Raw genomic sequence first — 70,973 nt, 5'->3', positions numbered from 1 at the left:
TTCTATCATGAGACGTAGAAATTGTGATATTTTTGTAGAGATCAGTCCGCATACTGTTATTTATTTGTTTACTGTATAATTAAGTCTTGATTCTAACTAGTACCTGCCCTTATGAAAATCTACCATAGTTCTTGTAATTGTGTAACTGTATCATTTGGTACAACAAGGCTATAATTACAGGTGAGACCATTGATGGCTACTCATAAGGCCAGTGTTGACTTGTTTCTCTTTTTATTGATCGCATTTGTATAGCATTTGTTATGAAAAATAGCACCTACACATTTAGAAACTATAGCTACAACATGCCAGTTGGAATCTATTGTGAAATGTATAATTAAGTCACATCGAACTTAAAGTTCTACCTTGATATATATAACCTATTTTGCATTTGACATTACCGTGTTGTATATGGCTGTTGATAAATTGTGATAATTCTACAGTATTTGAATGGCTTTTAGCATAGTATGCCTACATTCTAACAGTCTATGTTTGGTGTTTACTTTTCAACTTCTCCAAGGTACTTTAAAGAATAACATAGTATAACTATCATGGTAGTGTCAAACAACATGGTGTTATCACGGTAGCATGTCCAAAATACCATGCTTCTTTGTTATATGTGGGTTTTTTCAATGTTCTGCTATGAATAATGATTAATTACCAGTGGGCGCCTGGAAAAAGCAAATGGTTTGAGTCAGAGAATTGCATGGAACCCTGAAGGTCCAATCAGAGATCTTTTTTTAATGAATCATTTTGTTTAACCTCACACAGTGTTCAGTGAAATGCATGCAAAAGAGTCTGATAAAATCCAACGCAGTAAAGTCACTCTGTTGTTCCAGTTTATTATAGGATTTAAAACTGTACAAATGTTATATGGAAACTGATTGCGTCTTAAAATTAAGTAATAAAATTATACTAATCCCTCTAAATGGCTGTTTTATGTATTTCACCATAATGAATGTTATCATTACCATTTCAGTTTGTTCCTGGAAAAACAATGAATCTGAAATTAGCAATCTTGGTAGAAATGACAAAAAGGAACATTCAAACAGAAACAATCCCATTTGGAGACTCAAAAGTGAATTATCGTATATTCTATCAGTGCTCCTCTTACGTTTCTTCTTTGTTTGCAGCGTCTTTTACAAAAGAGACAACATCCACATCTGAAGCTACTGTGTTTTCCCCATTAAGCCTTTTAATGAAGGGGTGTAAGGGAGCTATTAGGATCTTTTGGCCTGTCAGAGCCCTATCAGAGCCATGTGGTTAACATCTCTATATCTGCAGAGTATATCCAGCACTGCAGTGAAGCTAACTGCTTGCAGCTGCCTAGGATCCAAATTGCAGCTTTTAGGTGATCATGAGATTTTAGCCACTGGCATGTTGCTTGTGCCAAATTAAAGGTTACCACTGAGAAATTCTACAGCTGTTCAATTACAGGCCTTGGACTAAAAGAGTGCAGTGAGCGTGATTTAAAGAGCTTGATAGAAAACAGAGAGATATGATTATGCAAGGCAGTAATGCACATATAATTTTGATTAACAAAAGTCAAACAAGCTCTACATATATATTGCAGTATTTTTACAACATTTTAACAGTAAATACTGAAGGGATGGATTGTAATCCACTGCTGCTTCAGTGTATATGTAATAAGTGATTATAATAAAGATATTAATCAATATTTTTCCTTCTACATATCAAAGTTGAATGACTTCTCTGGAGATTTTACTTTGCTATAGAAGTTACCAGTGTGATTACTGAAATGTTCCTTTCATGTATTCTTTAATGTCTGTATTTGATATTTGAATGCAGTAACAGTGCTTGCTTATTTAGCCCGGCTTCCAGAAATGAAATAGGGACTTGTTTTGTGTTTGAGAAAGGTCTTCAACGTATTAAAACATATAGGGGTCATTGAAGCCTATAGTTTAAGGGACCATTTCTTCGTTAAAGCCTTACTTTCCATTTAGACTAAAATGTAGCTCTCCTTGAGAGAAAGAACGCATTATCTTGATGTTTTGAGAGGACTCTCCTGTTTATAGTTAGAGCCTGGCCAAATCCAACCTTGGAAAAGCTGTGTGTTGGTGTGTGTGTGTTAATCTTCTTGGTTACAGGTTAAGGAACCACTGGCATTATTGGAGATTGACTGTGTTGTTGTTCTGGACAGGCTGGCGCCCAGTAACCCAAATCTGCGACCTGGAAGATTTGACGTGCCTAACTTCAGGGTCCGAGTGTCAGCTGCCTAATTGATGGAGATATGTTTCCGTCTATCTGTATATGTGTGGAAAATTACTAGGTTTATCTATTTCTTAACCAATCAGAAACTGCAACCTGAAGCAAGGACGTAGCTTAGACCTTGGTGTAGGCATAGGCGGAAATCTTGTAGATTAGACAAGTGCGGGTGCGCATTTAGATTTTCACACTTGTGTGATTTAGTCAGTTTATATCATTTAATATAGTTAATCTAATATAATATCACACAAAGAGTGCAGTTTTTCTCCAGATATTAACATGATAATGTGATTTAATAAATTGATAATTGAAAAGTTTACTTTTAGTCACTATATTGCCTGTTTTAACTCTATTTCGCCAACGTAAATAGTTGAAAACTAAGCCAAAGCACTGTATTTGCGTCTCTGAGAAACACTGAGGTATTTCCTTACTGAATTATGAATCAGCTTTTTGAACGAATCAGTTGAATCGCAATGACTCACTCATTAACAATGAATTGCTGCCACCTACTGGCGGTTTTAATTTCACATTTAAAGTATCTTTTCGTGTTTTAAATCATTTTACATATCAATATTCAACATTTTATGTTTTAAACAAAACATTATTTATGTCTGTGTAGAATCTAAATGCCATTTCAAATGCAACTTTTGTGTTTCCTCTCCATTGCAAAGATTTTGTTGATATTATTTAATTTGATTGGTAACAGCCCTATTGTGTCTTATTATTATAATTTAATTTAATGTATGAAATTGACACAAAAGATGATGCATGCATATATTTAGGTTTAAAAATACATTTATACAGGTAAAAATGCCAATGAAGGTAAGAATCTATTGAAACTTATTGGGAAAATGATTTCTGTCACTGCTGTGAACTGAACCGCCACACAGAATATGAAGGCTATCAAAAACTTTAGGAGTCGGCTGTCCTCGGCAGTCCTAAACATGCCAAGTTACCAGCACAATAACACACTCAGCAAAATATTGTCTAATTATCGTTATCGATAAAATCCCTGAATCAATCATCAACCATCATTTTTTTGTCAATTTTGCACACCAATGAAGAATATTTTGGTCAATTTAGTCAGCTTTTTCAATGAACCAGAGAGAAACTTTGAGAAGAAGGATAATGGAACGGTCTAGCTACACTAATAATAGCAGTAAGGCTTTCCTCTGTGTACACACATATCCATAGAAAGTACAATTTTGCCTATATTATTGGTGTCCCCTTCAAAAAATTGCTCGTGAGGAATGTTATGTTTATTGTCCCCCCCAACATTTAGATGAAATTTACGCCCCTGGGTGTAGGGTTTAACTGCTGTGATCCTTGTAACTGTAAGCGGGGCGGCCTACGAACTCCTGTGTGAGTCTTGAAGCTGACTTCTGCTGATGAAACTGCAAACTATCTTCAGTAAAACTTTTCTTCAATTTATTATAATTCTGACTCTGGATCTTCTTTCAAACATCTGGTCCTTGGGTCCTTAACTGTTACCCCCTAACAATACTGTGCTAAATTATAGTGTAAATTTACACTAACATTACAGTGTAAGGCTATTAAGAAGTGTTAAAATGGCCCTAAGAGCGCTTACACAGTTAATTACATAATGGCAGAATAATCATCTTACATGGTGACACATGATGTCACAGTGGCACTTATGTTTTACTCTAGGGGACAGAGTCTCAGATAATCATAGACTCAGCTGAGCAAATGAAAAGACGTCATGGTGTTCGATATTAGGAGGTACAAGTGTATGTGAAGAGGAGGCTGGACTGACCCTCACTGTTCCTCTACTGCAGTCCAATCTTTGTCATTCTGTTCATCCATCTGTCACTTCTGGCTCTTAGACAGGGTCATGGTCATAGGCTTAATGATAAAGCATGAGGCTACAGCAACACACAATACATGCATTTGATTGCAGCCACCACAACCTACTAACTAAAGCCACAAATTAATGCTTGTCCTATTGGGGATTTATAGAGATAATTATTCCAGCAACTACCATTGTGTCATTATAGAATTCACAGACTAAAGAAATGTACACTGAACAAAATTATAAATGCAACACTTGTTTTTGCCCCTATTTTTCATGAGCTGAACATGAGCTTTCCATGTACACAAAAGGCCTTTTTCTCTCAAATATTGTTCACAAATCTGTCTAAATCTGTGTTAGTGAGCACTTCTCCTTTGCCAAGAAAATCCATCCACCTCACAGGTGTGGCATACCCACAACCGCAGACCACATGTAACCACACCAGCCCAGGACCTCCACATCCAGCATCTTCACCTCCAAGACCGTCTGAGACCAGCCACCCGGACAGCTGCTGCAATAATCTGCATAACCAAAGAATTTCTGAACAAACTGTCAGAAACCGTCTCAGGGAAGCTCATCTGCATGCTCGTCGTCCCCATCGGGGTCTCGACCTGACTGCAGTTCGTCGTCGTAACCGACTTGAGTGGGAAAATGCTCACATTCGATGGCGTTTGGCACTTTGGAGAGGTGTTCTCTCGTTATGGGCAGGCGTATGTTATGGACAACGAACACAGGTGCATTTTATTGATGAATGCACAGAGATACCGTGGTGAGATCCTGAGACCCATTGTTGTGCCATTCATCCACGACCATCACCTCATGTTGCAGCATGATAATGCACGGCCCCATGTTGCAAGGATCTCTACACAATTCCTGGAAGCTGAAAACATCCCAGTTCTTGCATGGCCAGCATACTCACTGGACATGTCACCCATTGAGCATGTTTGGGATGCTCTGGATCAGCGTGTTCCAGGTCCTGCTTATATCCAGCAACTTTGCACAGCCATTGAAGAGGAGTGGACCAACATTCCACAGGCCACAATCAACAACCTGATCAACTCTATGCAAAGGAGATGTGTTGCACTGCGTGATGCAAATGGTGGTCACACCAGATACTGACTGGTTTTTTGGACCCCCCAATACAATAAAACTGCACATTTTAGAGTGGCCTTTTATTGTCAGTGTACAGGCTCACCTGTGCAATAATCATGCTGTCTAATCAGCATCTTGATATGCCACACCTGTGAGGTGGATGGATTATCTCGGCAAAGGAGAAGTGCTCACTAACACAGATTTAGACAGATTTGTGAACAATATTTGAGAGAAATAGGCCTTTTGTGTACATAGAAAAAGTCTTAGATCTTTGAGTTCAGCTCATGAAAAATGGGGGCAAAAACCAAAAGTGTTGCGTTTATAATTTTGTTCAGTGTGTATATATATATATATATATATATATATATATATGTATGTGTGTGTGTATATATATATATCAATATTTACTCATCTATATTTGATTTTATATTCATAATTCATATTCAATTATTACATTTTCTCTTTGCAGCCAAATCAAATAGAAATACCCACTTTTTATGACCCATGTATAAAACAAGAAACTATCAAAAACATGCACACATAATCATCAAAACAATGGGGCAAATGCTGAGGGCCACAGTGCATAGCAGGATGCTGGCATAAATGGGCATCTTTCACAGAAGGGGATGAGAAATGACAAATGCTTTTTTCCCTTTCCAATTCCTGCTGCTCTGCTGTGACCATGTTTCTTGTCCTTCACCCAAATCCTCTTACATGCTTTTTGGTGCATTTTCATATGCATACCTTTTCCATCCTTGTATTTGACTGTGCTGTTAACTTAAAGCTTGCTGCTCAAATCTATGTCAAATAGATACATTTTTAATGTTGGCTTTAAAACTGTTTAAATATGAGAGAGACTCTTTATGTCTGAAAGTTATTATCTTAAAATGAAAATTCTGTCATTATATATAAAACTCACCTCCATGCCATTCCAAACATGTCTTTTTTTTCCTCTGTGGAAAACAAAAAGCCACTCTTCTTTAAGTCAATGTATGTGTCTATGAAACTGACATTCAGTTTAGATAGATCTAAATAGGCTTTAATGTTTACTGAAATTACACTGGGCAGCAGACAACAGGTTATCAAAGGTCACATTAAGTTCTAATTAACACGTCTAAAACCGTTCCCAATGGATTAGGCAAGCAGATTTTGAAAGGTTGACTGCATGTTTAGCCTTAATAAGATTAGTTCCTCCAAGGTCCAGGTTAGGGTGTACTTTTGGAATAACTTAATTTTTTTTCCAGCTGATGAAAGATAAAAACATTGAACAGCCAATCAGACTACAGCAACTCGAGCATTTAAAGCGGCAGGCAATAACTGAAGCTCATGCTTATATTAAACAGAACGTTATATTAATCATAACATTATCGTGCGTTGTTGTGGACGCTAATATAGTTCGTTATAGTTATTTTAAAGGGATCGTTATTGGTGTGAACGGGCCTTAAGCATCTGTCCCATTGTATGGTGATTTTCCCATTACCTGGGGCTAAATAGATATTATTATTATTATATTATTATTTTTATAATATTTTTATTATAAATGTATTCATTTTAGAAATTAAGAAATGCAAACATTCCGGTCAGAGTACTTAGTACTGCAAAATCTAAACATAACATATCCATTGCATGTCATTTCCACCTGCCACCCAGAGGTGTCGCCAAAGGAATGTTATATATGTTAGACACCGCTCTCTCCTATTAAAGAGTAGCCTAGCTAAAACAGGTTGTGTCCGAAACAGAGAAGCTGATTCAGTCAGTCAACAGGGTAAAAACAACAACTAAAATAAATAAATAATCTTACCTGTGTCCATGTGGGAAAACTCGTCCCACATGTAGCGTTAGACGGTAGTAAGTTTACTAATAACAATTAGTGGACTTATATTAAAGTGCCTGGTAGAAAACATCTAGATCATGTCTCAAGCATTTAACTTTAGTGTAGCTTTTCTGGAATCATTTTGGTCCTTCGTTGGAATCATATTACACCTTATATTACAGTTACAGGTAAGCTTTGAGTCCAAGTCAATTTTGTGAATGCCTTTCTGTTGCTTTTGTGTATGTATATAAGCCTACCTGTATAAAGGTACTGTTTTGGGTTTGGAATGTTGTTCCAGGATTAAAGATGTTGATGCAGGAACATATAACATTACTTGGTGAAATCATGTTATCCATTGTAGGCAGTGCATGAAGGATACATCTAAAACTGAAAGAAAAACATAATATTGAAGGCAGCTGAGTAGACAGGATATTAGGCTACATTAAAGGTGCTCGAAGTGATGTCACACGTTTTTAGGGCAAAACTTTATTGTCACATACAGCAAACATCTCCTCACTATCCGCTAGCTGCCTGTCCCCTGAACACACTGTGAAAAAAAGCGGTCTCTGTAGACAGACCAGGCTCCACAAACGGCAACAAAAACAAACTGGGCCAACCTGGACCACGAAACATAACAAACAGTGTTCCAGCCAATAACCGACAAGAATGATTTGGGAGTGGGGGTTGGGCGGTTAGTGCGTGTGCACATGAAGGGGGGTGTGGGGAGTGGAGGAGAGAGAAGCATGAAAAAAGTTAGCTATAGGAGAGATGTCCTAGACAACGACTAAGGTTAGAATTATATTCTCTTGAATTTTGATATGGCCGACACACGACCAAAGAGACGACGTTTCGATGAACAAATAGCAAAGAAGAGGGGAAAGGAGAAGGAACGCGCAAAGTCCCGAATTTACATAGGAAAAGCCTGTTTCAGGAAGCACGGAAGGGAGGGAGAGGGGACGGGATGAGGAGGTGGGAGGGTCGAGCTAGCCTCCGTTTTGTTTGACTATACTTCGAACGTCAACAAGAATTGACGTCACCCAACATCGCTTAGAGCACCTTTAAAGGGGTAATGACATTGATTTTGTATTATTTTAACGTTCCCTGAGGTTCACTTAAAGTGTATACGTTCTTTTCATGTAATTGTTTGTTTATCTAGCGTATTTTATTATTTACAAAATATATACAGAAAATAGCTTGAACAGGACTGCATGTAAATGGACTGCATGCTTCTCACCATGAGGGGGAAAACAATAAGTTTAAAACCATAATTCCTTTAGCCAGAGCTGGCAGGTTAGTGTCCAGGATCCAGTTAGGTGAGCACCTTGCAAATTGGCTTAAGCAGATCTTTGTCTTATCTTTATCTTGTTGAGTTGTGCCCACTGAGAAGTCAATGTCATTCTTAGTACCAGAGCCTGATCTCGTAATCCTGTTAGAGTTAGTTGTGTTAGGTCTAGGTGAGTGAACTGGCTGGACACTTAGCCTACACGACATGACTGCGGGGAGAAATGAGGACAAGTTCAGGAGAGACAGAAACAGTGAATAGAAAAAAAGTGCATAATCAACATTATCAAAAACTATAATACATATAAATAAACAAGTGAAAAATTCGGACAGTCCTGTTAAAGTGAGATGAGGTATGGGAGAGTAGGTGTGTTGACAAATTCTTGTTTTTTTTGCTTGTTGACAAAGTTAAGGATTTATTATCACCAAAAGGATTTTTGCTGTGGAAAAGATCAGCATTCAGTCTGATAAACTGGATTAGAATGCTACAATAAAGCAGAGAGTTTTAAGAAATAAAAGACTTACAAATACAAATTACACTTAATGATTTGAATGTTAGCAGTACATGATTTGGAAGCATTTGATCCAGTGTTTGTTGATTAGCACATAGAGTGTAATAGGTAGCAATGGCCATTAACTGCACTGAAATATGCTTGTAAATATGGCAACCTGACTAAACATGATGTACTGTGAAAGAGAATTGCTTTTTGAGACCAGTACTTGTCATTTAAAGAAGACAACAGATATTGGAATTATTTGTTCAGTGCTGAACAAAGAATGCTCCAACTGTAAATGTAAATGTAACCTGACTGGCATAATTGCCACCCCATTAAGCTATTTAAAACAACATGTGCTGTTATTCTCTACAGCCTTCCTTGCCTCAGATTCAGGATTAGTGACTTACTGTAGCGATTACTGATGTCATTTTTTGGTTAAGGATAGGAGAACAAACACCACTGAAAATAAATGAAGATTATTTAAAATTCCCTAAGAAGACTGAAAGAAAAATGAAATTGAAACCTACAGTATGCTCATTAAAGAAACTTTAGGCTTGTTTAATTAAATGTAGGGTAAGCAATTTTTTTATAAACACTTTTTGTTATACTGGTTGAAACTCTGTTCACATCAAAATGAATCAGTAAAATAATCAATAATAAAAGTAGTCTACATATTAAAACATGTATACACTATATTGCCAAAAGATTTGGCACGTCTGCCTTAACATGCACATTAACTTTAATGACATCCCATTCTTAATCAGTAGGGTTTAAAATGGAGTTGGCCCACCCTTTGCAGCTGTGGTAGATTTTTCCCTAAACCTAACTATCTGGGTCGTCTCCAATCGACGTTCCCTGGGTCATCTCCAAAAAAGTTACTCCAGTATTGACTTTGGTCTTGCTGATTTGCCTGTCGCGTTGACGTTTTAATTCTCTCTTTCGCTTCCTTGGCGACTCTGCTACATGTCCTCGAAAATAGGCGTGATCCTCCATCAGCAATCTTTCAAATCTGCTGGTAGTCGCGAGTAATCTCCCCCTCGCATTCGTCTCTGAGTCACTGAGTGTAAAGCGCGAAAGGCGAAGCTTGAATTTACAGGTATGTCCCTCTTTGGCTAATGTAGTTTCAAGATGGAGGGGCAACATGGCGACCGGCATTCGAACCCCTCACCCGTATGTACTTTCAATGGCAGATTATAAACTTACGTGAATACTTTATTACTTGAAAGAAGTAAATATACTTTAATGAGCACATATATTTTTGAAAGAACTAAGTGTTTTTTGCTAAGAATCAACTAAAAAAATTACACAGTGTAGCTTTAAATGCTTTAATCACGGCCAGAAGAGTTCCCGAGCAGTTCTCAGGGAATCTCTCTCCCAAGAAGAAGCAAGGCTGAAGGATCTCAGACAAATTCCATTGAGAATCCCACCAGCTAACACGAATACAACAGTTTTTATAGAATAGGGAGGTATGGCAAAATTATATGAATTTGATTGGTTCTTCATATGCAAACCCTTCTGTTACTAGGTAAAGCAAACTTTGTTTTAATGATTACTTCATTATTAATCACAAGGTTCAAACTTAGTCATCTGTCTAGTTTCATTTCCCATATTTGTTATTTTTACACTTACACAACCAAAGTAAAAGGGGTATGGCAACACAACATGTCATGTCATCATGTCATCTTCGTCCGCTTATCCGGGGCCGGGTCGCGGGGGCAGCAGTCTAAGCAGAGATGCCCAGACTCTTCCGGGGGAACACTGAGGCGTTCCCAGGCCAGCCGGGAGACATAGTCTCTCCAGCGTGTCCTAGGTCTTCCCCGGGGTCTCCTCCCAGTGGGACGCGCCCGGAACACCTTCCCGCGAAGGCGTCCAGGAGGCATCCGGAACAGATGCCCGAGCCACCTCAGCTGACCCCTCTCGATGTGGAGGAGCAGCGGCTCTACTCTGAGCTCCTCCCGAGTGACCGAGCTTCTCACCCTATCTCTAAGGGATCGCCCAGCCACCCTACGGAGAAAGCTCATTTCGGCCACCTGTATCCGGGATCTTGTCCTTTCGGTCATGACCCAAAGCTCATGACCATAGGTGAGAGTAGGAACGTAGATTGACCGGTAAATCGAGAGCTTTGCCTTGCGGCTCAGCTCTTTCTTCACCACGACAGACCGGTACATCGATCCGCATTACTGCAGAAGCTGCACCGATCCGTCTGTCAATCTCCCGTTCCATCCTTCCCTCACTCGTGAACAAAACCCCAAGATACTTAAACTCCTCCACTTGAGGCAGGAACTCTCCACCAACCTGATGTGGGCAAGCCACCCTTTTCCGACTGAGGACCATGGCTTCGGATTTGGAGGTGCTGATTCTCATCCCAGCCGCTTCACACTCGGCTGCAAACCGTCCCAGTGCATGCTGAAGGTCCTGGCTTGATGAAGCCAACACGACAACATCATCCGCAAAGAGCAGAGACGAAATCGTGTTGTTACCAAACCCGACACCCTCCGGCCCCTGGCTGCGCCTAGAAATTCTGTCCATAAAAATTATGAACAGAACCGGTGAAAAAGGGCAGCCCTGCCGGAGTCCACCGGGAACAAGTCTGACTTACTGCCGGCAATGCGAACCAAGCTCCTGCTTCGGTCGTACAGGGACCGGACAGCCCTTAGCAAAGGACCCCGGACCCCATACTCCCGGAGCACCCTCCACAGGCCGCCGCGAGGGACACAGTCGAATGCCTTCTCCAAATCCACAAAGCACATGTGGACTGGTTGGGCAAACTCCCATGAACCCTCCAGCACCCTGTAGAGAGTATAGAGCTGGTCCAGTGTTCCACGGCCTGGACGAAAACCACACTGTTCCTCCTGAATCCGAGGTTCTACTATCGGCCGTATTCTCCTCTCCAGTACCCTGGCATAGACTTTCCCAGGGAGGCTGAGAAGTGTGATCCCCCTGTAGTTGGAACACACCCTTCGGTCCCCCTTCTTAAAAAGAGGGACCACCACCCCGGTCTGCCATCCCAGAGGCACTGTCCCCGACCGCCACGCGATGCTGCAGAGGCGTGTCAGCCAAGACAGCCCCACAACATCCAAAAACTTGAGGTACTCAGGGCAGATCTCATCCACCCCCGGTGCCTTGCCACCGAGGAGTTTCTTGACTACCTCGGTGACTTCAGCTTGGGTGATGGATGAGTCCACCTCTGAGCCCTCAGCCTCTGCTTCCTCAATGGAAGACGTGACGCGGGATTGAGGAGATCCTCGAAGTATTCCTTCCACCGTCCGACGACATCCCCAGTTGAGGTCAACAGATCCCCACCTCTACTGTAGACAGCATTGGTAGGGCACTGCTTCCCCCTTCTGAGGCGCCGGACGATTTGCCAGAATCTCTTCGAGGCCAGCCGATAGTCCTTCTCCATGGCCTCACCGAACTCCTCCCAGGCCTGAGTTTTTGCCTCCACAACCACCCGGGCTGCAGTTCGCTTGGCCTGCCGGTACCTGTCAGCTGCCTTAGGAGTCCCACAAGCCAACCAGGCCCGATAGGACTCCTTCTTCAGCTTGACGGCATCCCTTACTTCCGGTGTCCACCACCGGGTTCGGGGATTGCCGCCTCGACAGGCACCGGAGACCTTACGGCCACAGCTCCGAGCGGCCGCTTCGACAATGGAGGTGGAGAACATGGTCCACTCGGACTCAATATCTCCAGCCTCCCTCGGGATCTGGACGAAGCTCCGCCGGAGGTGGGAGTTGAAGATCTCTCTGACCGGAGACTCGGCCAAACATTCCCAGCAGACCCTCACAGTACGCTTGGGTCTGCCGAGTCTGTCCAGCCTCCTCCCCCGCCATCGGATCCAGCTCACCACCAGGTGGTGATCAGTTGACAGCTCCGCCCCTCTCTTCACCCAAGTGTCCAAGACATACGGCTGCAGGTCAGATGAAACGACCACAAAGTCGATCATCGACCTACGGCCTAGGGTGTCCTGGTGTCCATGCAACACAACATACAACATTCAAAAACACAGGACAGAACATTTTAGTACATTATGTTTCAAAGTGTTATCATGTTAGGCCTAACAAGAGAAATAAGGTTAGATGTTAGAGTTAATATTAGTTTTATATAGAGTTTACTATTTTATTCAGTAAAAATCCACCACACAGCTATAACAGCTTCAACTCTTCTGGGAAGGCTTTCCACAAGGATTAGGAGTGTGTTTATGGGAATTTCTGACCATTCTTCTGGAAGTACATTTGTGAGGTCAGGCACTGATTTTGGACGAGAAGGCGTCTCTGCTCTAATTCATCCCAAAGGTGTTCTATCGGGTTGAGGTCAGGACTCTGTGCAGGCCAGTCAAGTTCCTCCACACCAAACTTGCTCATCCATGTCTTTATGGGTCTTGCTTAGTGCACTGGTGTGCAGTCATGTTGGAACAGGAAGAGGCCATCCCCAAACTGTTTCCACAAAGTTGGGAGCATGAAATTGTCCAAAATGTCCCAAAATTGGTATGCTGAAGCATTAAAGGTATAGTGGAGTATTTTCTTTTTCCGGGTGGATCATCAAGACTATTGGTCCTCCTAGTTGTCAATCATTCTGGTGATATGTTTACGTAAGGCCGTCGTATGTGCTCGTCCCTAGGTAGTTTTCGCTTTCTGCGCATGCGCACTTTCAGGTGTATGTGTGGTGAGCTACGGTTTCAGCCATTTATTGAAGGTCGCCGTTCTCACCGGGTTTTTTCAAAATGTCTGAGGGTCGCAAGAGAAAAAGGGTCTACGAATTGTATGACAAGAAGAGAAAGGCCTCTGAAGAAAGAAACAAGACCAGAGTGTTTTTGGGTGAATATTTCACACGCTGGCGTGCGATAAAAGCACAGGTTGGGCTTCCCACTGATGCCTCAGTCACGAAGTTTCTACTCGACAGGTAAAGTTTGGCATGCTATTTGGAGAAATCCATTTAAAATCACTGCTAGTAAAAGTTAATGTAAGCTATGATTAGCGATGCTAGCCCTGGCACAATTCACACACCGACAGCAACTTGTAAACAGAGCGTGCACGAGGAGAACTAGGCTTGTGCATGCTCTCTCGTGCACACGTTTAATAGGCGTTCCCTCTCAGGAGCAGGTAGAGTGTTGCGCATGTGCATTTTTTCAAAAAGAGGAGAGGGTGGTTCTTTTCTAAAATTCGGGAAAATCCTCCACTATCCCTTTAAGAGTTCATTTCACTGGAGCTAAGGGGCCCAAGAACCCCACACCATAATCCCCCCCTCCACAAAACATTACACTTGGCACAATACAGTCAGGCAAGTACCGTTCTCCTGGCAACCACCAAGCACAGACTCGTCCGTCGGATTGCCAGACAGAGAAGCCTGATTCTTCACTCCAGAGAACACATCTCCACTGCTCTAGAGTCCAGTGGCGGCATACTTTAAACCACTGCATCCGATGCTTTGCATTGCACTTGGTGATGTAAGGCTTGGATTCAGCTGTTCGGCCATGGAAACCCATTTCATTAAGCTCTCTACACACTGTTCTTGAGCTAATCTGAAGGCCACACAAAGTTTGGAGGTCTGTAGCTATTAACTCTGTAGAAAGTCAGCGACTTCTGTGCACTGTGCGCCTCAGCATGCGCTGACCCCACTCTGTGATTTTGCGTGGCCTACCACTTCGTGGCTGGGTTGCTGTTGTTTCCAATTGCTTCCACTTTGTTATAATACTACTAACAGTTGACTGTGGAATATTTAGTAGTGAGGAAATTTCATGAATGGACTTATTGCACAGATGGCAACCTATCATACTGAAAAATCTTGTGAGTATTCACTCTAATTGCTAGTTCAGGTTTGGCTGAAGGCTACAGGTTGTCCGGTCAGAACAATGTCTCACTCAGGTTATATTCCAAATCGTTGTTTTATTAAAGGTGCATAGATGTGTGATTAGTGTGATGCACGCACACGCACAATCTATAAAACTTCTCAGATTTGGGCTAATACACTATATTCCACTCTACAAACTATATACAATATTCAGCCGATCTCCTTTTCCCGTTATCATCCGTTAACTTTCTTCTCCGTCACTTCGCGAACTTGGTGGAAAGTTGGAATAGTCCATTTTTCACTGAATGACAGGGGTGACTGGGAGAGTCCATGTGTCAAAGGGGAACACTTTCTACAGCCGCCCCCAAATTCACAGTGTGAATTTGCCGACTTTAAGTGTCTTTGCTACATTAAATTTAAAGCTAGTCGGGAAGAGAGGGCAGACAAATAATCTTGGCTACAGGTCGGGTGTAGGTTTTGCCGTTAACTTGTATTTCCGCAGATCTGACTCTCTTGTCCAACCCAGGAAAAACCTGAACAATCATACCAACAGGCCAAAGAGCGCGGGGCAGTTGTTGGTCCACGATCATGACTGTGTCCCCGACCTGCAGGTCAGCTTCTTCGGTCTTCCATTTCTGTCTGATCTGGAGGTTGGGTAGGTAGTGCCGAATAAAGTGCTTCCAAAAGTGGTCAGCCAAGAGCTGGCTATGTCTCCATCTCTTTCGGCTCAGGATTTCAGAGTCTTGGTATACCACTTGCGGTAATGAGGCATCTCGCCGCCCCATCAACAAGATGTTAGGTGTTACTGGATCTGGATCCGCGATGTCCGAAGAGGTGTAGCCAATGGGTTTGGAGTTGAGAATTCCTTCTATTTCTATGAAGACAGTTCTCAGCACTTCTTCTGTAACTGTCTGGCTGCCAATGGTGACGTGAAGTGCTGCCTTTAAAGAACGGATTTCTCTCTCCCAACATCCACCGAAATGGGGTGAACTGGGTGGATTAAAGATGAATCTTATTTGTTGGCTGGCGAGTTGGGCTTGAAGCTCAGGATGAAGGGCGATGAATGACTCTTTCAGTTCCCTTTCTCCTCCTTTAAAGTTAGTGCCTTGGTCTGAAAGAAGCTCAAAGGGTTTACCACGTCTGGAGATGAATCGTCGTAAAGCCATCAAGAAGGAATCTGTGTCCATACTGGTGAGTATGTCAATGTGGACTGCACAAGAAGTCATGCATTTGAAGATGATTCCCCATCTTTTTTCATTCCTGCGTCCCACCTTTATAGTGTAAGGTCCAAAGCAATCCACACCTGTTGAGTAGAAGACAGGTTGATGGATCCTCAGTCTGGCAGATGGGAGGTCCGCCATTCTTGGTGGATGTGGTTGTCCCCGCCATCTCTGACACTCTGCACATTGTCGTTGGTGGTTTCTGACTGCAGCCCGTCCCCGTATCACCCAGTATTTCCTCCGAAGTTCAGCAAACACCCTATCTGGTCCTGGGTGATGTAGTCGATCATCATAGTCCTTAATTATCAGTTTGGTAGTCGGATGAGAGGAGTCGAGGACAATAGGATGTATCGTATCTTCCTCTAGCTGGCTGATTTCACGGAGACGACCGCCAACGCATATGAGTTGGGTGTCCTCATCAAATTCGGGAGCTAAGCACAGCAAACGACTATTTTTTGGTAAGGATTTACCTGCTCTTAGGACAAACAGTTCATCTGGAAATGAGTCAGTTTGGATCTGACGAAGTACTGCAAGTTCTGTCTCTTTGTGGTCATCTGCTGTTGAGATATCAGTGGCCGCCCCGTTGCCATACTGAATGTAAGCCTTCAGTAGCTCTGAAAGCGTATGGTATTTCTGTGGATCGGGAGGAGGTGGAGTGGAGATTGAAAGACCAATGAAAATCGGCTTTCTCAGTTCACTGTCCTGATCAATGGTCGTAAGTGGTGGCATCTCTGGCCAATGGTCAATTGTCTGTCTGAGGAATTTTGGCCCCTTATTCCATCTGCTTTCCTGGCCTATGTCACAGAGCAGTTTTCCCTTTGTGATGTCATCTGCAGGGTTCTCCTTTGATGGCACGTATCTCCAGTTATCAGACTCTGTGAGTTCTTGGATTTCTGCCACTCTAGTGCCTACGAAAACTTTAAAGCGACATGATTGTGACAGCAGCCAGGTAAGGACAGTTGTGGAGTCAGACCACAGAGTAACACTATAGATGGGCAAAGTTAGCTCCGTCTTCAGAACTTTTGCGAGTTGTGCACCTGTGAGTGCTGCACATAACTCCAGCCGTGGAATGGTTTGCTGCTTTTTCGGTGCTACCCGAGATCTACCTGTTACAAAGGAAACTTCCACACTACCTTCAGGATTTTCAGTTCGTAAGTAGGCCACAGAACCGTAGGCTCGCTCTGAAGCGTCGCAGAAAATGTGGATCTGCCTCATGCTGGTAGGCTGATCCAGTTCTTTACTGCAGTAAGACCTCGGCAAAACAATGTGCTGTAAACCATCCAGCTCACTCTCCCATGCTTTCCACAAATTCAACAGGTTCTCAGGCAGACGGGGATCATCCCACTCTCTTTTCTTGTCCCATAACTGCTGTATGATCACCTTGGCCCGTGTTGTGAATGGCACAATATAACCTATGGGGTCATACTGTCTAGCAAGGATATGGTATATGCTCCGCATAGTTGGAAGTGGGTGGTCTGTCTGCCGCTGCTTATAGGAGAGAGTGTCTGATGAGCAATTCCAGTGTAACCCAAGAGTTGACTCTTGTGCATCTTGATGACCTTCGCTGAGCCACTGGATGCTACTTTGAGATCGAGCATCAGCTGGCAGGTGGCTGATGACTGATGGATCATTGCTCGCCCACTGTCTCAGATCAAAGCCTCCGGAACTTAAGAGGCTGCGGAGTCTGTCTACAAGACCTTTCGCTCTTTCACTTGAGGTGAAGCTCTGAAGGCAGTTGTCAACATAAAATGATTTCTCAACTGAGAACTGTGTGTCTTCAGACTCACTGTGATCCAGAATGTGCTTCTGTAACGCGTATGTTGCGCAGCAAGGACTGCACGTTGTTCCGAATGGAAGTACTTGCCATTCATACACGTCTGGTGCCTTGTCTCTTTGAAGATTTCTCCAAATGAATCTCAGTAGTGGTTTGTCCTCCGGCAAAAGGCGTACCTGGTGGAACATCCCACGAATGTCACTACTAATGGCGATGGAATGTTCTCGGAATCGCAGAAGAACTGACAGAAGAGAAGGACTGAGCGGTGGACCAGGGAGTAAGTAATCGTTCAGGTTGTGGCCTTGGTAAGCAAACGAACAGTTGAAGACAACCCTTTTCTTCCCATTATGCTCCACCAAATGATGTGGAATGTACCAGCTCTCTTTGGAACAGTCCACCTGCTTAGAAGTGAGTTTCGTGATGTAGCCAGCTTGCTGTAACCTGACTATCTCCTCTTGGTAGGCTGCTGCTTGTTCGGGATTCTTGTTCAGACGATTCTCTATTCCCCTTAATTGAGGCAGGACAGCTTCTTTGGGTGCATGTAGACATGGCATACCTTTGGCACGTAGAAGCGGGGTTGCATAGCGCTGGATTCTGTTAACATCCACTCTCACGGTTTTGTCCTGGAGAAGTTGGATGGACTCTTGGTCTTGTCTAGACCTTGTCAGCACCTTTTCGTTTCGATATGGAAGAATGTCCATTTTCCACAGTTTCTCCACATTCGCATAAAGGTCGTTACTGGGCTGTAAGCTGGTGAAAAGACATTGCTGTGGGGAAAGACTGCTGGCTAGTTCTTGTGCTGGGCCCTGTAGTGTCCATCCTAGGCGTGTTCTCACAGCAGCAGGGCCACCAGGTGGACCCAGTCTGACTGGTTCTATGGGTGTGATGAGATGAGGGCAGTCAGAACCAATAAGAACTACTGGTTTCACTTTGTGAAGGTGCTGTAGTGGCAGGCCTGCAAGGTGCTTGTACTTCTTCTGGAGTACCTTGACGGGATGCGTGTGCTCTGCTAAACCCAGGCTGCTGGCTGTAAATGCGCTCCGTATCCTGAAAGCCTTACGAGGGTTAGCCACTGAAGACACAGTGAAGGTCACAGCCGCCCCATTAATGGTCTGTGTATCTTGCCTGACTGTACGGAGAACCAAGTCCTCTGGATGTCCCTTCAGATTCAACTTCTGCACAGCTTCATGTAAGATGATGGTCCGCTCTGACCCATCATCGAGAATTGCATATGCCTCCATGGATTTGTTGCCATTTCGGAGCAGAACTTTAGCCACCTTCAGCAGAATTTTATTGTCACAGGTTGGACGATCCACATACAATACTGCACTGGCTGGAACCGATTCTTCTGTGGCTCTGCTCTGGTCATTTATATCATGTAAGGCCAGCAAGTGCTTTCTGTTACAAGATGGACAGAGGGCTTTCAGTGTGCAATTGGCAGCATGATGACCACGCCCACAGCGCCAGCATCTATTTTGGCCTTTAATCTAATTCACCTTCTGCTCTTTGTTGAGTAACTTAAAGTTCTCACAGCCATTCAGGAAATGTCTGTTGTTGTCACAGTATGGACAGTAAACATTCACCCCTTCTCTCTTAGCAGCAGTTGGTTTGGGTGGATAAACTGGTGATGCTGAGCTGGCCTTTGGTTTCTCTGTACCAAGGAGGATGGTAGTGGGTTTGCGGGGCTGCCTAAAGTCTCTCCTCAGCTCCCTCCTCGGCACTGTCGAAACTCTAGACTGACTGATATAGTCAGTGTGGTCATCCTGAACTTGTAGCTCGTACTCAAGCCAGTCCGCAAAGTCCAATAATGTGGGGATAGTGACATGAAGAGGATGTGTGTACCTCTTGAAACTGGACCTGAGATCATGTGGCAGTTTGCTCATCAGTCTGGACACATGTGATCCACACTCCAACTCAACGTTGCCTTTCTGACCCAGCTGTTCCAACATACTGACCAAGGAACGCACTTGGAGTCCGAACATACGAAAAGTTTTCACATCTCCACTGCGAATGTTTGGTCCATCCATTAGTTCTGCAATGCGTTGTAAGGCTAGCTGATGGGGCTGGCCATACATTTTATTGAGGGCTCTCATGGTGTTTGTGAAAGGAAAGCTTGAGTTACTGTATGAGTCTGCCACAAGTAGGGCTTCTTCCAACTTAAGATGGTCAGTGAGGATCTGATATTTGAATCGCTCTGTTGCATCTTCAGGCAAAATGTTCTCCAATGCTATTCTCAGTCTAGAAAACTCTCTAGGATCAGGGGATGTTAAGAAGGGAATGGTTGGAGAAGGGCCTCTGTACATTTTCTCCTGCATTGATGGAGGCTGATAATACGCTTGTCTGTAGCCTGGATGCGGAGGTAGCATACGCTCATATGCTGGTGTCTCAAACTCTGACTGATGAGCTGGAATGTGTTGGGAGGAATGAGAGTACCTGGGTTGAGGTGGATCACTGTAACGCACTTGTGGTGGTACTCTATCATGTATTGAGGAGGAAATGTCCATGTTTCTGAAATCCTCAGCTAATCCAGGATGCTCATCCATTCTAGCTGGGCACAATTCTCTCATGGCCATAGATGGAGTTGGTGGGTTTGTCCGTGGGGCTGGAGTAGGACGGAACCGTTGTGGAGTCTCAGGGCTCAACGCTGGAGAAAAGGGACCTGAAGATAGCCCTGGTAAAGTCACTGGCCTGGAGGGGGCTCCCCTTTCTGCCTTAAGACTTTGAAGTTCCTGATGTAACATGGCATTCTGTTGTCGCATCTCCTGTAATGCTGACATAATCTCTGGAAGCTGGCTGGTTTGTTGCCGCAAGTCGGCGTTCTCGCGTTTCATTACCTGCAGCATGGCTGTAAGCTCTGCTTCTTCTCGCCCATCGGATCTTTCACTTTGCCATTCATCTCTCAGTGTCCACTTATCATGATCTAAGTCTTGACTGATAGGAGAAGTCGATTGGGTCCGTCCTACCATACTTGGTGACTGGACTCTGCTATGGCTGAAGTCGGGGAGTGGCTGTCGATGTGGCAACGGCTCACCAAGCTCGTAATCCACTAAATGAGCCGGTGGGTTGATCTGTCTTCGTGGACGCACGACAGGCGCTTCTCTCTCGGGTTGAGACATCTCTGTAGCAATTCACTTCTCCGGCTCGAAGGACCATGAAAAATCTTGTGAGTATTCACTCTAATTGCTAGTTCAGGTTTGGCTGAAGGCTACAGGTTGTCCGGTCAGAACAATGTCTCACTCAGGTTATATTCCAAATCGTTGTTTTATTAAAGGTGCATAGATGTGTGATTAGTGTGATGCACGCACACGCACAATCTATAAAACTTCTCAGATTTGGGCTAATACACTATATTCCACTCTACAAACTATATACAATATTCAGCCGATCTCCTTTTCCCGTTATCATCCGTTAACTTTCTTCTCCGTCACTTCGCGAACTTGGTGGAAAGTTGGAATAGTCCATTTTTCACTGAATGACAGGGGTGACTGGGAGAGTCCATGTGTCAAAGGGGAACACTTTCTACAATACCATGCTTGAATTCACTCAGCTCCTGAGACCGACATTCTTTCACAAATGTTTTTAGAAGCTCTATGCATGCTTAGGTGCTTGATTTCATACAACTGTGGCCATGGAAGTGATTGGAACACCTGAATTCAATGATTTGGAGGGGTGTACCAATACTTTTGGCAATATAGTGTATCTTCTGTGAATGTGTGATTCGGTCCGAATGCAATGATATAATGTCCTACCTGCCTGTCTACATATATGTATTTCCATACCTCCGCGTACCTGCTCACATGGACATCACACATTATCAGCGCGTTCTTTGAGGCAATGCAGAGTTGTAGAAAGACAGTCACTGAGCAGTGCAAACAAACAGCAGCCGCCTTTTACAGTTCCTCCTGAACCAAAACAATGAGCTTATGCTGCGTTCACACCATGTTGTAACCGTACTTACGAGACGACAACCGAGACGTTCTACCTGGAGTTGTTCACGTTTTCAGTTTCTATGTTAACACTATCAACTATGAAATAAAACTGCAGCAGTCAGGTGGTACAAGTCAGAGCTCTGTAAGTTGTGTACTGTAGCTTTTGTGCTATCAAAAATACACAGAGGCAGGATTGCAGTGTCAGAACAACAACAGTTGTGTTTTTTATTAACTCTATGCGTCAGAAAAACGTGCATTAACCCAACCCCCAAACTCTCATGAACATCTTCTTAAAGGGGACATGTCCAACATGCGTGCGCCTTGGTGATATGTGAATTATGTCATTAGATCAGTGATGTGTGAGCTTGTATCTGCCGCTACACAGCTCCCCCCAGAATTCACAAGCACCGGCAAAAGCAGTTTGGTTGGAGCTCGAACTTGTCTCCCTGAACGTGTAACGTGATGCGAATTGGCAGAATCTTGAACCTCCTGAGCAGTCAGAGATTCGTTTTTGGAGGCTGATTCCTTGTTGGTCGGTGGACGACCTCTCCTTGGAGCCTGTGCCGGAACCATCGGCTGACCAAGCTCCCCATGAGCAGCTTTGAGTCGATCGACAGTGACTCGTTCTGGGCGTCCACCTATATCGACCAGAAAGGTTTTGGCTCCAGCTTCCAGAACCCGAAACGGTCCATCATTTGGGGGTCTCAGAGAATGCCGATGAGCATCATGACGAATGAATACAAACTTAGCCTCAGATAGGTCTTTGGGTACCCAAGCCCCGGCCAGCCTATGTTGAGAGGTAGGAAACGGTTTGAAAGCCTTGACTTTGTCTAAGAGCGCAGAACGGTCAGAAGATGGACTCCAGGGCTTTGTGCTGTCTAGAATGAAATCTCCAGGGACGCGCAGACTCTGACCGTATACTAATTCTGCCGAAGAAGTTTGCAGATCCTCCTTGGGAGCTGTCCGCAGGCCCAGCAGAACCCAAGGTAGCCGTTCGGTCCATCTGTCATCCGTCAAACTGGCCCTGAGTGCAGCTTTAAGAGAGCGATGGAAACGCTCGCAGAGGCCGTTTGCCTGTGGATGAAATGCTGTAGTATGATGAAGCTGCACCCCTAGTATCCGAGCCACCTCTGACCACAGTTCAGATGTAAATTGGGTGCCACGGTCTGAAGATATATCCGACGGTGTGCCGAAACGTGCAACCCAAGTATCAACAAAAGCCCGTGCTACATCTGCCGTTGTCGTTGAGGTCAAAGGTACTGCCTCTGGCCACCTGCTGGTTCGATCCACCATAGTTAGAAGATGGGTAAACCCCCGGGATGGCGGCAGTGGTCCAACTAGGTCGATATTGACATGGTCAAAACGTCGCTCTGGTACCTCGAAAGTTTCCAGTGGTGCCTTGACGTGTCTTTGAACTTTAGCCCGCTGACATGCTACACAAGCTGAAACCCAGTTTTGGACATCCTTCTTCAATCCATGCCACACAAACTTTGACGAGACCAGTTTTTGTGAAGCTTTCCGTCCGGGGTGTGACAAACTGTGGACCTGGTCGAAAACAGCTCGCCTCCACTGTCCAGGCACCACTGGTCGCGGGTAGCCCATGGAGACGTCACACATCAGCGTAACTCCTGCTTCCGTAAGGCGGACATCGGCTATTTTCAGACTTGAAACGGCTGTTCTGTATTCCTGTACCCCAGGATCAGAGTGCTGGTCAGCTGCTAAACGAACAAAATCTATACCTAAGTGCACCGCTTGCACTGTGGCCCTGGAAAGACAATCTGCCACCACGTTGCTTTTCCCTTCGATGTGTCTGATATCTGTCGTGAACTCAGATATGTAAGCCAGGTGGCGCTGTTGTCGTGTTGACCAGGGTTCAGAAACTTTAGACATGGCATGAACCAAGGGTTTGTGATCTACAAATGCTGTGAACACACGTCCCTCCAAAAAGAAACGGAAGTGTCTCACTGCCAGGTACAGTGCGAGTAACTCTCTGTCGAATGCGCTGTACTTCTGTTCATTCGGGCGTAGCTGGCGACTAAAAAATGCAAGTGGCTGCCAAACCCCGCCAACCAGCTGTTCGTGTACAGCACCAACAGCACAGTCTGAAGCATCGGAAGTGAGAGCAATAGGGGCACCTGGAACTGGATGAGACAGCAATGTGGCTTGTGCCAAAGCGAGTTTAGCGCCTTCAAATGACCTAGACATCTCCTTGGACCAGGAAATCGTTTTGTTTTTGCCCTGTCCTTTGAGGGCCTTGTAAAAAGGATGCATGAGCTCAGCCGCTCGAGGAATGAAACGGTGATAGAAATTCACCATCCCCACAAACTCTTGTAGCCCTTTGGTTGTCTGTGGAACAGGGAATCGTGTAATGCTGTCGACTTTGTCCGGTAGGGGAACTGCCCCTTCGCCTGTGATTCTATGACCAAGAAAGTCGATAACGGCCAAGCCAAACTGACACTTGGCAGGGTTAATTATCAAGCCATGCTGGCTGAGGCGAGCAAACAGCAATCTCAGATGCGCCAGGTGTTCTGATCTAGAGGTACTGGCAACTAAAATGTCATCTAAGTACACAAATAAAAAGTCCAGATCCCGTAGGATTGAGTCCATCATGCGCTGAAATGTTTGTGCCGCATTTTTGAGTCCAAAAGGCAACCGCAAAAATTCAAAAAGGCCAAATGGTGTTATCACAGCTGTTTTCGGGATGTCTTCGTGGAATACTGGCACCTGATGGTATCCTCGAACAAGATCCACCTTTGAGAAAATAGTTTTCCCAGCCAGGCGGGCCGAAAAATCCTGAATGTGTGGAACCGGGTATCGATCAGGGGTTGTGATATCGTTGAGTCTACGATAATCCCCACAAGGGCGGCAACCGCTGTCTGCTTTGGGAACCATGTGGAGGGGTGAGGCCCAAGGACTGTTGGAGCGTTGCACTATACCCAGTTTTTCCATGTTAGTGAACTCTTCTTTGGCAACTGCCAGTTTAAATGGATCCAGTCGACGGGGCCGGGCATGTACTGGCGGTCCAGATGTAGAGATATGATGCACGACCCCATGGCTGGCCAGTGCTGAGGAGAAAGTGGGCTTGGTGAGGCTGCGAAATTCACAGAGCAGCTGGGAAAACCCGCACTCGCCTGTCAATGCGCTAGACAGTGTGGTTGTGGGAAAAGTGCTCCTCGAACAGGGTAAGACATTAAAATCTTCTGCAGTGACTAAACAGCTATTTTTGACATCAACCAACAGTCCATTAGTGCGCAGGAAGTCTGCACCCAGGAGGGGTCTACTCACATCTGCTAAGACAAACTCCCATGTAAAACGCTGTCCATTAAAGCAAAGCGGTACTAGCCGTTTCCCATAGGTGCGTATCTTGCCCTGGTTGGCCGCCTCGAGCGGTAAGCCGGCTTCGCCCAGGCGTCTGTCCACTGGGGAAGCGGGGAGGACACTAACCTGTGCCCCTGTATCACAGAGGAAATGTCGGCCAGATAATGAGTCCGTGACAAACAGTAGATAAGCGTTGTCATTAGCCACTATGCTACTAACTGTTGGCGTGTTGCGGCTCCCCTTGAATGTACATGGTGGACGGCACCTTTTGGCTTTTGCCCCGAAACGGGCATGAAAGAAACATAGCCCTTGTTCTGCCGACTGTCGTGCAGCAAAAGTTGGCCGTTCGTCTGAACCTTGTGCAGCAGCTTTCATAACCGGACACACAGATGCAGCCACTGAGTCAGTAGTTGTACACTGGTGTGATGCTGCCTGATAAACATCTGCCAGTTGTGCTAGTTCTCTGTAGTCAGTCACTGTACTATTTGCAAGAGGGGTACGTACACTCTTTGGCAATTGTTGTAAGAACAACTCTTTAAACAGAAAACATGGTTTATGCTCACCCAGCAGCGCTAGCATGTGATCCATCAACTCAGACGGCCGGGAATCTCCGAGGCCCGGCAGTGAGAGCAAACGACGTGCTCTTTCAGTCTCTGATAAATTGAAAGTCTTTAATAGATACGCCTTTAGTGTATCATATTTATCCCGAGCTGGGGGATTTTCCAGAATGCTGATCGCTCGCGCGGCCGTGGAGTTGCCAAGGGCGGCAACAACATAATAATATCTCGTGTCGTCCGCGGTTATTTCCCGCAATGCAAACTGAGCTTCGGCTTGAGCGAACCACACGGTCGCTTGTTGCTCCCAAAACTCCGGCAGCTTCAGAGATACAGCATTTGTCGACATCATGCATTAATTGTTCTGCATCGGGGTCACCAATGTAGCTTTTGTGCTATCAAAAATACACAGAGGCAGGATTGCAGTGTCAGAACAACAACAGTTGTGTTTTTTATTAACTCTATGCGTCAGAAAAACGTGCATTAACCCAACCCCCAAACTCTCATGAACATCTTCTTAAAGGGGACATGTCCAACATGCGTGCGCCTTGGTGATATGTGAATTATGTCATTAGATCAGTAATGTGTGAGCTTGTATCTGCCGCTACAGTACGTTCATTTTTATTGTAATGTCATGTGCTTTGAGACATGAGGTAATTTTAATGCCGTCCCGTGTAACGCTTTGCAGACTCAGCTGTGCGCGCTCATGTTTTGGAGGAAGTGTGACTTTGTAGACACTCTGAAGGTAGGGTGGGATCTCATGCTTTCAAAGCTAGCTTGATATTGCTAGCCTTTCCGAAATTGCCTACCCTACCTTTAATATAAAAAATTCTTATAGCTTAATTTACCCTCTTGAAAGTTTACTGTATATTTTTCCCCTAGTGTGAATGCTTAGGCTGGAACAGCAAATTGTGCAATCATGTTTACAACTTTCAAACTGCCTTATCATGATAATTTATTTTCCTAGTATCGAAATTATACCCTATATGACAACATTCTAATGAGTACACTAAACTCGAAAAATAATCTACTCTCTTTTATTTATATGGACTGTTGTATAGTTTTCAAAAATATAGTTTTCATACTACTTTCTGTTGATTCCAAAAAGGTAATTTTTGACTATTTCTTTAATGGACCTCTTGCCAAGCTGACCTTGTTTATCTTTGAGAAAACACATTTCTGGAATTGTAGCCGTTAATGTCTGTGCCTGGCCAATAGCATTGTGTGTTCAGTGTTAGCACCATGGAGCCACATAAGGATATTTTGGCAGGATCAGAATGGTACAAGAAATTGGTCATCCTGCTGATCTCTCATAAAAATAGATCACCCTGCTTCAATCCACAATCTACAAGAATTCTAACTATACAATAGTTGAATTACCATATTTACTAATGTTTTCTAATTGTTCCATACTGGGTCTGCCATACAAAACACTTTATAGAATGTATACATTATTTGTGTATTCCATATTTTTGTGTACATTTGTAAACTTTTTATTAAAGACTGAACATTATTCTACTACTAAATGTATAGTCTATCTCTCAATTTAAAAATATGATATGTATGTTGGAGCAAACATAAAATTCATAAAATTCATTACAAATGGAAACTGAAACAGTATTTAATGCCAGTATTTATTTCTATGTATTTCTTTTTCATTATTTACAAAATATATGTACATTTTAGGCAGAAGATATAAATGCTAGCCTCCCGGCACATAAAAATAAAACCACAGTTTCAATGTTCACTGATCACCCAATAAACCCTGAGCTCTAAATTCAGTTAATGTGATAGTGAACGCAACCAGAAACTAATTCAACTGTCTTTTTTTTTTTTTCGTCTTTTTTTCAGATGCCCAAATTGGTCAATGACTAAAAGAACATAATCTGTGAGAGGTTCAAAAGTCTATGCTGGAGATACAGAGGACACCTCCGTCTTGCTGGTGGACACAGTTGAGGACTCGTCATCGCCAAGAGGATTCTTTCCACAGAAAATAGTGGTCAGCATGCAGTTCCTGAACTGTAAAAGACAGTGTTTCATTTAGTACTCTTGGGGGGTTTATATAGCTTTTTATTGATAGACAATAGAGAGAGGAGAGGGAGAAGAGCGGGAATGGGATGTCTAGGATATGTAGGAAAAGTGTGATATATGATTTACCTGTTTGTTTAGAAGCACATAAATGACAGGGTTATATATGGCTGAGCTCTTTGAGAAAAAGGCAGGAACAGCCATGAACTGGGCACTGAAAGCAGCTCCCTTATTAAAGAAGATCCAAGCAGCAACAGTGGCATAAGGGGTCCAAGCCAACAAGAATCCAATAACCATCAGGATGACCATTTTTGTTACTTCTCTCTCAGCCTTCTGGGTGGATGCTGAGTCCTGCTGTTGAGCTGCAGCCTAAGAGAGCAAAGCAGCCAATTTTTAACATAGTATTCCAATAGTTTTCCAATTTACAGGAATGTTTAAAGTGACATTTCATACCGCCTTGACGGTGCAAACAAGCCGCCCATAGGTGAAGAAGATTACGGTGACCGGAAGTATAAAATGGCAGGTGAACATGTAGATAACATATGATTCATTGTTGTATTCAGGATTCAGGGTGTAGTAGTCTGGTCCACATGAACACTGCATTCCCTCAGGAATATATCTGTTAAAGAAAAGCACTTGATGTTAGGAAACTTAAGTTAGAATAGTCTGTTGTACTTAGGGATTTGAAAACAACTATAGTACAAACTATGCAGTTAAAAATTCATTGTGAGCATTACACTGGGGCAAGCCTCATTGTATTGATAAACAAAAAAAATGAAAATGCCTCATGTTCAACTGAAATGTGTTGTTATAATCATTGCATTGGAGAGCAAATTAATTGCATAATTTCTTATTAGACCAACCTGGACCAGCCAACCAGAGGGGGAGCCGCACATGCCATGGCCGCTACCCATGTAAATGCGATTCCTGACATAGCGTGGGTGGTTGAGAATTTGAAACTACCCATTGGCTTGCAAACCACAATGTATCTCTCGATGGCCAGCACCACAAGGGACCAAAGGGCAACTTCACCTGTGTGGCAAGTCAAATATACAATTCATTTACACCCTACATTTACAGCTAAACATACTCTACTTTTAACATTCGCCTAAGTAATTCCTTAGAGCATTCAAAGTAAAACAAACAAAAACAAAAAAACATAAAAACTTCTCACCTCCAAGTGTGGCCATGAAGCCCTCAATCGCACAGCCAGTTGGACCCAGAGCAAAGTAGCCGTTAATTGCTGTGTAAAAAGTGACCGTGAATCCAAAACAAACCATGATGGTACCAGCCACAGCCAGGTTGACCAAAATGAAGTTGAGAGGTTGCCTGAGCTTTTTGTGTTGAGCTGTAACCACCAAGGTAAGGACATTGATGGGAAAACCCAAGCAGATGAGGAAGAACACATAAACGGCAAGCGCTTTAAACTTCCACGGCTCAGCAAGATAATACTGCGGATAGTCGTAAGGACTCCTCACTAGCCCTGTCCTGTTGGACATGGGGACATAGAAGTTGTTTCCCTCAGTGCCATTCATCTTTGCCTACTAGTGATCCAGACCTGGAAGAGGATGTGATCTGCTGTGTTGGACCTGCTCTTTATTTGCAAAGGTGCATCAGGTGTGTTTATATATCCCTCTGTGGTTCCTTATAAGGGATAAATCCAGGAGCGTAAGATAGGGAGGGTGTTACAGTGTGGGATTTGAATGATAAGAGTAGACATAATCACTTTTGGGCTAATCAACCGGTGAAGCTTTAAATCTTAAAGTTTTTTCACCTTTTTAGGACCTTAAATTAGGGCATGATATTGATATTGATTGACAGTACAACGTGAGTAAAACAAAGCTTTATTTATTTTAAGGATAAAATGTAAATCAAATGTGATAATTTTCTGATGTTGCTCAATAGTGAGAGTAACACAATAACACATTAAAATAACAAAATGTCACCTCTGATGTGCTTTTTATTTCAATATAACAATTTTCACCTGTCACAGCTGTGGCCAGTGGTGGTGCTAAGATGGGGTTTGGGTTGGGTGGTCTACGTGCATGTGTGGCCTACCCCCTACACCAAACTCCCACCCCGATAATGTTTTACATGTTCACTCTCATTATCATTTGCAATTTAAAAAAATAGCATATAAGATGTTTATATGATTTAAATGTGTTTAAAATGCATGCTGCTATCGGTTATGCGCTCGTGTTAGTATTTCTACAAAACCAGAGGTGCATGAGAAGTCTTCACCCGCCAAGTTTAAATGTAAACGATATGAGCGCTGCGGAGACCCGCACGATGGTGATTGTAAGTGAAGAACGAATTAATAACAGGTGTCTAACACAAAGCTATAATATGGCTTAAGAAAAAAAAAAGTGGAATAGAAGGCATATGTAGTCTACTGTTGTGATATGTATGTATGTATGTGTATATATATATATATCTCAGAGGTCTTCAATCCTGCTCCTGAGGGCCACTGTCCTGCAAAGTTGAGTTCCAACCCTAATCAAACACACCTGAATCAGCTCATCAAGCTCTTCAGAATCACTTGAATATTCAAAGGCAGGTGTGCTGAAGCAGGTTGGAACTAAACTCTGCAGGACAGTGGCCCTCCAGGAGCAGGATTGAAGACCTTTGATATATATATATATATATATATATATATTCCGTGGGGTTTTGTCTTGATGGAAGGCTACAGTGAAGAACTGACAGGTAGCGAGAGAGGTAGAAAGAGGACTGAAATAGAAAGTGGACCGCGAGGCTTTGAACTCGGATCACACGAAACAGTTGCACTGCGTGCCGGAGCGATGACCGTGAGGCTGTCGGGTCAGACACCCGTTATTAGCCTACACACTTTATGGATTAGTTGTATGGAAATGAGCAACGTGAATATTTTGTGTTCCACAGAAGAAAATTACACAGTTTTGAACTACATAAGGGTGAGTAAAATAATGACATTTGAGTGCAGTATATTTATAAAAACATTTTTTTACTAAAAGTATTTATAAAAACCCTTATAAACTAAACGTAAAGGGCTGGAAAAGTCATAGAAATTGTTGAAATTATATGCCAAATGTGGTGAAAGAAAATAGTTTTTAGATAATAGCCTAAACTTGGAGAGTTGTAAGATGGAAGCTATAGGCTCTATAGCCCGATATATGTTAGTTTCTTAAAATAAAGAAAAAAGTCTGTTAGCACACGCATGAAAAATGACATTCCTGCAGTTAATGGTTTAACATTTTGTAAACAATCGAATAGGCTAATAAATGCAATACTTTTTTGATGCTATGTCGTATAGAACGCATTGATCATTCCTTATTCTGAGTATTTCCCATCATTTTAGAATATTAAAGCTATGAAATAACACATGGTGGTATGATAATTATGTATTAAACAAAATTATTAAACAAATCAAAACACTAGCTACTTGAGCTTCTTTGTCAGCTCTGCACACTCTGAACATTCTCTCTCAACCAACCCCATCAGGTGCGTCCTTGGATGATTTTTATGATCAATAGGCTAACCTACATCGTATTTTAGGAGCTATTTTGTTGGAGCAATAAGTTAATATTCAGAGTTTGTGCATGTTACTTGCTTGGATGTCTAGCAAGTTGTTGTTTTGTGAACCGGACCAACGGATGCATTTAAATGATCTAAAATGTCAATGCAGAATATCTACAAGAATAGCAAAACATAATTTTATATTTATTTATTTTGATTTCGGGGTGAAACAGAAACTGGACAAATAGGTAGCCTTTGTGTACACTATCATACAGCGTTTTCCACAGCTCAAAGCGCTTTACAAGCAACTAGTAATCACATCAAAACAATAAACATAAAACACCTCACAATTTTCCGAAAAGTCACAGTCGAAAGTCAAATCGACTTCGGAGTGAGAATATGGAGCAGATGTGTCCGACCCAAAAGTCCAAAACGAATTCAGTAAAGATGACATAAACTGTGTAATGTGTTGCAAAGTGGAGGCATTCTCGTCGACCCGTATTTCCCATGCCACCGCCGAGCCAACTCCAGGACCCAAAACGGGAACACACGACCACCACCACACCGGCAAAGATGCAACCGCTCTGGCAGGCAGGCAGGCTGGTGTCAGGTGGGCAGATGAAACAAAGCAGCAGGCATGGAGCGAAGCAGACCGCGAACACAAATGAAAGTCCGTCGAGATCCAAAAATGTCAATTTTATGAGTAGCCTATGAAATAAAGGAAAATAGCAAATATGCTAATGTTTAAATAAACTTTTAAAATAGCAAATTGAAAAATACAATCACAGCTTCAAGTGTTAGCCAAACGTGCGCAGTCACCGGATGTTTCGTCATACAGCTAAGCTGAAGAATTTGTCACCCAAACTAACTGGAAACGTTGTTAAGGCATATCTAAGTCAAACAGCAATTGTCCAAAATTAGCTTGCCCTGTGAATAAAAGATCATGACCATGGATTTCCCCATTCCATTCTTGTGGATTTTCTGCATGACTGATTCTCAAATGTAGCCTACCTTCTTCAGAGCAATGCGATGGATAAACTAAACTGAACAAACAAATTATTTTAGGTACTATTAATACATAATAATAAACATTTTACTACCCTTCTTGGATTCCACAAAGTAATTTGATTGACAAACACATTAGACCATTTGTTGCCAAGATGCTGTTGACCTGTTTGCTCTACTTTGAGATAACAGTCTTGACATTGTATTTGTTCATGCCTGCTCTTGTCCCTGGCCAATTGTTTTATGTCTCATCATCATGCAGGTCACATTAAGACCTTTAGAGACTGGAGTCAGAATGGTTAGATAATTGCTGGTGTTCAGCAGGATCAGATCAACCTGAATAGGGTAAAATTTTTGGGTAACAATTTAGTTTAGGGTCCAATTCTCACTATCAGCCTGTTGCTTATTAACATGCAAATTACTAGGATATTGGCTGTTTATTAGTACTTATAAAGCATATTAATTCCTTATTCTGCATGACCATGTTCTACATCCATTAATCCTATACCCAATACCTAAATTTAACATCTACCTAACTATTAAGCAGCATTTAGGAGTTTTTTAAGGCAAACGTCAAAGTTAATAGTTAATAGTGAGAATTGGACCCTAAACTAAAGTGTGACCAAAATTTATTTAAAAATGTATTTAAAATTGATTTAATCAACAGCATTTGTGGTAAAATGTTGATTACCACAAAAATATCAGAATATACTGTTCATATAAATATCAGAATATACCAGAATATATAAAAATCTGAATATACCAGAATATGTAAATATCAGAATATACCTGTTCCCTTTCATTAAAAAAAAAAAAGTATATTCTGAAATTATGACTAGACGTTTGCAGTGATCAAACCCCATTCTAACGTGACAATAGCAAAATGTACAAAAGTAGGTCTACTAAGGTGCTATTAGTCTGCCATACAAAACACAATAGAGTCAAGGAACTATACATTTTCTATATTCCAAAGTTTTGCAAACCGTATCTAAATTAAAGATGAAATAAAACACTCAATTAGCCAATAAATGGTTGATGGGGCATTGGAGACTTTAAAAGAGCTCAGTCCAGTATATTGCAAACAGATTTCTGGCCTTAATGAGAGGATTGTTTCAAACTGAATGTAGGGTGGATTGGATTGTATTTTAGCACTACGTGGGTTGTATGTCTTGATTTAAAATAGTGTGCGCTAGCTATACTAATGCTAAATTATGGTAAACTAATTTCAGTTTCAGTATCATACAGTGGCCAATATTTGTGCAAACAAACCAAAATTAAATCAATTAATAAATAATGGAAACAAAGACATCTCTTTTAATGCCAGTATTTATTTCTATCCTTTTTTATTATTTACAAAATATGTACACATTTTACGGCAAAGATATAAAGGTTAGCCTCCCAGTTAATAAAAAATAACCACAGATAACCCTTTAAATCCCATTAAAGGGTTATTCACCAAAAAATGAAAATGATCCCACAATTTACTCACACTCAAGCCATAGGTGTAGGCCTATGTGACTTTTTTCTTTCAGCCAAATACAATCGAAGTTATATTAAAAAATATCCTGGCTCTTCCAAGCTTTATAATGGAAGTGAGTATCGCCTGATATTTTTAAGATTTATCCATCCATCAAAAAAAGTAACCCATACGGCTTCAGGGGGTTAATAAAGGCCTTCTGAAGCCAAACGATGCAATATAACTCTAGCTGTGTTGGCTGAAAGAAGAATATACACTTAGGATGGCTTGAGGGTGAGTAAATTATGGGATAATTTTCATTTTTGGAACTATCCCTTTAAGCCTTTTACTTATTTAACAAATGTATGTGAGTCCACCAGGTTAATGTCATAGTGAACACAACCTTATGAGATGCATCAACTAATTCAGTTTTGGTCATTGACTAAAAGAACATAATCTCTGCCTCCCGGCACATAAAAATAAAACCACAGTTTCAATGTTCACTGATCACGCAATAAACCCTGAGCTCTAAATTCAGTAAATGTGATAGTGAACACAACCAGAGACTGACAGAATTCAACTGTCTTTTCTTTTCTTTTCTTTTTTTTTAGATGCCCAAATTGGTCAATGACTAAAAGAACATAATCTGTGAGAGGTTCAAAAGTCTATGCTGGAGATACAGAGGACACCTCCGTCTTGCTGGTGGACACAGTTGAGGACTCGTCATCGCCAAGAGGATTCTTTCCACAGAAAATAGTGGTCAGCATGCAGTTCCTGAACTGTAAAAGACAGTGTTTCATTTAGTACTCTTGGGGGTTTTATATAGCTTTTTATTGATAGACAATAGAGAGAGGAGAGGGAGAAGAGCGGGAATGGGATGTCTAGGATATGTAGGAAAAGTGTGATATATGATTTACCTGTTTGTTTAGAAGCACATAGATGACAGGGTTATATATGGCTGAGCTCTTTGAGAAAAAGGCAGGAATTGCCATGAACTGGGCACTGAAAGCAGCTCCCTTGTTAAAGAAGATCCAAGCAGCAACAGTGGCATAAGGGGTCCAAGCCAACAAGAAACCAATAACCATCAGGATGACCATTTTTGTTACTTCTCTCTCAGCCTTCTGGGTGGATGCTGAGTCCTGCTGTTGAGCTGCAGCCTAAGAGAGCAAAGCAGCCAATTTTTAACATAGTTTTCCAATAGTTTTCCAATTTGCAGGAATGTTTAAAGTGACATTTCATACCGCCTTGACGGTGCAAACAAGCCGCCCATAGGTGAAGAAGATTACGGTGACTGGAAGTATAAAATGGCAGGTGAACATGTAGAGAACGTATGATTCATTGTTGTATGTAGGATTCAGGGTGTAGTAGTCTGGTCCACATGAACACTGCATTCCCTCAGGAATATATCTGTTAAAGAAAAGCACTTGATTTTAGGAAACTTAAGTTAGAATAGTCTGTTGTACTTAGGGATTTGAAAACAACTACATAGTACAAACTATGCAGTTAAAAATTCATTGTGAGCATTACACTGGGGCAAGCCTTATTTACTGCTGTACATTGAAAGTAAGCCATTCCTTTGTATTGATAAACAGAAAAATGAAAATGCCTCATGTTCAACTGAAATGTGTTGTTATAATCATTGCATTGGAGAGCAAATTAATTGCATAATTTCTTATTAGACCAACCTGGACCAGCCAACCAGAGGGGGAGCCGCACATGCCATGGCCATTACCCATGTAAATGCGATTCCTGACAAAGCGTGGGTGGTTGAGAATTTGAAACTACCCATTGGCTTGCAAACCACAATGTATCTCTCGATGGCCAGCACCACAAGTGACCAAAGGGCTACTTCACCTGTGTGGCAAGTCAAATATACAATTAATTTACACCCTACATTTACAGCCAAACATACTCTACTTTTAACATTCGCCTAAGTAATTCCTTAGAGCATTCAAAGTAAAACAAACAAAAACAAAAAAACACAAAAACTTCTCACCTCCAAGTGTGGCCATGAAGCCCTCAATCGCACAGCCAGTTGGACCCAGAGCAAAGTAGCCGTTAATTGCTGTGTAAAAAGTGACCGTGAATCCAAAACAAACCATGATGGAACCAGCCACAGCCAGGTTGACCAAAATGAAGTTGAGAGGTTGCCTGAGCTTTTTGTGTTGAGCTGTAACCATCAATGTAAGGCCATTGATGGGAAAACCCAAGCAGATGAGGAAGAACATGTAAACGGCAAGCACTTTAAACTGCCACGGCTCAGCAAGATAATACTGCGGATACTCGTAAGGACTCCTCACTAGCCCTGTCCTGTTGGACATGGGGACGTAGAAGTTGTTTCCCTCAGTGCCGTTCATCTTTGCCTACTAGTGATCCAGACCTGGAAGAGGATGTGATCTGCTGTGTTGGACCTGCTCTTTATTTGCAAAGGTGCATCAGGTGTGTTTATATATCCCTCTGTGGTTCCTTATAAGGGATAAATCCAGGAGTGTAAGATAGGGAGGGTGTTACAGTGTGGGATTTGAATGATAAGAGCAGACATAATCACTTTCGGGCTTATCCACCGGTGAAGCTTTAAATCTTAAAGTTTGTTCACCTTTTTAGGACCTTAAATTAGGGCATGATATTGATATTGATTGACAGTACAATGTGAGTAAAACAAAGCTTTATTTATTTTAAGGATAAAATGTAAATCAAATGTGATAATTTTCTGATGTTGCTCAATAGTGAGAGTAACACAATAACACATTAAAATAACAAAATGTCACCTCTGATGTGCTTTTTATTTCAATATAACAATTTTCACCTGTCACAGCTGTGGCCAGTGGTGGTGCTAAGATGGGGCTTGGGTTGGGTGGTCTACGTGCATGTGTGGCCTACCCCCTACACCAAACTCCCACCCCGATAATGTTTTACATGTTCACTCTCATTATCATTTGCAATTTAAAAAAATTGCATATAAGATGTTTATATGATTTAAATGTGTTTAAAATGCATGCTGCTATCGGTTATGCGCTCGTGTTAGTATTTCAACAAAACCAGAGGTGCATGAGAAGTCTTGTCTTCACCCGCCAAGTTTAAATGTAAACGATATGAGCGCTGCGGAGACCCGCACGATGGTGATTGTAAGTGAAGAACGAATTAATAACAGGTGTCTAACACAAAGCTATATTATGGCTTAAGAAAACGTGGAATAGAAGGCATATGTAGTCTACTGTTGTGATATAGCCTATATTATATATATATATATTCTGTGGGGTTTTGTCTTGATAGAAGGCTACAGTGGAGAACTGACAGGTAGCGAGAGAGGTAGAAAGAGGACTGAAATAGAAAGTGGACCGCGAGGCTTTGAACTCGGATCACACGAAACAGTTGCACTGCGTGCCGGAGCGATGACCGTGAGGCTGTCGGGTCAGACACCCGTTATTAGCCTAGACACTTTATGGATTAGTAAATTGTATGGAAATGAGCAACGTGAATATTTTGTGTTCCACAGAAAAAAATTACACAGTTTTGAACTACATAAGGGTGAGTAAAATAATGACATTTGAGTGCAGTCTATTTATAAAAACATGTTTTACTAAAAGTAGGCTATTTATAAAAACCCTTATAAAGTAAACGTAAAGGGCTGGAAAAGTCATGAAAATTGTTGAAATTATATGCCAAATGTGGTGAAAGAAAATAGTTTTTAGATAATAGCCTAAACTTGGAGAGTTGTAAGATGGAAGCTATAGGCTATATAGCCCTATATATGCTAGTTTCTTAAAATAAAGAAAAAAGTCTGTTAGCACACGTGTGAAAAATGACATTCCTGCAGTTAATGGTTTAACATTTTGTAAACAATCGAATAGGCTAATAAATGCAATACTTTTTTGATGCTATGTCGTATAGAACGCATTGATCATTCCTTATTCTGAGTATTTCCCATCATTTTAGAATATTAAAGCTATGAAATAACACATGGTGGTATGATAATTATGTATTAAACAAATCAAAACACTATAGCTACTTGAGCTTCTTTGTCAGCTCTGCACCCTCTGAACATTCTCTCTCAACCAACCCCATCAGGTGCGTCCTAGGATTATTTTTATGATCAGTAGGCTAGGCAGACTTCATATTTTTCTTTAGTTGTAGCCTATTTCTTTGTGAGACTGAGATAGCAGATGCCAGTAGGCAGCCTACGTGTATGGTCTAAGTTAGGTTAGGAAGAAAAATAAAAAAATGAGAGTAACCTACATCGTCTTTTAGGAGCTATTTTGCTGTAGCAATAAGTTAATATTCAGAGTTTGTGCATGTTACTTGCTTGGATGTCTAGCAAGTTGTTGTTTTGTGAACCGGACCAACGGAGGCATTTAAATGATCTAAAATGTCAATGCAAAATATCTACAAGAATAGCAAAACATAATTTTATATTTATTTATTTTGATTTTGGGGTGAAACAGAAACTGGACAAATAGGTAGCCTTTATGTACGCTATCATACAGCGTTTTCCACAGCTCAAAGCGCGTTACAAGCAACAGTAATCACATCAAAACAATAAACATAAAACACCTCACAATTTTCCGAAAAGTCACAGTCGAAAGTCAAATCGACTTCGGAGTGAGAATATGGAGCAGCATGTGTCCGACCCAAAAGTCCAAAACGAATTCAGTAAAGATGGCATAAACTGTGTAATGCGTTGCAAAGTGGAGGCATTCTCGTCGACCCGTATTTCCCATGCCACCGCCGAGCCAACTCCAGGACCCCAAACGGGAACACACGACCACCACCACCACCACCACACCGGCAAAGATGCAACCGCTCTGGCAGGCAGGCAGGCAGGCTGGTGTCAGGTGGGCAGATGAAACAAAGCAGCAGGCATGGAGCGAAGCAGACCGCGAACACAAATGAAAGTCCGTCGAGATCCAAAATGTCAATTTTATGAGTATGAAATAAAGAAAAATAGCAAATATGCTAATAAATAAACATTTAAAATAGCAAAAAATACAATCACAGCTTCAAGTGTTAGCCAAACGTGCACAGTCACCTGATGTTTTCGTCATACAGCTGAGCTGAAGAATTTGCCACCCAAACTAACTGGAAACGTTGTTAAGGCATATCTAAGTCAAACAGCAAATTGTCCAAAATTAGCTTGCCCTGTGAATAAAAGATCATGACCATGGATTACCCAATTCCATTCCTGTGGATTTGCAGCATGACTGATTCTCAAATGTACCTTCTTCAGAGCAATGCGATGGATAAACTAAACTGAACAAACAAATTATTTTAGGGACTATTAATACATAATAATAAAATGTTTACTACCCTTCTTGGATTCCACAAAGTAATTTGATTGACAATAACATTAGACCATTTGTTGCCAAGATGCTGTTGACCTATTTGAGATAACATTCTTGGAGTTGTATTTGTTCATGCCTGCTCTTGTACCTGGCCAATAGTTCTTTGTCTGAGCTGGTCACATTAAAACCTTTAGGCAGAGACTGGAGTCAGAATGGTTAGAAAATTGCTGGTGTTCAGCAGGATCAGATCAACCTGAATATTCTGGGTACAATTTATGGGTAACACTTTAGTTTATAGGGTCCAGTTCTCACTATCAGCCTGTTGCTTATTAACATGCAAATATTGGCTGTTTATTAGTACTTAAAAAAGCATATTAATTCCTTATTCTGCATGACCATGTTCTACATCCATTAATCCTATACCCAATACCTAAATTTAACATCTACCTAACTATTAAGCAGCATTTAGGAGTTTTTTAAGGCCAACGTCAAAGTTAATAGTTAATAGTTAATAGTGAGAATTGGACCCTAAACTAAAGTGTGACCAAAATGTATGTAAACATTTATTTAAAATGTATTTAATCAACAGCATTTGTGGTAAAACATTGATTACCACAAAAATATTAGAATATACTGTTCATATATAAATATCAGAATATACCAGAATATATAAAAATCAGAATATACCTGTTCCCTTTCATTAAAAAAAAAAAAGTATATTCTGAAATTATGACTAGACGTTTGCAGTGATCAAACCCCATTCTAACGTGACAATAGCAAAATGTACAAAAGTAGGTCTACTAAGGTGCTATTAGTCTGCCATACAAAACACAATAGAGTCAAGGAACTATACATTTTCTATATTCCAAAGTTTTGCAAACTTTATCTAAATTAAAGATGAAATAAAACACTCAATTAGCCAATAAATGGTTGATGAGGCATTGGAGACTTTAAAAGAGCTCAGTCCAGTATATTGCAAACAGATTTCTGGCCTTAATGAGAGGATTGTTTCAAACTGAATGTAGGGTGGATTGTATTGTATTTTAGCACTACGTGGGTTGTATGTCTTGATTTAAAATAGTGTGCACTAGCTATACTAATGCTAAATTATGGTAAACTAATTTCAGTTTCAGTATCATACAGTAGCCAATATTTGTGCAAACAAACCAAAATTAAATCAATTAATAAATAATGGAAACAAAGACATCTCTTTTAATGCCAGTATTTATTTCTATCCTTTTTTATTATTTACAAAATATGTACACATTTTAGGGCAAAGATATAAATGTTAGCCTCCCAGTTAATAAAAAATAACCTCAGATAACCCATTAAATCCCATTAAAGGGTTATTCACCAAAAAATGAAAATGATCCCACAATTTACTCACACTCAAGCCATAGGTGTAGGCCTATGTGACTTTTTTCTTTCAGCCAAATACAATTGAAGTTATATTAAAAAATATCCTGGATCTTCCAAGCTTTATAATGGAAGTGAGTATCGCCTGATATTTTTAAGATTTATCCATCCATCAAAAAAAGTAACCCATTCGGCTTCAGGGGGTTAATAAAGGCCTTCTGAAGCCAAACGATGCAATATAACCCTAGGATGGCTTGAGGGTGAGTAAATTATGGGATAATTTTCATTTTTGGAACTATCCCTTTAAGCCTTTTACTTATCATTAGCCTCATAGCATAATTGCCTAAGTTTTTAAAAAAAATATTACTTAGGCAATTATGCTATGAGGCTAAAATTATTTAACAAATGTATGTGAGTCCACCAGGTTAATGTCATAGTGAACACAACCTTATGAGATGCATCAACTAATTCAGTTTTGGTCATTGACTAAAAGAACATAATCTGTGCCTCCCGGCACATAAAAATAAAACCACAGTTTCAGTGTTCACTGATCACCCAATAAACCCTGAGCTCTAAATTCAGTAAATGTGATAGTGAACACAACCAGAGACTAATTCAACTGTCTTTTCTTTTTTTCTTCTTTTTTTTCAGATGCCCAAATTGGTCAATGACTAAAAGAACATAATCTGTGAGAGGTTCAAAAGTCTATGCTGGAGATACAGAGGACACCTCCGTCTTGCTGGTGGACACAGTTGAGGACTCGTCATCGCCAAGAGGATTCTTTCCACAGAAAATAGTGGTCAGCATGCAGTTCCTGAACTGTAAAAGACAATGTTTCATTTAGTACACTTTTGGGGACATTTTGCCACTCTTTAATAACTGAGGGAGTAGATCGGGAATGGGATGTGTAGGATGTTACTTTCCATTCCAGCAAGTCTGATATATGATTTACCTGTTTGTTTAGCAGCACATAAATGATAGGATTAAATATGGATGAGCTCTTTGAGAAAAAGGCAGGAATTGCCATGAACTGGGCACTGAAAGCAGCTCCCCTATTCAAGAAAATCCAAGCAGCAACAGTGGCATAAGGGGTCCAAGCCACCAAGAAACCCAAAACCATCAGGATGACCATTTTTGTTACTTCTCTCTCAGCCTTCTGGGTGGATGCTGAGTCCTGCTGTTGAGCTGCAGCCTAAGAGAGCAAAAACAAACAAGGTAGATGTCATTTTAGTATTCCAATAATTGAGAATGTTTACAGGAATGTTTAAAGTGACATTTCATACCGCCTTGACGGTGCAAACAAGCCGCCCATAGGTGAAGAAGATTACGGTGACCGGAACCATAAAATGGCAGGTGAACATGTAGACAACATATGATTCATTGTTGTATTCAGGATTCAGGGTGTAGTAGTCTGGTCCACATGAACACTGCATTCCCTCAGGAATATATCTGTTAAAGAAAAGCACCTGAAATTTAGATTAACCTCTTCTCGTTTAAAAAACTATATGCACAATCTATTCAGTTAAAATCGAACAATATTCATGCAATAAAAGTTCCAAAATTCCATGTGTTTAGTTGGGAAAAGTAGATTTTACAGTCATAAATTAAAAGTAAGCTAATATTCTTGTATATTGACAAAATAAAAAAAAGTATCATATTCAGCTGAAATGTTTGTTGTACTCACTTCTACACTACAACAGAGAACTAATTAATTGCATAATGTCTTATTAGACCAACCTGGACCAGCCAACCAGAGGGGGAGCCGCACATGACATGGCCATTACCCATGTAAATCCAATTCCTGTCAAAGCGTGGGTGTTTGAGAATTTGAAACTACCCATTGGCTTGCAAACCACAATGTATCTCTCGATGGCCAGCACCACAAGTGACCAAAGGGCAACTTGTCCTGTGTAGCAAATAAAATATTAAAATCAATTGCACCCAAAATACTGTACAGCTAACTATACCTAGTGACCAAACCAATCCAAAAACATACATTATATTAATTTCTCTCACCTCCAAGTGTGGCCATGAAGCCCTCAATCGCACAGCCAGTTGGACCCAGAGCAAAGTAGCCGTTAATTGCTGTGTAAAAAGTGACCGTGAATCCAAAACAAACCATGATGGAACCAGCCACAGCCAGGTTGACCAAAATGAAGTTGAGAGGTTGCCTGAGCTTTTTGTGTTGAGCTGTAACCAACAATGTAAGGCCATTGATGGGAAAACCCAAGCAGATGAGGAAGAACATGTAAACGGCAAGCACTTTAAACTGCCACGGCTCAGCAAGATAATACTGCGGATACTCGTAAGGACTCCTCACTAGCCCTGTCCTGTTGGACATGGGGATGTAGAAGTTGTTTCCCTCAGTGCCGTTCATCTTTGCCTACTAGTGATCCAGACCTGGAAGAGGATGTGATCTGCTGTGTTGGACCTGCTCTTTATTTGCAAAGGTGCATCAGGTGTGTTTATATATCCCGCTGTGGTTCCTTATAAGGGATAAATCCAGGAGTGTAAGATAGGGAGGGTGTTACAATGTGGGATTTGAATGAGCAGACATAATCACTTTTGAGCTTATCAACCGGTGAAGCTTTAAATCTTGACACTATTTTGATGTTTGAGATTCTTGTATTAAAGAAATTATATTGTTTGTCAGTACAGAGGGAGTATACGCAACACTCTATTTATTTTATTTTATTTTTTTATTTTTGTTGTTGTTGTATGATGTTTTGTTCTTTCTTATACACACACGATACACTTGTTTCCTTATTAGGGACAATAACACACTTAAAGGGGATTTCCTGTCAGATTAAGACTTGTCCCATAATTTTATGTTAGTTTGTCGTGGAGGTTAGAGTACTGGAGGTCTAATAGTTGTGCTAAGCACTTGTTCTGTGGCATCTTGTATTACAAAGTTCATGACAATGAGGTTGATGGATGATTAATTAGAAGATTACTTTGATTAATTACAATTAGAAGTCACTCCAATGAGATGTATGGGATGATGCCATCAGTGTGTGAAAATAACGTGGTAATGGTCAAATGACTCCAGATGATTTAGCCTTTTTTTTTTTTTCTTAAAATGTTGGAATACGATTATCCAAAAATAACTCAAAATCAAAACCACAGTTATTTTAATTAAAGGAGAAGTTTAAGGGCGATTAAATACTATTAAAAGGTAATTGTTTCAAATAAGACGAAGGGTTTACAAACAATGGAGATTGTAGTTTTCATTTATTTTCTTTAATATTTATTTATTTATTATTTTCATTCCATTCTGACTTCAGATTTCACACATCTGTAGTCATCATTTAGCATATGCATTTCATTCAAATCACTTTATACAAAACAGAATATAAATCACTAAATTAATTGCAAGCTCCACATCCAATACAGTTAAATTCAATTAAATGTCATGTTTATAGGTTTAATAAAGACAATGAATTGTCTTTTAATCTCAGTTTGTAGCTTTATGTTTGTAGATCTTAACATGGTCAGCATCAGTCATCAATTAGACACACACAAATCACCAAAAACAACGTTTGTATGCATGTATTTATTATTCTACTTTTCAATATGTATAACATTTAGAAAATATATACATAAAAAAGCTGACAAAGCAGCTAAAAACAAACAAATGAAATAAATAGAATAGTGCATCGTGTCATTGACTTAGTTCTTTGTATTTTTATGCTTCTCACTGAACCCTTGGGTGGTTTTAAGTAGTTCTGGTCATGACCTTTTGATGTGATGATGTCAAGAAAAGAGGCTTATGCTTAGATTTAGTGGTACTTTAGTATTTAGTATACTTTGTGTTGAAGCATTGGTGGAGAGACATGAGATAAACCATGAGAGAATAGAGAAATGAGTCTGCATTAAGAAAGTTGGGTCAAGGTCAGGTTAAAAGTCTTCTTTAAACTAATATGTTCCAAGGCAGAGAGAGAAGAGGTACATGGCCCAACTGGATGATAATTACAGAGATTTTCAAAGCATTACAGAAACTGATCCACGGAGACTTATGCTTGTTGAAGACAGTGGACTCAAAAACATCAAAGGAATCATTGAGAAAACGTAGTTGGCAAATAATTCTATGCAGGAGACACTGAGGACACCTCTGTTTTGCTCGTTGACACCGAGGACTCCTCATCACCAAGAGGGCTTTTGCCACAGAAAAGGGTGTTCAGCATGCAGCTACGGAACTGAGGATTAGAAAGAGAAATAACGCTAGAATTGAAATAGCCATTTCATTCCATTTACGTCTTCATAGTGCAGTCATACTATCTCAAGGTTAACTAAATGGTCTCAGACTAAAAGAATGGTTTGTAATTTATTCATTTATGGATGAAAGCATGCCTACTTAAAAGTCCAGTGTTGCTCACCTGTTTGTTGAGAAGCACATATATGATGGGGTTAAACAAGGCCGAGGACTTAGAAAAAAAGGCAGGAATAGCCATAGATTGTGCCGAGAAGGCAGCCCCCCTGTTGAAAAAGATCCAGGCAGCAAAGCTAGCATAGGGAACCCAAGCTACCAAGAAGCCCAAAACCATCATGATGACCATACGTGTCACTTCCTTCTCAGCTTTCTGGGTGGACGCTGAGTCCTGCTGTTGAGCTGCTGCCTGGAAGAATAATATTTTAAATATTTAAATATATGCAAAATTGACATATTTTGATTATTTAAATATATTCAATATTTTTTTATATTTAATAAATATTGCAAGTATGTGTGGTGTGATGTGCACTTGCCGCTTTGACTGTGCAAACAAGGCTTCCATAAGTGAAAAAGATGGTTGTAACTGGAATGCAAAAATGACAGCTGAACATGTAAATGACATAGGATTCATTGCTGAATTCTGGGTTCAGGGTATAATAATCCGGTCCACAGGAAATTTGCATTCCCTCTGGGATGTATCTGTATTGAAAGAATGAAATAATTAGTTAAAACAACTTAATAATTTAGTTGACATCAATCAGTTGGTTAAACATCATATAATATTAGTTAATAACTTTGAAAGTTAATGTAAGAATTGTGTTATTACTATTTGAGCCTTAATCTCTTTTCCACTGATTAGAGTGGTCTCTAAGTCTCTAATGAGCATGAGCGACTTACCTGGACCAGCCGAAAAGTGGGGGCACTGCACAGCTACTGGCCATAACCCATGTGAAAACGATGCCTGTTATCGCATGGTTTGAGGAGAATTTGAAGCTCCCCATTGGCTTGCACACCACGATGTACCTTTCAACTGCAAGCACCACCAGAGACCACAGAGCAACCTGGCCTGTAGACAACAAAAAAAAGAGTCAAACATGGAATCCCAAACAACAAAACATATTAATCAATGCTGAAATCTTCTTACCACCAAGTGTAGCAAAGAAGCCTTCAATAGCACAACCCAATGGACCCAAAGCCATATAACCAGCAATAGAGCAGTAGAATGTAACCGTGAATCCAAAAAGGGCCATAATTGTTCCAGCGAAAGCCAGGTTTACCAAAATAAAATTTAGAGGTTGCCTCAACTTTTTGTGCTGGGCTGTGACCAGCAGCGTCAGCACATTGATCGGTAGCCCAAAGCAAATCAGCAAAAACATATAAAAAGCAAGTGCCTTAAATTGCCATGGATCTGCCAGGTAATACTGCGTATATTCATAAGGACTCCTCACTAGCCCAGTCCTGTTGGACATAGGAATGTAAAAGTTGTTTCCTTCAGTGCCGTTCATCCTGCTGAAGAGGAGCCAAGAGCAGAGGTGTTGCAAGCTTGCCAAGAGACCACCAGCAAAAGTGTACTCCACAAATACTTCCAGGCACCTGCTTTTATACCTTTAGCAGAGTTCACAATTAACAGAGGTGTCACCTTTAAGACGATTTGGCGGATACCAGACTTCATAACCAACTGGAACGAATCTACTTGGCTCATTACCAGGATTGATATGATATCCATCCCCTCTCATGGGGATTAGGGTTTCAAATCTTTGACCGTGTAATCTTTCTTACTCGAGGATGAGAGATAATCCAGTGGAATGGGCTGCATACAGCACTTACATTTTCACAAGCCCCTGTCTGCACACTTGAATCCTGGACGTGTTTGACCACCACAGTCAAGAGTAAACCAGAATGATAACTATGTAAAATTAAAATGTAAAATTAAACAATTGATCTATGACTGCAGTGATGCCAAGAGGATGGTCTTTATTTTTGAAACAACTGACTGGATTTTGTTACTGAATTACTAAAGGAGGGGAGGGAAAACAAAGTATTAATCTATTTGCATTTATTTTATGCCTTTGCATAAATTGTAGAAACTGTTTTAAAGCAGCTCACGAGCAAGTGCACAAATAGCATGAAGCTTATACTTCATGAAAAATTGAGGAAAACATCAATGAATTTAATATATATTAAGGAAAGAAAAAGGAAGCAAACAATGTATATATATATATATATATACACTCTTCCATGAAGAACCTTTAATATCCGTGGAATCTTTCTATTGCACAAAAGGTTCTTTATAGTGGAAAAGGGGTTCTTTAGATTATTAAAATGTACTTCACATTAAGAAAAATATGGTTCTTTTAAGAACTGATCACTGAAAGGTTGATATATCTTCATTAGAAAGGGTGGAATACAATTTTTTTTAATTACATTCATGTTAAGTTCTTTAAAAAAAATAGTAACCTGTCAGGTTCCTGCCCTGACAGTCTTGTCCGCCTTGTCACTGTTTAATGTTTCCCTCTTTGTCTTGTCCTTGAGCACATGGTTTTGTCTTTGTTTGTGTTTGCCATGTGTTCCTCTTGTCCCACCTCCTCATTTCCAGTTACCATGCCCCCTTGTTTAGTCCACGTCTAGTTCTGGTTTCACTAATTGTGCTCACCTGATCCTCATGTGTTCTGGTCCCTTTATATTATATAATATTTGTATAATGTGTGTTCCTGTTCGCTTGCCTGTGTGTGCAGTTTATCTCTGCTCTTGTTCCAGTAAAGTGCTTCAGGTCTAGTGTATCCTTGTTGCTAATTTTTTTTCTAGTCTTGCTCAAGTTAGTTTGCCCCTTTGTCTTGTTTTGTTTTTATCTTTTGATTTTGATTTCATTTTTACTTAAGATTTTTCTCCAGTATCTAGTTGCCTGCAAGTTTGTTCTTTGTTTAATTTTATTTGTTTGTAAGTTCTAGTTTTCTTTCCATAGTTATTTACATCAGGTTTTAGTTTGCCTCTTGTTTCATTTCAACTGTTTCACACCTCACTCTCCTTGTTGTGCCCTGTCTACAGTCTTGTTAGTAAAAAAATACAACCTTCACAGCTATTCTGCACCTGGGTCCCCTTTCAGATCCTTGACAGTTCGTGACAATAACCAGTTAAAACAAGGACAATAAACAATAAGACAAATTTTGAATGCATGCTTTTATTTAAATGTACTAAGCATTTTATAAAATATTTACAGAAACTGACCTGATCAAGCCAGAAAAGTACAGACAATAGAATGACAAAAAAATAATGACCTCATTCAGAACAGAAATTATATTGGTACATGGGTAGACGGGATATTGTGCAAAACACGTTCAAATATTTCTTTATTGAGAAAAAATTAAAGTAGATTAATCCATAAATCCAGTAAATATAACATTTTCTTTAACTTCAGAACCAGTCATTCTTGAATTATATTGCTTAAATGCCATAAAATGGATGTGTATGGTCTTGAAAAAAAAAAAAAAAAAAAGCAGTTACAGAGTCTGTTACCAAGCCCATTTAGCCATTTGGTCAGCGATATACTGCATGTCTGTGAACTCATTCCATTTGTATGATGGCGCACAGAGTATAGGCAGATAGGAAGATTAATCTATGCCGGAGACACTGAGGACACCTCTGTTTTGCTTGTTGACACCGTGGACTCATCATCACCAAGAGGGCTCTTGCCACAGAAAAGGGTGTTCAGCATGCAGCTACGGAACTGTGAATGAGATGGGGAAACTGAATTCATTCCATATTTAAAGTGCAAAGGGAATCATTACAACAATATTAACATATTTTAATACTTTAAACTTCTTTTTACTTTTTAATCCACGGAAGTAATATGCTGTGAAAACATTGTAAAATAACTTCTTGTAAAATAAGTATTGTTCTGTGAAAATATTACTCACCTGTTTGTTGAGAAGCACATATATGATGGGGTTAAACAAGGCTGAAGTCTTGGAGAAAAAGGCAGGAATAGCCATAGATTGTGCCGAAAAGGCAGCCCCCCTGTTGAAAAAGATCCAGGCAGCAAAGCTAGCATAGGGAACCCAAGCCAACAAGAAGCCCAAAACCATCATGATGACCATACGTGTCACTTCCTTCTCAGCTTTCTGGGTGGACGCTGAGTCCTGCTGTTGAGCTGCTGCCTGAAATTTATGAAGAACCAGTTAGGGATGCAGTGTGTCCATCTAGTGTATGTGGAAGATATTTTTAAGCATTGATGATTTAAACTTATACATACAGCCTTGACTGTGCAGACCAGATTGCCATAGGTAAAGAAAATCGTGGTTACAGGTATACAAAAATGGCAGCTGAACATGTACATGACGTAAGATTCATTGTTAAATTCAGGATTCAATGTGTAGTAATCTGGTCCACATGAAGTCTGCATCCCCTCTGGAATATACCTGGAAGAACAGTACTGATACTAAGCAACAGTAAGCAGATCTTCAAGTAATTTTGCAAACTGTTTCAGTGCAATTACCTGGACCAGCCCACAAGTGGGGGCACTGCACAGCTACTGGCCATAACCCACGTGAAAGCGATGCCTGTTATTGCATGGTTTGAGGAGAATTTGAAGCTCCCCATTGGCTTGCACACCACGATGTACCTTTCAACTGCAAGCACCACCAGAGACCAAAGAGAGACTTGACCTGTTGACAGGAATTAGAAGTTAGTCCACTGGAATGCACTGCTTTAAAAAGACATCCACATGGATTGTTAGTTATCACTTACCTCCAATTGTTGCGAAAAAACCTTCCATTACGCAGCCAAGTGGACCTAGAGCCATGTAGCCCATAAGTGAGCAGTAGAAGGAAACTGTAAATCCAAAGATGGCCATAATCGTGCCGGCAAAAGCCAAGTTGACCAAAATGTAGTTGAGTGGCTGCCGAAGTTTCTTGTGTTGAGCTGTAACCACCAAGGTTAGAACATTGATGGGTAATCCAAAAATGATCAGTAGAAACATGTAGAAACCCAAAACCTTGAATTTCCATGGTTCTGCTAAATAGTACTGGGTGTACTCAAAAGGATTTCTCACAAGCCCAGTCCTATTGGACATGGGAATGTAGAAGTTACTCCCTTCTGTCCCATTCATTCTGCCCTTGTTCAAATTAAATCTAAAGTTAAAATATGAGCAGCTGCTAACTCAAGAGATGGTCAACCCCAAGTGGACAGCAACAGGCATGCTTATGTACTCTTCTAAGGAGACCAAAACTGGAACCGGGTGTCACCAGTAAGATTATTTGGCTCAGATCGAAGTTCATAACAGCCACTGATTGGACCTTGGGGCTTGTCCCTCCCTTTAAGCATGATATCCATTTCTTCTTATAAGGATTACTTTTTAGCTTTGCACAATTCTTAAGCAGCATCTTAAGCCACTGAGGTAAGCTGAAAGTCCAAGTGTGCTCACAATTCTTCATCTCATTCATGCGACTTCCACCTCCTCAAGCTTTCATACACTACAAGCTCCTTGTATGCCTTAAATCTTTCATGTTAAATCTTAGTTCATTTAAAAATATTTTAAGACATTACTGAATATCATTCATCATGTTTACGCATCTACACATCTATTAGACTGAAAAGGCAGTCAGAAAATCAGTTTAAGAATGGCTTCATGAACTGACATGTAAATGGATTTATTAGTTAATCATTTGTTTGCCAGCATGCAATTATCCAGTTGGCAAATTCATTATAAGAGGATTATGGAGAAGACAGAATTCCAGACATTATAATTTTTTTTTCTTCTTTCAAGCCACCTATAACCTAACCAAATGTGTATGCTATCTTAAAATATTAAGAGAAAGAAAACAAGAGTTCAATGTTCTGTTTGCAAGCATGCATTTATTTATTTATACAGCTATTTAATACAAGTATTCAAAGAAAATTTACATAAGAATGTGTGTATGTGATGAATGTGCATATGAACAGAAAAACGGATGTTAGAAAACGTTTGAGATTTGTATGGCTTTTAAAACTGTAAAAATTCTTACAAATATTAATACATGCAAATAAATCAACCTATATATTTAACAGAATGTTTGATCTTTTTATTTGCTTTTTTTTAACTTAAGATAGGGAAACATACATGTACATAATCCAGCAAAGCCGTTCATAACAGTGATGAGCAGATTTGGTGAGTTTAAGTTTGAAATTCACTGAAGAGAAGGAATAGATAAATATCCACATGCTTCATAAATACAACTTGACAAGACCGATCTTCATTGTTTCAGCAGGACTTTGCAAAGGCAGAGAGGCGCGTTTATGCTGGAGAAACTGAGGACACTTCTGTTTTACTGGTGGACACGCTTGAGGACTCAGGTTAAAGAGGGTGGCTACGGAACTGAAAAGAAACACAGAATCATTCATGAGCACATGAACATAAAATGATTCCAGGCTTCAGCTAAGACATAATTTAAGAGCTTGTACCTGTTTGTTGAGCAGCACATATATGATGGGATTAAACAAGGCAGAGCTTTTGGAAAAAAAGGAAGGAATTGCGAAGCCTTGTGCCGAGAAGGCAGCCCCTCTGTTTAAAAAGATCCAGCCAGCAAAGCTAGCATAGGGAACCCAAGCTACCAAGAAGCCCAAAACCATCATGACGACCATACGTGTCACTTCCTTCTCAGCTTTCTGGGTGGACGCTGAGTCCTGCTGTTGAGCTGCAGCCTAAAGATTTGGTGAAAACCAAAATAGTGATGCAATATTGTTCATGACAGTATTGAAATGTAAATGGACTAAGTAAACTTACACCTTTGACCGTGAAGACAAGATTTCCGTAGGTGAAGAAGATTGTAGTGACAGGCATACAAAAATGGCAGGTGAACATGTAAATGAGATATGATTCATTATTGTACAACGGATTAAGGGTGTAGTAATCTGGTCCACATGATGTCTGGATACCTTCAGGGATGTATCTGCATTAACAAAAAATGTTAGAAGATTTTAGCTCATTTAAGTTTGCCAAATATTTGTAATCACAATAAGAAAACCTCCTGTGGGTTACAATATCTAGTAATTCGATAAAAGAGATTTACCTGGACCAGCCTAAAAGTGGGGGCACAGCACAACTTCTGGCCATGATCCATGTGAAAATAATGCCCGCCAACGCATGGTTTGAAGAAAACTTGAAGCTTCCCATTGGCTTACACACAACAATGTACCTCTCAACAGCGAGCACCACCAGAGACCAAAGAGACACTTGACCTGTTAGTACAGGGCGAGAGAGTAAAGTTAACAGTATATCACAGTTCTTGGGACCAAATTGTTTTTTCTTTGCTTCTTACCACCAAGTGTTGCAAAAAATCCCTCTACCATGCAACCAGTGAGCCCAACTGCCATATAGCCAACGCACGAGCAGTAGAAAGAAACCGTGAATCCAAAAAGGCCAGCAAGAGCCAAGTTGACCAAAATGTAGTTGAGCGGCTGTCTGAGTTTCTTGTGTTGAGCTTGCAATGTGAGCCCGTTGATAGGTAAACCAAAAATGATCAGTAAAAACATGTAGAAACCTAAAGCCTTGAAATTCCATGGTTCTGCTAAATAGTACTGGGTGTACTCAAAAGGATTCCTGATGAGCCCAGTCCTATTGGACATTGGGATGTAAAAGCTATTACCCTCTGTGCCATTCATTCTCAAACAGAAAAGTTCAAACTTGAACCAGAAGAGTCCAGTGTGACAGTTAAGCTACAACACTCATCTGCGTCCTTATATACATTTCCCAGGTGAAACATTAGGCTATGAGGAGGGCTTCCCAGTGGCCAGTAAGGAGATTTGTCTACGGCCTTTTTACCTCTTTACCTTGAACCTTCTTTTTGATATGAACCTTCTAATTTGTCATGTTGCGCCACGTTATCGACCAGGCAGAACAATCCTTCCAACCACTATAGATAGATTCTCAAATAGCTTACCTGATCTATCTCAGCAGAACTAGATGAACTAGAGGAAATGACTAGCACTATGAGCACCATTTTCTCTAGTACATTAGACAGTGTTGCACCAATTAGATTAAAAAAGGTTAGAGAGAAAACTAAAGCACCATGGTATAACAGTGCTACGCATGTTATCAAGAGAGAAACTCGTACTTTAGAGCGTAAATGGAAACAAACTAATTTAGAGGTCTTTAGAATCGCGTGGAAAGACAGTATGTCACATTATAAAAAGGCCCTAAAAGCAGCCAGGGCTGAGCATCTCCGCAAACTAATAGAAAATAACCAAATAATCCAAGGTTCTTATTTAACAGCGTGGCTAGACTAACAAATAAACAGACATCAAAACAGACATCTGAGCAAAATATTCCGTTACAGTGCAGTAGTAATGATTTTATGAATTTCTTCACTGAGAAAATAGAAAGCATCAGAAACACAATTGTAAATGTACAATCTTTAATGCTGTCCTATGATTCAGCCTCAATTATCGCCCCTCAAGAACAACTACAGCGCTTTACAACTATAGGACAGGAAGAGCTAAATAAACGTATCATTGCATCTAAACCAACAACATGTTTATTAGATCCAATACCCACTAAACTACTGAAAGAAGTGTTACCTGTAGTGGAAGAGCCTCTTCTCAATATTATTAACTCGTCTTTAACTTTAGGTCATGTTCCAAGAATATTCAAGTTGGCAGTTATAAAACCTCTCATTAAGAAACCACAATTAGATCATAATAACCTAGCAAATTACAGACCCATTTCAAATCTTCCATTTATGTCTAAAATACTAGAAAAAGTTGTGTCCGCTCAATTGTGCTCTTTCTTGCAAGAAAATGATATCTATTGAAAGATTTCAGTCAGGATTCAGGCCGCATCATAGCACAGAAACTGCGCTCGTTAAAATTACAAATGATTTACTTCTAGCTTCTGACCAAGGCTGTATCTCAATACTAGTTTTACTCGATCTTAGCGCTGCGTTCAACACTATAGATCACAAAATACTCTTAGATCGACTTCAAAACTACACTGGTGTTCATGGACAGGCATTAAGCTGGTTTAGATCGTACTTATCAGACCGCTACCATTTTGTCTGTTTAAATGGGGAAAAATCGAAGATAACGTCAGTAAACTATGGAGTGCCGCAAGGATCTGTGTTAGGCCCTCTGCTATTCTCAATATATATGCTGCCACTTGGTAATATTATAAGAAAACATGGAATTAATTTCCACTGTTATGCTGATGACACTCAATTATATATTTCATCACGACCAGATGAAAACACTAAATTATCTAAATTGACAGAGTGTGTTAAAGATATAAAATACTGGATGACGTGTCATTTTCTGCTATTAAATTCAGATAAAACGGAGGTATTACTTATTGGCCCAAAAAACTGCCCACAAAACCTCTTACAATACAACTTTAATTTAGAAGGATGTCCTGTTACTTTATCCACTACAGTAAAAGACCTGGGTGTTATATTAGACCGCAACTTGTCTTTCGAAAATCATATTTCATATGTTACAAGAAATGTAAGCTTAGCGTTGACTCAATCAGCACGTCATGTATTAACTCACTTCTAACCAATCACGTGTTAACACTCTCAGTATAAAAGAATGGTACTTACGTTCGTCTGAGTTCGCAGATACTGACGGCGCCAATTACCTCCATCCTCCCCAACCACCTTCAAGATGGTCCTTTCCCTCCATCTTCCCCACCACCACCAGGATGGTCCCTTCCTTTACCTCCAGGGGGTCGGCTGCGCCCCTGCCTTCATCTTCAGGCGGGATTTGCAGATTCCGTTACCCTCGCATTGCTTACTAAGGACGGGGCCTACGCCAAAGACTTTATAAAATTATGCTTGCTGAGCTATTAATAAATTTACACTTGTTATATCATTTTATCTCCCGAGTCTTTCTGGTAGAACAGCCTTTTTCCACCTTAGAAACATTGCTAAGCTACGTAACATGCTATCTGTTTCTGATGCAGAAAAGTTAGTTCATGCATTCATGACCTCGAGACTAGATTACTGTAATGCTTTATTAGCTGGTTGTCCTGCCTCCTCAATAAACAAGCTACAGTTAGTCCAAAATGCAGCTGCTAGAGTTATTACTAGGTCAAGAAAATATGATCATATAACACCAATTCTATCATCTCTACACTGGTTACCTATTAAGTTCCGTATCAATTACAAAGTAATACTACTGACCTATAAAGCTCTAAATGGTTTAGCTCCTGAGTATTTAACGGAACTTCTATCACCCTACAATCCATTGCGCTCTTTAAGATCACTAAATTCGAGGCTTCTGGTCATTCCTAGGATATCTAAGTCCACTAAAGGAGGGAGGGCGTTTTCACATTTAGCTCCTAAACTCTGGAATGGCCTTCCTGATATTGTTCGAGGCTCAGACTCGCTGTCCCAGTTTAAAACTAGATTAAAGACGCATCTCTTTAGCCAAGCGTTCGCATAATACTACCTTTTATACCACAGTTGAATCATATCGAATGCATTAATTTTATGAACAGCAGCTATGCTAATTATTTCCCATCTGCTTTTCTGTTGTTATCTCGGGACGCCAGTTCCAGTTTCTATCCAGCCTCACATGGAACCGTCAGATGCCCCAACACCCGTGAAGAGACGACTCAACGCTGGCGATATGTTACGCCCTAAATTAATACATGATTAACTAACTGCATTTTTCTATGTACATTTCTGAAATGCACTTTCTGTAAAGCTGCTTTGAGACAATATGCATTGTGAAAAGCGCTATACAAATAAATTTGAATTGAATTGAATTGAATATGATATCCATCACCTCCTTGCTCAGATTAGTTGGAGGGATTGGAAAGGTTCTAAGTGGCACTCTGAGCAAGCACAGCATACTCATCTGATAATACGCTATATTAGAATGTCACGATCCTGTTCAAGTGCAAACACAGTACAGTTCAACCTAATGATTGATTTTAAATGTTTTCTTCTCTTTCCGAAAAGTAAAAAATGTTACTATTTCACAGAAAAATTATTTTATCACACAGCTGTTCAAAGAAATTCGTCAGTGTTGTTTATACCTCTTTTTGCAGCACCATTACTTGAATGAGCTACCACTTTGTTTTGCACACTTATCTGTTATAACAGTTTCTCTGCACAAAACTACATGCCGATTATCAAACGTTTGGGTCTATAAAAACGGCTGCTTGCTTAAGGTGCCTATATCTAAACCGCACACATGCTTGATTTGAATTTTGAAATCCTAAAATCAAAATGTAGCTTAGAAGCTCAGGCTACACCCACACCATTTTTGCTTTACATCCACACTGAGACAGCTTGTATTTTGAAGACGCTCTCCTAAGCGGATACAATTTGAAAACACTGTTTTCCTGTTGACTGTGAAAACTAGGGTATTCGAAAACAATAACGCATGTTTAGTCATGTGATGCATATTGTATAGATATGAATGGTTGTACCAGCATTGTTGTGCGTTCTAGACCATACATGGAATGGTGATTTTGAGTGCAACCTGGACACACAAGTAAATTATGGGATATTTTGCTAAATAAAATTATTTTATTATATTTTATGCATGCAGAGTAAGGTGATTTAAGAGTTTTCAGAATTTAAGTGTGAACAAGCAACTTTTGGAAAACCCTAATGTAGACGAAGAGCATTTAGAAAATAAAATGCTTATATTTTCAAATCCGGGTTAATGTGGACGCAGCCTTAGAAACCCTCAACTCATTAAGAACACTTAAGGCCAATTCACACCGCACAGACAAACACCAACAAACACATTTGTTGGGTTTTGTTGGATTGTGTTACCCCTGTCGGCGTTGGTCAAGGTTTGTTTTGATGGTCAATCAGTGTTTGTTGGTGTCTGTTAGGGCAGTGTGAACGTGACAGTAATTTTTTTCGTAAAATTATAAATCCAACAGAAGACTTTGGATTATGCAATAAACCTGTCCACTTTCCATCATGGCAACATAAAGGAACTACTCACCTACTAACTACTCAGTGGTCCAGAGGTATTGTCTTGGGGGAGAACAGTTTCTCCAATATCAACAAATAAAGTCCATAGTTAAATCCAAGATCAACATTAATAATCCACTTCATCCCTCTTAGTTAATGGAAGAGATAATGAAAATCACTAACTCCAACAAATTAATTTCCAAACTTTTATCAAATAATGATGCAACAATTATAATACCCATGACCAAATGGGAAAAAAATTTAGCGTTCTCCCTCAACCCCCGACCTCTGGAAGGAAATCTGTAATGATACATTTTCAATGACTAACAATTCAAACCTCCAACTCATACAGTACAAGATAATTAACAGGACTCACATCACCAAAAGATAGAAGTTTAAAATGGGCTTGAGGGACACAGATGTCTATTCAAAGAGCACATTGGGAGCACAGATGACTACTTTCATGCCACATGGACCTGTCAATCAGTTCACTGATTTTGGATATCAGTGACCACAAAACTTTCCACTATCATATAGAATCCCCCCATCTACATCACTCTGTTTACACGGTAACCGCATAGAAGTTGATAATCTCCCAGTCAAATATAAAAACTCACTCCTCACTTCTCTAACTATCGCCAAGAAAGTAATTTTGCTAAACTGGAAATCCCAAAATTGTATACAAATCAATCACTGGATCAGTCTTCTTACAGAATACATCACATTAGAAAAAATAACATTCACCCACAAGAACAATATATCTGCATTTATTGAAATCTGGAATCCATTCCTAATTCATCTTCATACAAATCAGACACCTGGAACCCGGTCTCACGCACTCACCCAACCACATTTCCTCAAACTTATTTTCAGTGTGTCTCTTTATGCATTGTATTTATTGTGCAATTTATACATGAAAATGTTTTTTTACACGCAAATAATACGCACTGTAAACCCCTTGGGTAGGATTAGTGGTGTGGGGTACATGCGTACTTGTATTACACGCCATAAAGTGTGTATCATATGCAAGCAAAAACTGCTTATCATGCACGTAAAAACTCATTTTTGCATATGAATGGCACGATAAATACAATGCGTGCTATAGAGATGCATTTCATGAGATCAGGCTGGTTATTACTCACAATATCCTTTCATGCATATGACTGTAAATAATTTAGTTTGCTGTACCTGCATATATATCTTCATCTTGATACAAAGATAATTTTTATGTAAAAAAAAAACATTTTGCATACGTACGTATATACATCGGTTTCAAAATCACCAAAAAAAGAAATACTTGGTGCACATCGTTATTATTTTATTCTTCAGCCTACTCAACTTTATTGAATTACTTAATTTGCTGGTTAATGTGTGTGGTTTACTAATCAGACACCCATTGGAACAGGGATGATAGCAGGTTTGATTTGTTCAGGGGAAGTTTGAGTGTTCCTTTAGCCTGCAAGCTCTATGCAGAGGCAAACAAATGCTGAAAATTAGGTAATAGGTTTAGAGTCTTGTTTGGGATTCTGCTCACTAGGGATCCACAAAGATTAGCCAGTCCTTCTCAACTTGCACTAGCCACCCTGTGCTAACCATAGAGTGTGAATACAAACTCTAGTCCCAAAGCCTACAGTAGGATGACAGACTGGCTAAATAACAAATTAGACTGAATACATACATTTTGTAGTATCTAAAGCTATGTCCACATTGAATTTGAAAATGCACATTTTATCTACATTTTGGCCTTCTGCCTACACTGAGACACCATTTTTGTCCAGTTTTTTTAAATCACTCTCCCAAGTGAATACATTTGAAAACACTGTACACATTATAGTGTGGACTGGAAGGTATTTGGTATTCAAAAAGTGATTATTAGTCATCTAACACAGACATGTGATCCATTCAACCCAAAACAGTGAGCTGGCAGCCCATTTTGTACCCATTTTCATAGTTTTGTTAAAAGGTAAATGTTACTTTGTCCAATCTTCATATTATATTCCTGCAAATACGTCAGTAAATTTACTTTCAATTGTTGTCTTGCGGCAAAACATAGCACCTGTAATGCTTAAGTTCAATGAAGAATATAGCACACAAGGTTTATTAGAATAATCCAACAGCCAACATGCGAAACAGCTTGCAGACACAAAAAATTCCAGGAGGACGAGGATGTGGCAAAGGGCTGGTGATGGAAGGACGACCAGGCAAAAGTATGATGATGGCAGGACGAGGGCAGAGATGGTGACAGGATGCGGTGAAGGGATGGTGATGAGGGCACAATGAGACAAAGAGATGGTGATGGCAGGACGCAAGACCCAGGTGGTATTGGTGGAGGAAGTCCGATGGGGCAGACCCAGAGCTCCCCAGAGCGGACAACCCACGGCGGAGTAGAGGGAGGGAGTAGCCAAGGTGGTGTCGAGACTGACAACAACTGGAGGACGACCGACAGATGTGAGGCGGATGGATCCACAGGTGCAGAAGGGTGAGCCGATGGAAACGAACGACATCGCTGGTACTGTAGACCAAGGCGATGCCGTGGTGACGATCGTCAAATGCGAAGCCAGAGTATTTGAGGGCTAAGGTGGAGCCGGAGTGATGGAGGACAGAGGCGATGCCCAGGGGAAGGAGGAACCCACTGCAGCTGTAGGGGTGGAAGGACAGAGTGCAGCGGCCGGCAGGACGAGGGAACCTGGTGGAGCCGCAAGTCCGATGGTCTCCGGTGGAGCCGAAGGTGAGAGGAGCCAAGACAGAGCCGAAAGGTCAAGATGGAGCGAAGAGGTCAAAGGCCGGAGGTGGCGCCGCAGGATCCTCTTGCATAGGCACTGCAGGTGGATGCACGAACTTAGGCTCAACGTCACAGGGCTGTAGACATCTGGCAGTGGCAGGGATGGAGGACTGGCTGAGCTTCGTGGCGCAGCAACACATGACAGAAAAACGGTAAGAATAGCACAGTGAATAGAATAGCACATCCTTAGTGCTGTCCAAACACAGTGATGATTAAGGTACCAAGTGGGATAGGGTGGGAGATATTTCCTCGAAGTTTATCAGCCAGTCCTCATTTTCAATAGTTACGACTCCCTCGTCCGCTGATGTAGTGGGCTCACACCCCTGGTCTGACTCACGATAGGGCTCCACTTCCGGGACAATGGGTCAGCTCTGTCCTCTTCTGTACGGGCTCTGGCTGACGCGGCGCAGGGGTGGTAGCTCTCCATCTGCGGGGGACACACACGAGTTCTCCGTGGTCGAGGGTTGTAAACTGGGCTCTGGGTCTGGCTGTGCCCTGGATCAGGATGCGACGCTCTCCCGACACCTAATGACAGTCTCCCTCCAGTCCAATATGGTGGTGTCTGGGAGGTCGATAGGTGGTGGAAGGTTGCCCCAATCCAGAACAATGTCTTCAGGGTCTCATTGTTGAGACAACAAAAGTCTTTGACAAACTAAATTTCGCCCTATAATCCATTTTTAGGCCCGGTATTCTGTGATGCTTAAGTTCAATCAAGATGAAGATGAAGATGAAGATGAAGAATATAGCACACAAGGTTTATAAGAATAATCCAACAGCCAACATGCTAAACAGCGTGCAGACACAAACAATACCGGACAAGGAGTGCAGGTGATGGAACTTGAGGAACACAAACGAGGATAATTAATCACATACAGCTGACACATATGAACTAATGATAATGGTAACCAAGGAGACCAACATTTTTCAGTAGAGTTACCGTACCACAGTTTTTTTTTCACTGTAATAGTGTAGTTTTTCCAGTAACATGCTACTTTTTCGAACAAGTAGTGCTGTAGCATATCAAACCAATACAGTTTCATGTCATGCTGTATTGTGCATTGCTCTACAACTGTGTGAGCAAAGAAATTAATACGTGACAAACCACCTAGAGCACCCCCTCTCTCACGATGGAAAGCCTGATTCATTTTAGTTAATGTACCTGTTTGTTTAGAACGAACCGGTTCAAAAAGAAACAATTTGTTGGTTTGAGTCATTGGCCATGCCCTGTTCTACATTTTGTATCTTTTTATAACCAAATATTTAATAAAAACCTGCTTTTCATCATTTTGTTTTTGGTTCAGTTGTATTCTAGTTTTTATCTGTATTTACTCTCATGTCCATTCATTCAGAAAATGCATATAGTATTTAGATCAGAGGAATACTGCTCTGATTAAGTTTACTAAAGACTAATTTACTATAGTCCGCTTCTTTTTGTAAACTTGTAGTAGTTTGTAGTAGCTTGACCATGCTACACTTCTTAGGTAGTTCCCAAACACTGGTTTCAAGCCAGATGGTAATAAGTTTAAGCGTCCTGGTTAAGACTCTGCTGGCAGTAGATAGAGTTAAGCCAAGTACACCAATGTCTACAGTCCTTCATGGCAGTAAATGAATTATCCATTCACATCATTTTTTTAAATTCATGTGCCCTCATAATCTTTAATAAAAACAACTTTCCCTCCCACGTGCAGCGAAATCTGTTCTCTGATGATGTATTTACTGGCGCGAAGGCGGGGCAAACTGTCACTCACATGAGATCACAGCCATAGCAAACCACAACCATACAGCCAATTACCAATGGATAAAATGAAATCCTGCCCTACGTTTTTTCTTTGAGAAGCTGTTTCACTTTACATACCGATAGGGAAGAAAATTCTATCACAACTTTGGTTTTAGTGTTTTTTTTTTTTTTTTGGTTTTATGCCAAATTTAAGGCCTCTACCAAACAGCACAAACATTTAGTCTGTTCTAACCAATCAGATTGCTGACTAGCAACATTTCCAAAAATCTCATAGGCTCCCATTGAAAATTGTTGATTGTAGTGTCCAAGTTTTACAAATCCTATCCAACCATTAGTGCTGTGTAAGCATAAACATTTGAATATTAAAATATTCAGATTACTTTATACCTCTTCAAAGATTTTTAAGATGTTACATTTTTAAGACATATAGTAAACTTGAGGAGTTTCTTCACTTAATGTATAGCTTATACGCTTGTTGAAATTTACAGGTGTCTTTTTTTTATATATACAACACCACGTGGTAAACTCTTAATCAGGATACTCCAGACTTGGCAAATTACCTGCCAGGTGCTATAACACTGGCAGTGTAGATACACCTAACAACTTGAACTCTAGTTGACCTTTTGTATCTGGCATCACATAGGTTCCCATGAATGTGTAGACTACATTGAGACTTTTAATATACAGTACATGTTGTCACTGAAGTATTACACATGTAACATGTATCCTTGTTTTACTTAATCCCCTAACCCCTGTTTAAATTAACCTGTAAAATTAGTGTCACTAGGATTTCACACTTGCCTTTCTAATGATCTAATCCAATCTAATTTATAAAGCCCATGACTGGCCAAAACTACCAGTGAAAGTGAAATACTACAAGTGAAAGCTACCAGATGAGGCCAAGTTAACAGTCTCACCAAAGTCACAATGAGGCACTATACGCCGAAGACAAATAAGCTGTTTTTCTATTGACTTCTATCTCAGACTCCAAACAATGGACATTAGAAAATAAGACATTTTAGTGAGGTTTATACTTTATACTATTTACAAATAAATATCCAATGGATAAAGATAAAATACACAAAATACACTTAAGATTTCTTCAAATAAGAACTCAGATCTTGAAATTAGTGGGGGAAAATTGTGTTAACGTAGCTCAAAAGTAGACCAAATCAACACCAAGGTCATAGGTTTGATTCCCAAAAAGGGAAATGTAATGTATGCTGTTTTAAATAAAAGCTTCCCCATATATTCCCCAATATACACTGAACAAAATGATAAACGCAACACTTTTGGCAACACTTTTGGTTTTGCCCCCATTTTTCATTAGCTGAACTCAAAGATCTAAGACTTTTTCTATGTACACAAAAGGCCTTTTTCTCTCAAATATTGTTCACAAATCTGTCTAAATCTGTGTTAGTGAGCACTTCTCCTTTGCCGAGATAATCCATCCACCTCACAGGTGTGGCATATCAAGATGCTGATTAGACAGCATGATTATTGCTAGGGGTGTGAACCGACACTGGTCTCACGGTTCGGTTCGGTTCGATTACGATTATCACGTCATTGATTCAGTTCAATTCTATATCACGATGCATCACGATTAAATTTTACTTCAAAGTGTGCGCGTGTGTGTGTGTGTGCTCGCCTGTTCGGGAAGTCGCAGTGACAGAAACAGTGACATTCCAGTTTAAGTTTGGGAGTAAAGCTTGTTTATGCCATTAAGAAAAGGAAAATCTGTCAAATAAATTTTGTTTTAAAGAAATGTTCATTTAAAGCGGGGCTCAGTAGTTTCGGGATTTCTTCGCTGTATTCTCGCTTTTTGCTAGCAGAATTCTCTCTAGAGCTCCCCCCACAGCTTCGGAATAGATATTTGACAACACTGTTGTAAAAACTCGTTGGCTATTCTCAGACACCAGAGGCTAGTAGATCAACGACATCAAAGCAGATGGGACATTCTTTAAAACGTCTTCTTCATTCGGGTTCGAACAGCGTGAGGGAGCGCAATAATGACAGCATTTTAGCAGATTTCTTTTGGCCGTAAAGCAATTGTTTACATCGCGAGACCTGATATCACGCGATACTTCCTGACGCGGCGGCCAGCGGCCCGCCGGCTCAAAGTTGCAAGTGCGGATTTTCCGCTCACGGGCACCAGGGGGGTGCGAAACGACCACCATTCAACCCGAAATAAGTAATATAACCATTCCAATGACTCTGAAGCTGTTCAGTTAAGGTACAAAAGTTACTTAGTTCACCTTTAAAAGGAGCGCTCATTAATCAGTGTATTATGTTACCATAAAAGATCCGCGCATCAACCATCGCCGAATCAGCGGTTGAAGGTGACGATCATCCATTTATAATCACGCGTAACAACACAGAATAATTGTAATTTGACCATCGGGTGTGGATACTTAAATCAGGAAACCAGTCAGTATCTGGTGTGACCACCATTTGCCTCACGCAGTGCAACACATCTCCTTCGCATAGAGTTGATCAGGTTGTTGATTGTGGCCAGTGGAATGTTGGTCCACTCCTCTTCAATGGCTGTGCGAAGTTGCTGGATATTGGCAGGACCTGGAACACGCTGTCGTATACGCCGATCCAGAGCATCCCAAACATGCTCAATGGGTGACATGTCCGGTGAGTATGCTGGCCATGCAAGAACTGGGATGTTTTCAGCTTCCAAGAATTGTGTACAGATCCTTGCAACAATGTGCATTATCATGCTGCAACATGAGGTGATGGTCTTGGATGAATGGCACAATAATGGGCCTCAGGATCTCGCCACGGTATCTCTGTGCATTCAAAATGACATCAATAAAATGCACCTGTGTTCGTTGTCCATAACATACGCTTGCCCATACCATAACCCCACCGCTACCATGGGCCACTCGATCCACAACGTTGACATCAGCAAACCGCTCACCCACACGATGCCATACACGCTGTCTGCAATCTGCCCTGTACAGTGAAAACCGGGATTCATCCGTGAAGAGAACACCTCTCCAAAGTGCCAGACGCCATAGAATGTGAGCATTTTCCCACTCAAGTCGGTTACGACGACGAACTGCAGTCAGGTCGAGACCCCAATGAGGACGACGAGCATGCAGATGAGCTTCCCTGAGACGGTTTCTGACAGTTTGTGCAGAAATTATTTGGTTATGCAAAGCGATTGTTGCAGCAGTTGTCCGGGTGGCTGGTCTCAGATGATCTTGGAGGTGAAGATGCTGGATGTGGAGGTCCTGGGCTGGTGTGGTTACATGTGGTCTGGGGTTGTGAGACCGGTTGGATGTACTGCCAAATTCTCTGAAACGCCTTTGGAAATGGCTTATGGTAGAGAAATCAATATTCAAATCACGGGTAACAGCTCTGGTGGACATTCCTGCAGTCAGCATGCCAATTGCACGCTCTCTCAAAACTTGCGGCATCTGTGGCATTGTACTGTGTGATAAAACTGCACATTTTAGAGTGGCCTTTTATTGTGGCCAGCCTAAGGCACACCTGTGCAATAATCATGCTGTCTAATCAGCATCTTGATATGCCACACCTGTGAGGTGGATGGATTATCTCGGCAAAGGAGAAGTGCTCACTAACACAGATTTAGATTCAGATTCAATATTTGAGAGAAATAGGCCTTTTGTGTACATAGAAAAAGTCTTAGATCTTTGAGTTCAGCTCGTGGAAAAAGGGGGCAAAAACAAAAGTGTTGCGTTTATAATTTTGTTCAGTATATCAATGTAAAACCTTGATTAGTTTTGACTGAAATTGTTTTATCATGAAATGTAAGTCTACAGCTTTTAGCAAAGTTATTCCTGAAGAAAAGCATGCTATGTGTTTGTACTTCCAGTTTAAGTCCAATTAACTATTACATTTATTCACTTTTTTGGATTCGCAGATGCTTACATTCAACCAGTGCAATAATCTTTATATGTGTTCCCTGGGGATCAAACCATTAGTATAAATTGCGCCTGCAATCAGTTTTATGAGTTCATGCGTTCTGAAACCCATGATGCCAAGCTCTACTGTCTGAGCTACAGTAACACCTAGAAACGCAATGCCAAGTTCAAATATCACTCTAAAATATTTTCAGTTATATATTAAGTTAATTCATGCTGTTTTAACAATATTTTTCATGCATCAAAACAATAATAATTAAGAATGGGGTTTGTCCTGGCATTAAGCCCTTTTTTTTCTTTGTACTTATACAAAGCCGCCAAATATGTTCCATCAAAAGACAACAATGAAAACTGTGCAGATTTAAAACATATAAGGCCATTTCAGTTACTGGTGCTAATTCCCTTACCTTGATACTTCTGGCCAAAGAACAGTCTGTGGCAAGAATAATAGCTTAGATCTAATTATCTACTTTAGGTTACCTTTGTTGAGAGTGAATTGTTTTAACACACTTACCTTCCTTTCTCAAATCTTTGCCAAAAATCAGCCATAAGGTGCCTTAATCATTCCCAGATAAATAGAAAGGATGTACTAAGGTGCAGCTGAGGGTTTGTGAGTTTGTGAGAACTTGTACATACATACATATACTGTATAAGTGTTTGGCTAAAAAAAAAAGCGGAATACTCCTTTTCGGGAGCATGATTTGAAAGATGCTCTTTACAAATCAAGATTACCCTATTAGGTAAGGTCAGTGGGAAATGTGCCACCGAAGACTTTTACTTTCTGGACTGTTAATATTAATATGAATGTGTTATTGTAAAATACATTTTATTCTTATACAGATATTGGTGAAGATTATGTGTTATATTGACTGTTGATGAATTGATTTATTCTATTCTGTGTGTTGGACTCATACAGCTTTGATTTAAAATATCAGATATCTTCAGCAATAAAATTAGACTTAGTGGTGACTGAGCTTATATACTTAATTGATGACGTCTGGCTGAAGAACAATTCTTCTCCAGTTAATAGATCTAATTATCCAATTCCAGTGAATTTTCTCACCCACTCCCTTTCCTCACTCTTTTTTAGCCAATCACCTGTTGTTTGAGAAATTACATGGTACGTAGTGTCTTCTGGGTAAAAGAGCAAAGGGCTTGATGTTATTCTCCAGTTAGTGCTCAATGTAAGTCAAGAGTTTGTTATTTTAGCCTAAGCCTCCTTATCCTAATCAATGCTTCTTTAATGCATATTTTTGTGTGGCTGAAGTAAAAAAATAAAAAAATAAAAAACCTTCTGAATATTACATGTCTCCAATGTCTAAAGGAAGAGATTAATATTGACCCAGATGCAGATGTGTGTAGGTTCAGTCATTTGTGATCATTGATTTGACTGACAAATTGTAGTCAGTAGCAGCCTAGTCCATGTTGGCAACAACTTCATATTCCTTTGGCCCATTCCCTGACCAAACTCTTAAGGTGTGTTTAACTATAATCCAATTCAACCTGTTACAGCCCTTTACAAAGGCCTAATGCCATTACAAATTACATTTGCTCCTCAAATGTTGTGTGCCTTTATTGTACTCCCAATACCTTCACTAAAATGTACTCCTTTATCCTACATTTTTGATAATTAGTAGTGTAAATGATGCTGAATTGTAGTTTGATAATCACTTGAACAGATTCATCCATTCATTCATTCATTCATTCATCCATCCATCCATCCATCTATCCCTTCAACCACTTGTCCTTATAGGATCACAGGGATGCTGGAGCCTTTCCCATCATCTCAGGCCGAAGGAGGAGGAAACACCCTGGACAGATGGCCAGAACCTGGAAAGTCTTATAATTTCTAATGACATCTGATTGTACATTAAACACAATGAATAGTATCATCTTCATCAGTTTACTATAAAGGATAATTTAATTGATTTGATGCTAATTGATTAAAAAGGTTCATTGTTTTGGCCAAATAAGACATCAACAATTAACTTAATTGTACTTGCCATCTGTTTTGGTTTGGATCACTGCTTTAAACGACAGTGTCTTTAACAAACAAGTGCTGGGCCACGTACTCCACACCAAAGGGGCTTATAACTCTGTTATCTTATTTATCTTACCACATCAAATGAGGTTCACCTCTAAAAGGATCAGTTGACCATAACCCAGTATAGGTGACTAAATGTGTACTTTTACATATTGAAAACTCCAAAGAAAAAATGACATCTTTAGCATTTTGTTATAGTAGTTGTTTGAAATAGCAATTGCAACAATTAATAATTAATTATTACCATTAACATTACATTTTTGGTGCAAGTGTTTATTCTGCATTTACAATATTTTATATTGTGTGTATATAGATAGACAAACAGACAGAGATTATTGTGAATATCTACACTGTTAGAAAAATCTGTAGAAATTACAGTATTACTGGCAGCTACTTGCCAGTAACTTACTGTAGATTTAAATTGATGTTATTTACTGGCAACAATTTGTTCAAAATTAAATGAACATTAAACATTAACAAGTCTTTATCTTTACAGAATAAAACTAAAATAACAGCCTCATGCAAAGCATTCTGGGAACCAAAATCTGAAGGAAAAAAAAACAGAAAAAGGTTGATGAAGATTTCTGGTTCCCAGAATGCTTTGCATTAGATTGTTATTTTATAATTTTATTCTGTAAAGACAAAGACTTGTTAATGTTTAATGTTCATTTAACTTTGAACAAACTGTTGCCAGTAAATAACATAAATTTAAATCTACAGTAAGTTATGGCAAACAGCTGCATAACTACAGCAAATTTTTTACAGTGTACCTTTTCTGATGCTCTTGATTCACATAAAATGCAACACTTTTTTAAATGTATGATAAGCATCATACTCTTCTTCATCAGTTTACCTGAGGGCATCCAAAAAAAAAGCTATTACAAACTGAAATATATGCGTACACTGTAAGCAGTTATAACAGACTCGATCAGTTACAAAAGTTGATCAGTAAATGAAACGTCTTAAATTTACACCAAAGCCACAAGAGCGCCTCTGTTAAACTGACTGTGTGTGCGAGTCAGTGAGGTTTGTAGGAGAATTTAAATAAAAGAACATGTAAATGGAGGAGTGATGTCATTGCAGTGATGGAATTACAGAGGCTCTTCTGTAAGTGCCAAAACATCCATCACTTTACCTGGCAAAATTGACTTCCTAATTACTAAAGTCAATTATTGATTTAAACACTTAGTAAACATGGCTGTCATGCTGATAAATGTTGACGCAAGAATTTTAAAATAATGTAAAAATGACAACTAAAACTTTCGCTATTGTATGATAACCCTTGCAAATTACCAGGTTTTGTGCTTGCAAGCTTGATATAGAATCCAATAAACAGATTTTGGATATTGCTATTGTGAAACAGAAGCAAACAAAAACAGTAAAGTGAGACACACTTTTAATCTTGTATAATCAAAATATTACACATTTTTAACATTTCAAATATGCATTGAATGTTCTTAAATGAGACATGAGTTCGCACAATCCCCATGTAAAGTGGCACTTTGCTAAATCATGACAAATTTCAACTTGAGTATGTTTTTCAATAGTAAACCTCCTTATAGTAAACCTATAAGTTTTACACTTAACTTATAGCCAAATGTTAGAACCTGCATATTTATGAATTTTCTACAAATCGAGAATCCCACAATCTTGACTGCATTCCCATTTACCAAAAATAAATATGTAGTATATGACTTTTAGAATGACTTTTTAAAGGTCACAGCTAAAGGAAATGAGTTTCAAGCTTAAGGAGGACATTGAGTGTGAACAAACAGGAAGGAGCCTGTCCCATCTGTCAGATTAGCATCTCTGAAGTGTGTCAACACCTTCAAGGAGGATTTCCAGCCACAAGTAGCTTGTGATTATCCCATTACAGGCACTAAAAGGCCCTGACAAGCTGTTAACACCAAGGCTGTTTGCATCCTCTCTTAATGCTTCAATCCTGCCTGATTGGATTCACACCTTCTACGCAATACCAAAGCCATGTTGAAGGACCAGAGCCAAACCAAAGCATGAACATGGCATCTGTTCCCCTTGACTGAAGTAATGTCCTCTAGAACACACACACACACACACACCATCCACAATCCTTCACTTGAAGAAAGAATATTTTTTATAAATTATTATAAAATTCATGTATTAAGTCATTCAAATGAAAGAGCAAAGAACAATAGGAATTATGTGAGGTAACCAAAAGCATGTTTCTAAAATAAAAATGACCCAGGACTGTTGACCTAGATGTTCATTTTATGGTCCCTCTTCACTGGTTTGCCAGTGATTATTTTCCAAATAATGTTATATATATATATATAAAATTAACATAAATTATCTGATCATAGGGAGTTGGGAGCTTATTAAGCAGTTAAGTAATTTTTTGGGGAAGTTGTAAATAAAACAAAGATTATTGGAGCACAAGAATACTATTTCAGTCTTCCTAGATCAACATTTCATGTTTAATTCAATTTGTTTCTTTCCATTTCATTTTGATTAATTGTGAAATTTACTGGCAATTTCTGAGTGAAAACTGTATACACCAAAACAAAACAAAAAAACAGTTATAATCTCAGCTATATATTTTCTAGAATTGCTCTGTTGAATATTGGGATCTACATATAAAAAAGGCAAACTCATTTTCAGACATTTAGGATTTTTGTATTATACCAAACTTAACATACACTAGCCTACCTTTTTAATTTTTAATAGATGTTTTAATGTTTTGAAATTATTATGTTCATCATGGCTGCATTTATTTGATCAAAAATACAGTACAAACACTTTCGTTAAAATTTTTAAAATAACTGTTTTCCATATCAATATATTTTCAAATGAATTTATTCCTGTGATGTCAAAACTGAATTTTCAGCATCATCCCTCCAGCCTTCAGTGTCACATGATCCTTCAAATATCATTCTAATATGCTGATTTGGATCTCAAGTAAGATTTCTTATTATTATCAATGTTGAAAACAGTTGTGCTGCTAAATATTTATTTGAAATTGATTTTTTTTTTTTTCAATGTAAATGTCTTTACTTTCACTTTTGATTAATGTGAACTATGCTGAATAAACATATTCATTTATTTTTTTAAAAACTGACTCCAAACTATTGAACGGTGTTGTATATTGAAAGCTTTTTCACCTTGGTGTAAATGAGATTGGGAATGAGCTTAGCAGAATTGCAAGAAAAGGATAGGTAGGTAGGCGTGAAGGGAGTGGGAGGTTAGGCGTGAAGAGAATGTAAAAAGTCACACGTCACTTAATAGGGATTAGCCTCTAAACAGTGTGTTTGGCATCTTAGCGCAAAAGGGCTTATCACAGATCCGGCACTGGCTTGAAAAGAGACTGTGGATGGAAGCCACCATCATGAACAGGAAGTTTTCCTGGCCACTAGACTCAAACCAGGTCAGCGTCAATATGGCAAGAGTCTACATGCAATTACCCTAATGGCCCAGTTGAATGTGCAGACCTTACATCATGTGCCTGTTTGATGATGAAACTGTAAACTGACACATATACGCATATTATGTGTAGAAAGAAGAGAGAAGAAAGAAAGTCATACAGGTTAGCAAAGAAACTTTGTTAAAATGTATTTTGAAATACTGTATACATAAACATACACTGAGAAAATCAACACATCGGTGTACAAACCTTCCTATATATTATTTACAGTGGTCGCAAAAAGTATTTGGATATTTAAATCACATGCATCAATATGAATGTCATTACATTTGATAAAATATCAAAGGTGGCATTTATTTAAAATAAAGACAGCAAAAGTTTGTTGGGTTTGAAATGATAAAACATTATACTGTTCAAAATGTAGAAAAATATATTTTGGCAGAAGCCACTTGGATTGATGTTTTGTTGTCTACTATATTTTTTTAAACTATGTCTTAAGTGTCCAAATACTTTTTAGGGTCACTGTGTCCATCTATATTTTTGCACAAAACCACAATGTTAAAAAATGACTGTTGGCTTAACTTAAAAAAGTAAGTTACCTGGTTGCCTTAAAATTTAGTTCATTAAAATTAAACATAATGAAGGAGTTATATTAAAATATGATGTTATCTGAACCACATTAATTATCTTAGTTGATTTGACAAAAGATAAAAAGTTGTGATTTTTTTACAGCGTAACTATTAATAAATATTTTTTCTTTTCTTTTTTTAAATATCTTATGTCAGTTGTCTTATCAGATGAGGGAAGCTGAAAGAAATGTGTGTGCAGATTCAGGAAAAGTACTTTAATCTCAGATTGATTTGGGGCCATCTGATCACCCTGTTTAGTCACCTTCACTTAGAAGCATGGGCGAGCTTTCCCTGATCTCATTATGGGGCTGTGGTCACAATTACCCCCTATAGCCCGTGTATCAGAACGAAAGGACTTTCAGCTCCCTGTTGCAATCGTAATTTAGGAGAATTGTTTTCTTGCTCTTTGAAATATTGCCCTACACTTGGGTCCAATAACAGGGCAGTAAAGTCTATGACTGCT

The 70,973-nt window shown here is 40.1% G+C and overlaps 7 protein-coding genes across 7 annotated transcripts in view; 1 reads left to right on the top strand and 6 right to left on the bottom strand.

Moving 5' to 3' along the window:
- Positions 1–922, top strand: part of synprb (synaptoporin b) — a 7,187-nt gene extending 6,265 nt beyond the window's left edge. The window contains exon 5 of the mRNA XM_084424959.1: positions 1–922. This exon is cut by the window's left edge and continues 419 nt beyond it. The gene's annotated coding sequence lies outside the window, so the exon portion shown is untranslated.
- Positions 923–26,897: 25,975 nt separating this feature from the next.
- LOC311300749 (green-sensitive opsin-4-like) lies at positions 26,898–28,988 on the bottom strand. The gene is made up of 5 exons (XM_084425254.1): positions 28,501–28,988; positions 28,190–28,358; positions 27,780–27,945; positions 27,456–27,695; positions 26,898–27,317 (listed from the first exon to the last, which is right to left on the bottom strand). Exons 1-5 carry the CDS (start codon positions 28,859–28,861, stop codon positions 27,204–27,206), a joined length of 1,050 nt encoding a protein of 349 aa, XP_084281380.1. The 5' UTR covers positions 28,862–28,988; the 3' UTR covers positions 26,898–27,203.
- Positions 28,989–33,629: 4,641 nt separating this feature from the next.
- LOC311300751 (green-sensitive opsin-2) lies at positions 33,630–35,722 on the bottom strand. The gene is made up of 5 exons (XM_084425255.1): positions 35,276–35,722; positions 34,965–35,133; positions 34,521–34,686; positions 34,197–34,436; positions 33,630–34,058 (listed from the first exon to the last, which is right to left on the bottom strand). Exons 1-5 carry the CDS (start codon positions 35,634–35,636, stop codon positions 33,945–33,947), a joined length of 1,050 nt encoding a protein of 349 aa, XP_084281381.1. The 5' UTR covers positions 35,637–35,722; the 3' UTR covers positions 33,630–33,944.
- A 4,072-nt stretch (positions 35,723–39,794) lies between these two features.
- Positions 39,795–43,527, bottom strand: opn1mw3 (opsin 1 (cone pigments), medium-wave-sensitive, 3). The gene is made up of 5 exons (XM_084425251.1): positions 41,931–43,527; positions 41,652–41,820; positions 41,198–41,363; positions 40,867–41,106; positions 39,795–40,733 (listed from the first exon to the last, which is right to left on the bottom strand). Exons 1-5 carry the CDS (start codon positions 42,289–42,291, stop codon positions 40,620–40,622), a joined length of 1,050 nt encoding a protein of 349 aa, XP_084281377.1. The 5' UTR covers positions 42,292–43,527; the 3' UTR covers positions 39,795–40,619.
- Positions 43,528–43,596: 69 nt separating this feature from the next.
- opn1mw2 (opsin 1 (cone pigments), medium-wave-sensitive, 2) lies at positions 43,597–45,693 on the bottom strand. Its single transcript, XM_084425252.1, has 5 exons — positions 45,269–45,693; positions 45,022–45,190; positions 44,654–44,823; positions 44,291–44,526; positions 43,597–44,110 (listed from the first exon to the last, which is right to left on the bottom strand). Exons 1-5 carry the CDS (start codon positions 45,627–45,629, stop codon positions 44,000–44,002), a joined length of 1,047 nt encoding a protein of 348 aa, XP_084281378.1. The 5' UTR covers positions 45,630–45,693; the 3' UTR covers positions 43,597–43,999.
- A 1,217-nt stretch (positions 45,694–46,910) lies between these two features.
- LOC311300748 (green-sensitive opsin-1) lies at positions 46,911–49,281 on the bottom strand. The gene is made up of 5 exons (XM_084425253.1): positions 48,868–49,281; positions 48,617–48,785; positions 48,374–48,539; positions 48,039–48,278; positions 46,911–47,848 (listed from the first exon to the last, which is right to left on the bottom strand). The coding sequence occupies exons 1-5, from the start codon at positions 49,226–49,228 to the stop codon at positions 47,738–47,740; spliced, it is 1,047 nt and encodes a 348-aa protein (XP_084281379.1). The 5' UTR covers positions 49,229–49,281; the 3' UTR covers positions 46,911–47,737.
- A 1,171-nt stretch (positions 49,282–50,452) lies between these two features.
- On the bottom strand, positions 50,453–51,759 carry LOC311301602 (green-sensitive opsin-2-like; the record flags this gene model as incomplete). Its single annotated transcript, XM_084426853.1, has 5 exons — positions 50,453–50,473; positions 50,560–50,799; positions 50,882–51,047; positions 51,168–51,336; positions 51,417–51,759. The coding sequence occupies 5 exons, from the start codon at positions 51,757–51,759 to the stop codon at positions 50,453–50,455; spliced, it is 939 nt and encodes a 312-aa protein (XP_084282979.1).
- Positions 51,760–70,973: the final 19,214 nt, after the last annotated feature.

Source organism: Rutilus rutilus, assembly GCF_951802725.1.
Source record: "Rutilus rutilus genome assembly, chromosome: 12".
In the NCBI taxonomy this organism is placed as follows: Eukaryota; Metazoa; Chordata; class Actinopteri; order Cypriniformes; family Leuciscidae; genus Rutilus; species Rutilus rutilus.
This window is presented reverse-complemented; position numbering and strand designations above follow the sequence as displayed.

Coding starts and splice junctions, on each gene's coding strand:
- opn1mw3 (XM_084425251.1), bottom strand. CDS start 42,291: ATGAACGGCACTGAGGGAAACAACTTCTACATCCCCATGTCCAACAGG. Junction 41,821..41,930: donor CTTCATGGCCACACTTGGAG/GTGAGAGAAATT, acceptor TTTGCTACACAG/GACAAGTTGCCCTTTGGTCA. Junction 41,364..41,651: donor CCTCTGGTTGGCTGGTCCAG/GTTGGTCTAATA, acceptor TTTCTTTAACAG/ATATATTCCTGAGGGAATGC.
- LOC311300748 (XM_084425253.1), bottom strand. CDS start 49,228: ATGAATGGGACAGAAGGGAGTAACTTCTACATTCCCATGTCCAATAGG. Junction 48,540..48,616: donor CCACTTGTGGGCTGGTCCAG/GTAATTGCACTG, acceptor CTGTTCTTCCAG/GTATATTCCAGAGGGGATGC. Junction 48,279..48,373: donor TGGTCTGCACAGTCAAGGCT/GTATGTATAAGT, acceptor CATAAATTTCAG/GCAGCAGCTCAACAGCAGGA.
- LOC311300749 (XM_084425254.1), bottom strand. CDS start 28,861: ATGAATGGCACTGAGGGAAACAACTTCTATGTCCCCATGTCCAACAGG. Junction 27,946..28,189: donor CCTCTGGTTGGCTGGTCCAG/GTTGGTCTAATA, acceptor TTTCTTTAACAG/ATATATTCCTGAGGGAATGC. Junction 27,318..27,455: donor ATGTGCTTCTAAACAAACAG/GTAAATCATATA, acceptor TGTCTTTTACAG/TTCAGGAACTGCATGCTGAC.
- LOC311300751 (XM_084425255.1), bottom strand. CDS start 35,636: ATGAACGGCACTGAGGGAAACAACTTCTACGTCCCCATGTCCAACAGG. Junction 34,437..34,520: donor TTGTTTGCACCGTCAAGGCG/GTATGAAATGTC, acceptor TTGCTCTCTTAG/GCTGCAGCTCAACAGCAGGA. Junction 34,059..34,196: donor ATGTGCTTCTAAACAAACAG/GTAAATCATATA, acceptor TGTCTTTTACAG/TTCAGGAACTGCATGCTGAC.
- opn1mw2 (XM_084425252.1), bottom strand. CDS start 45,629: ATGAACGGCACTGAAGGAAACAACTTTTACATTCCTATGTCCAACAGG. Junction 44,824..45,021: donor CCACTTTTCGGCTGGTCCAG/GTAAGTCGCTCA, acceptor CTTTCAATACAG/ATACATCCCAGAGGGAATGC. Junction 44,527..44,653: donor TTGCACAGTCAAAGCGGCAA/GTGCACATCACA, acceptor TCTTCCAGGCAG/CAGCTCAACAGCAGGACTCA.